Source organism: Pinus tabuliformis, chromosome 5_1 (genome assembly GCF_031772625.1).
Source record: "Pinus tabuliformis cultivar Carrire ecotype Pingquan chromosome 5_1, CPIR1, whole genome shotgun sequence".
Lineage (NCBI taxonomy): Eukaryota > Viridiplantae > Streptophyta > Pinopsida > Pinales > Pinaceae > Pinus > Pinus tabuliformis.
Genome location: NC_142305.1, coordinates 670,300,345 through 670,372,433, shown reverse-complemented (window position 1 = coordinate 670,372,433; position 72,089 = coordinate 670,300,345). Strand labels below are relative to the sequence as shown.

Sequence of the window (72,089 nt, the reverse complement as noted above, 5' to 3'; positions counted from 1 at the left end):
CAACTAGGTAAATGAACCCTCTATTTGAACTTTTTCTTCTTCTGAAGCTGCTTTAAGGATGGTCACATCTTGCACCACTTTTTCTTTTGTCTCTTCCTCTTCTAGTGCTTGCATAATTTTCTTGCCCTTACCAAGATGTAGTTGTGGAAACAATTTTCAACACTTCTCAACCCAATGGCCATTGATATTGTAGTGAGTGAAAAATTTCTTTTGAGCTCCTCTTGGCTTACATGCCTTTAACTTTGGATGTGCTTTTCTCATTTCAAACTCAATTCCATTAGACATAAACATCTTCTTGATGATTGCTTTCTTTTATCGTACTTATCTACACAATGGTTAGATGAAAGGCAAAAGGTGCATGGAAACACATTCCTCAACATGTTATTCAAATCAACATGTTGTTTTCCATTATGAAAAGCCTTTGAATTAACAGGACGATTATACCTCTTTTTGTTGTCCTTTGACTTACGATTCATGTGTGAGGAACTTGCATGGCAAGAAGAACTTAGATTTGTTTCTTCTTCAACTTCTTCATCTATCTTTGGATATGTTTTGCACTTCATGTCCTCCTTATGCTTGAGGAACCAAGTGGGTACCATTTCTGGATGAAAATACCAACATCTTTCCTTTTCATGTCCTCTCTTATAGAAATAGGACCACGATACCCAAGATATGTCACTAGAAGACCATTCTTCTTTTGAAACATAGATTATGCCTTCATATTTAGGCCTCTCCTTTGCCTCAATTGAATTTTTAATGCCTTGATGGTTCACTCTAAGGCCTCCTCCCTTGTAAACCATCTTGGTCAAGAGCTTGGATCCAATGCCTTTACTATGTTTTTCAAAGGTTGCAAATGAATTTACATCATCACTTTCATGTAAAGAAGAAGCATGTAAATTCTTACCATTTGCCTCATCTTTTGTTTGACATACAAAGATGTTTTCAAACTTCCTTCTTTTTCTTGGATGTGCCCTCTTGGACTCTTTGGCTCTCTTCTTTCAACTCCTTGAATTCGAGTGTTGATAGAACCTCATCTTCCACATCATGTGGACAAAAGGTACAAACTTGTCCATCTTCCTTCTTTGAGGGACTTTCTACACTAGCATCTTGCATAATAGCTGTAGAAAAACATGAATACTGTGGAGAAGATGGTGGTTTATCACCATTCTTGTTACCTTCTCCCCTTGGAAAACATTCTCCTCTTTGAGGTCTAGAGCTTTCACCTTGCAATTTGGTATTCCTCTCTTCATAGAGGATTTTCACCATTTCTGCCACATCTAAGAAAACCTCTCTAAAAGCCTTCACATAGTATGACATTCTTGCAGGCTCTCCTCCTTGGGACATGCTTTTCTTGAAGCTTCTATTGCCACTTGAGGTAGAACTAGTGGTAGATATTGTATCAATCTTGCTATTCTTTCCAAAACATTCTCCTCACTTGAGCTTCAAAACACATTCACTTGAACAATAGTCAACTCCTCCTTGCACAAAGAAAAACTACTATGATACCAACTTGATCTAAATTTGGAATATTAGATTTCTATGCTAAGATCCTCATTAGAATATAAAAATGTGCTTGAGGTTTGTACTCCAAAATAACAAGTAAAAAACATGAGTTTTTATGTGTGTTTACTTAAGTTAGTTTCATGAAAAACTTAAAACATGAAACCAAAACATTGAATGGAAGCATGCATCAATTAGTAATACACCTACCATTGTTAAAGGAGTTCAACCCTCTTGGTCTATATCTCCTTGGATCAACTCTAAAGGTATGACCCCTTCTCATTATGCTTAATATCTAGAAAAGAAGAGTACATAAATTGTTGAAATGGAATGGCTAGTTTCTCCTTCAAAGAAACAACTTCTGCAAAATTTATCACTCCATACACATGTTAACCTACATTCAAACATGTAAACCTTCAGCAAACATAGGCATCTTACACTAAGACCCCATACTCCAACTTCAAAGAGCATACACAATACTACAATCCACCTGAAGTACATAAACAAGTCTCTTCTCCAAAACACATATAAATAAAGCTACAACACTGATGTAATGGTTGTTGCAGAAAGCACATGAAGGCTGGAAGACCCCTAAAACGTCATCTCCATCTTCAAATTTCTCCATAAACTAAATCAACACTCTGGTTGACCATGGCACCCATAGGCTTCACTTTGCAAAAAGCCTATACAAATTGCTCCTTTGATCTTGAAACTTATTCCAATGAGTCCAGAATGTCCAAATTTGGCTATCTAGCCTCTTTTTGCACCCAATTTGGTCGAAAACTGAAGAAGTTATGACCTCTCCTAGTTTTCCCACTATTTGCTCCACAAATTGCACCAAATTCGGCATGATCCTATAATTTCACCCCAAAAAACGCTAACTGGGTGAAAATTTCACCGTGCAGTGGGCGAAATTGTAGGACGGCTAATTTTTCACATAAAATCCCTCATTGGTTATAAAAAATGTTATCCCTATCGGCACATGACGCGGTTAGGGTCTGATGGTTTAGGCAGACAATGACAGTCACAACAAATGTCGCGGTCGGAGCTGGTCACGTTCCAATGGTGTGGTTATCCGGTGGTTAGTGCTGGCAGTGAACGTGATGGAAACATATAATGTTGTGGTTTGTAGTGCGTTCACATGGGATGGCCAATGGCGCTTTCGCTAGCGGTCTCCCCCCAACCTTGGCGGTAATCAACCTTAAATATAACCTGCAACTGTTACATGTTAAGAATCAACATGCAGGCGAAGTGGTAAGACAATGCGTTGTTATGTGGGAGGCTACGGGGTCGAGCCTGGCCTCCCCCCTGTTCGTCAATTTTTTTTTTACTTGGCCATTAGGAGGACACGTGGCGGCCTTCGGCTTAGCCATGTGTAACCTCATGATTAGCTCGTACCCATACACATGGACCAAACAAAACCTAACACTTGTCACCTTCTGATTTGCCACCTGCAAGGAATATTCTGAGGACATTCCATGGAATATTATAAGGAATATCCTTTTTTCTGACTAGGTTGTACGGATGCCCAGTCAGCATCCTTGTCAGCTCCTGCACCAACTTTGCTTGTTTGGGAAAATGAATAGATCACGTTTCTCGGAGCATATGATGTCTGTTTTGCACGAAACAAGTTGCATTGGATTCCGGACAACAAGCACTATGTGGTCGTTCATGTTCCACATCATTATGCCAACTTTTATTTTTGGGCAAATTTTGAGCTCTTGATCATTGGTGCATACTAAGAAATTTCCATTCGGTTATGCAATTTTCAACACCGAAGCACTCGTCAACATATATTTCAACCTTTGAAAGGCCTCTTCACACTCAAGAGTCCATTCAAAATTGGTACCTTTCTTCTGTAATGAGGTGATATGGTAAGGAATCTTAGAAAATCCTTCAATAAATCTCCTGTAATAGCTTGCCAAGCCCATAAAAGACCTAACTTCCAAAATATTCTTCAGTGTCAACCATTCCTCAATGGCTTGAATATTGTATGGGTCCACAAATATACCATCATCAGAAATAATGTGATCCTAATAATGGATCTATTTCTAGAAAAAGGAGCATTTACTAATTTTAGCATACAATTGATGTTCCCTGAGCACCTATAATACTAATCTCATATGATGTTCATGCTCCCTTTTTGACTTACAATACACTATGATATCATTCAAGAAAATAATAACAAACGTATCCAAATATTCTTTAAAAACACCATTCATCAAACACATAAATACGCACGGTGCATTCGTTAATTTGAACAACACTACAAAAAATTCATAATGTCCATAACAGGTTCAGACTGTTGTCTTGTTGATATCTTCTTCCTTAATTCAAAGTTGATGGTAACTTGACCTTAAGTCAATCTTAGAAAATATCTTAGCTCCCTATAGCTGATCAAACAAATCATCTATCCTCAACAATAGATACTTATTCTTAATAGTCATTTTATTTAGCTGCTAAAAATCCACACACAATCACAATGTCCCTTCCTTTTTCTTAACGATCAATAATAGGGCACCACATGGTGTTACACTCAGTTGTATGTACCCCTACTTGAGTAATTCCTCCAATTGCATTTGTATTTCCATGGGCTTTAGAGTTCTCATTTGATATGGCACTTTGAAAACTAGAGAAGGTCCAGGTGCTAGATCAATGGAAAAATTGATATCCCTCTTTGGAGATAAACCTGGAATCTTAACAAATACATTAGCATACTCCTGGATTACCAAATACTCTTCTATATTATTTTTTTGATCCTTATTCAGTTCTTCTAGGTGAATTACTAAAATCTAGAAACCCATCCAAAAATTCTTCCTTAGCTACAGGGCTGATATCTCTCTAATATGTATCAGTCTAGGAACTCCCTGGACTTGTCTCCATTGGCCCTCATCATCAAGACAACTAATGGACTTGCTATATCAATCTAAATCTACACAATGATTCTCTAACCAGTCCATATTGATTAGACAATCATAATATCCCAATGATATTATATTCAAGTCTACTCTCGTATTCATCCCATTCATATTAATCGAGCATTCATTCACCAATTATGTACTTTACTTTTTACCCCAGTGGCTAATCAGACTAGCCACACTTTACAATGTTTAAGTTTCTTTAAATTAATTTTTGCCACTAATTTCAAATCAATATAACTATGACTAGCTCCCGAGTCGATTAAAATAGTGATATATTGATTATTTATCTTTCCTCTGACTTTGATGCACTTGATCTTCAACCTATTTGTTGTCTAGTGCAACATAAATCCTGAGCATGCTTTGACCCATTTCGTCCATTGTATTAGTTGCCTATATATTATGCATAATCCTCCATCTCCCATCCTTACGAGTGTAGTCCTTGCTCATATGGTTTCATCCACAATCACAATACTTCATAGTTTGGGATTGTGGCTTCTTGTTCTAGACATTATAGGATTTGGATTCAACAAAAGTGGTGTTATTTGTTCCTTTATCTGGGGCTCCTTTTGAAAAGGTGGGGGATTGAACCCCTTCTTCATTTGCTCTAGGAATCTTATCTTCTTACTATCCCAAGCCCTATGTACAACTACTTTGTTCTTACTTTTCTCATATAATTCTTCAACCTTTCTCATGGCTACCTTAAGAGTCTTAGGCTCATCGTACTTCAACCTATTTGCATAGAATGAAGGTAATCCGTTGATATACTGCTGAATTTTAACCTTTTCATATTTAATGAAATCCACATATCTTAACATCTCTGTGGATTTTTTGCCATATTCCTCCATTGTCATGTTTCCCAATTTCAACTCAAAAAATTCTTGCAAATTTTTTTCTCATAATAATGTCAAGACATGCATTTTCATTGGAAATACACTTTAAATTTCCACCATGTCAATCTTTTATCATCTGAATGCTTGAACTCCTTAATCTGTTACCACCATAAATTAACCATTTTTTTAAGGTGGTAGATGGAAATTCAGGCTTCCAAATGCGAATAATAATAAAATAACTGCAAATATTTTTGCATCTCCAACAACCAGGTCTCAGCTTCCTCACTCTTTTTGTTTTCTCCATTGGAAATGGGAAATTTAATATTTTTTCAACTCGCCTTGCAAGTTGTCCTTATAATGCTTTCTCTTCCTTGACTTCATTTTAGGTGATACACTAGTGTGGTTATCTGTCTTAGAGGGTGGTGTAACTCCTCTTGTCTGCTCTTCTTTTGACGTACACCCATTGTTGGTCATCATTTTTAGTTTGTATTGAACTTCCAATACCTCAATTGTAAAAAAAATTCTCTGTTTTTTGAGCTTGCTTAGACTCAGATTGTTGGTCTAGCTCCTACTGAATTTTGTTCAGACTCTATGGAATCTGACTATTGATTTATTGTTTTTCTTTCACCAATCTGGCATTTAACTTTAACACAGAGAACCTCCATTTTTATGATTCTCATAGTATCCTCTAGGTTAGGATTTTCCTATCTATTCATCCCTTTTCCATTCGACTCTATCCTGTCATCCCCTATGATAACATCCACTAGGCTAACTTCCTCCTCTCGATTGTTCATGTTTGGTGTATTCCCTACTTCTTCCATACTTCTCCAAGGAAATTATGCAAAAACCTTTTCCAAATTTAATATTCGATAATCAATGACACGTACTCATTGGTAGCCTTCTGTAGATTGATTATTTTGCAGTATTTCGATACTTAGGTAAGAAATTATGTTGTTCAGAAATATTTAATTGACTCAATTTACTTCTTTGCAAGACTCCTATAACTTTCACCTAAATTTTTGATATTTTTCTACCACCAATCCAATTCTTTCCTGGTTGGATATATTCTGCTCAAAAATATGTTTTGATCTAGGCACAGAATTACATTCTTCCAAAGTTATGCACAGTGATTGCTTCTTCTTAGTTATTATAGAATCCAATTCCTCATTTTGCTACCTCTTCCAAAGTTCTGCACACTCATTGCTTCTTCTTAGTTATTATAGAATCCAATTCTTCATTTTGCTACCTATCGACTATTTTTTTTTACTATGCCTCTTCTTATTGAGTGGTAACTAAGATTCTAGAAATCTGGCCAACATGCATTGTGAAGGTCCAAATTTCCTTAACCTCCATGTGGCTTACCCAACGATACACTCATGTCACCGAAACAATTTTGAAGTTATATAAAAAAGTAATATAATAATTACAAATTTCTTAATAATAACGTTTGCATATGATTATACATAAGCCATCGAATATATATGAATGCATAAAAACACCGCGTTGTAATCATTATAAAGTACTTCCAATAATGTATATATAAATATTATACATATCATATATATTCCATATGTATAAACCCCACAATTCTATGTATACATGCCCCTAAGATGGTGCACAATTACTAGCTATACACAAATTATATATAAAAGATTAAAACCAATAGTACATATTCACATTCTTGACATGAACGATAATTAAACTATACATATATAGACGCACAAATATTTGTAAATACACATCAAAACTATGATATGCATTAAATATTTGCATAAGGTAATATTTGCATAAGGTACACTCCTGAACAAATTCCAATTTATAGGTGGGAAATTTATCTATGTTTTCTATAATCATCATAATGTGCCATAACTGTTATACAGCAAAATGACCTCCTCATCAGCTCAGAGGAGAAAGACATGATGGCTGAAGCAATAGCCAAAATCACAGGCCTTGTTTCCACACTAACATTGTCTATACACTGACAACATGCTTTATAAAGCTTCTTTGTAAGCCTAAGGGAGCGTTAGTGACCCTACTAACTCTACTTGTTGGTTCGAGGACAACGTTAGTGGATCCTAATGAGAATCTAGAGGTCAAAGGAGTGAATTGACTCATAAATATCTCTATATTCCCTCCTAAATCTACTCAGAAAAGCAAGGAAACATCTAAAGTTCAACCTATTTGTGGGATTTCTAATCCTAATGAAGGAGGAAAATGGGAAAGAGCTCAAAAGCATGGCAACATCATTGCTTTTACCTTAAGAGACTCATGGAGGAACTTGGCAACCCTAACTCGATTGTTACATAAGCAAAGTTAGGGCTATTGTGATAGAGGCCAGATCATTTGAAAGGATAGCTTACTCAATTGTCGAGCATAGTATCAAATCTAAGCATAAAAAGTTGGTAAGAAGGGAGAGAGAGAGAGGAGCTGGAGGGGTAAGGAAAGGATGAAGCAACAGATGGTTGTAATCACTCTTCTGACATTAATATAGAACTACAGTTGTACTGTCTACTCCATGGTGTTGGTATTATCATTCATTTATTTGTTTGTCCAATACCTTTTAGCATGAGTAGCTTAGTTATGTGTAACTAGATGTCTTTTATATATTCATGTATTAATTATCAAGGTTGTATGATGTGATTATGATTGTCTCTTCTATGTGCAGGGTTTGATCTGGAGCCGACTCAGGGGACTTCCACCTAGCCGCATTGTGCTCTCCAGCAAACCTACACGGAGGCTTGAGGTAATGAATATGTCTTGATTTGATAGTTAGTTATTGTTTATGGACATGCATGTAGCTTTGTGATAGCTGCAGATAATCTTACAGTCTGCCAAGGGTCCTGGGAAGACCCTTGAGGGTATCTCCATTCTCCATACACCGTGCATTTTATCCTATAGCAGAATTGGTGACTCCACTAGGGACTATACATTAGTTCCTGGTTCACCCGGACAGTTCCTAGTTTCCTCCTCCTTCTAGACCTTCCTATACTTCTGCATTCCTTTTCTAGCCCATCAAGACCTTGTTGCATTCTTCCCTCATATATTCAGCCCTGGATCTGATCCCCAAAGCCTTGTTTTGAACTCTTTTCCCACACTAACATAGGTTAGCAGAGTAAATAGAGCTTTATAAAGCTTTATGTCTGCAAAAACAGTGCGTTAGTAGGACTAGTAACTCTTTGTGGCCTCTGGCACAGAGCGTTAGTCACCCAAATTTTGACATTCAGCTATGTCTGTAAACTCAAAGGGATGGGAAGCCTGCTCATGGACTAAAAAGGTATCTTCAACTGTATTTTGTTAGCAAGATATGTGTCCTAAGAGAATTTTTTTTTTAGGAAATAGTTTTTTTTAAAAAAAGCTTTTATAAAGGAAAAATCAACTTTTTTATTCATTCTTCTGCTTAGCTGGTTAAAATCTTCTTTATTTGGTTTCAAATAGTTGTTAGAAAGCATTGAAAAATTGTTTTCGGTTATGCTAGTGTTATAATGATTAAGATGCATGGAACAAATATGAATGTATGAAAGACTCTCACTTGTAGAATACAACTTATTTCATCGAATTGAATATTTTCAAGCATTGTCTTTTGCATGATTTTGAGTCAGAGTCCCACCAAATATCATAAGTCAATACCCCTACCGAAGACACTAAAAAAATACACATAAAATATACCTAAAATCAATCAGTAACTCTTTATAGAGCAAATAAACATTAGTTCAGGCTAGGATCTTGGGATAGGCAGTGTGAGTAAACTGCCCAAAATCATAAACCAAAACTAGTGTCATTAAAAGAGAGAAAATTCCTTCTGCACTCATACTACCGGGACCACTCCAGTAAAAGCAGAGCTAAATACGAGACAACATCGGACTGTAAGTGAAGGTAGCCCACCTTCGCTTACAACTCCTTTGGGTATTATGTGTATTAGGGATCCCTTCAGGGATTTCAGAGCTGAGTCGAGGACTCAGGTATCCTTCCCACACAGCATACTATCTGTGACTATGTCCCCCGGGTAGTGTCTATGATTTGAGGTATCCTTAGTGGCCATACTTTTAGGGACTTACACAAGGTGACTGGGGCAGGCCACCCTGGTACCTAATATAGATGGACCCACTCTATCTCCAATTTTTGGGAGGGTGCTCGTCTTCACGAGAGTACTTGGTCCCTCAATCTAAGGTTCATGTGAAGCTCTAGAGTAACTGTAACTGTACATTTGGCCAGCCCTCTCTGTTATTCATTGTGATACTAGGTTTCATATCCAGTGATTGGTGCTTATCAGACAAGGTCATTTCCCTCCGTTTGCTCATTGAATCACTTAGTGTATTTTTTATTTTTTTAGGTGCCCGAGTGTTATCATTGAGACTTTAATAAATATCACGATAAAATTTATTGATAAAAATTATTGGTCACTGTGGCTACATCCGACCCTTGTCGTCAATCTAGACGATAGTTAGGACTTCCTCCACTCATTGCGGAAGATCCACCGAGCTCCAGTGAACCGGATTCCCCATCTTCGGGAAATCAGTCTCTGAGATCTCACATAGAATCAGTTTGGACAACCGACGATTCAAGCTTACTGGAGGATTTCTTTACTGCAGGATTTCTTCCTCCCTATAACCCTCCGATCATGAATCCATTGGACCCACTCTTGGTTCGTGTTGCACCTATACCCCCTTTGTCTTTAGTTGGAACACTTCCATCCATCCCGTCGATGACTAATGGGTCGTGGAACTTTTTGGATACTTTTGGTCCCCCACCACTTCCCCAGTTGACAGTCACTACCACACCGTTGATGGCGAACCCTGCTATCCCATTTGTCCTAGGTACAAACCCTCACATGACACCCTCCACGAGTGGAACCTAGCCAATGTCGGGTTCCACCCCTTTAGTGTCAAACTCTATACCTTCGACAAGTGCTACATACAACGCTCCTTATAATGCTCAATATAGCACAGTTAGCGCGGATCCCCTCAACCAACAATATGGTTGGCATCCATTGTACTGTTCTAACCCCGAGATTCAAGTATCTCGGGGCACTCCCAATATGCATATATCGGTCAGGAACATAACAGTTCCCCCTCCATTTTCAGGGATGAATGGTCAGTCACTGATTGGCATGAACACTCCTTATGTTAGTGAAGGACATATGGTTAGTTCTATGGCGGGTGAGAATCCTCAAGGAGATCCCAACCAATCCATGGGGGCACCCTACTCACAACCTCAAATGAGTCAAGGGGGCACTGCTTATCCTAGGGGCAATTCTATACCCCAACATCACAATCGCCATGGAAATCCACATTACAATGCCACACCCCAAGGCAACTACTATACCACGCAACCTATGTATAATATTGGGACTCAAACGATGGGAGGACCGCAAGGATCCTCAAGTCATATGTCATCACCTTGGTCCGAGTCGAGGGCATCACAAACTCTACCTTTCTTGGCAATGTTGAATATCCCTGACTTATACAAACTTACAAATGACTCCATCCATCATAACTTACTATGGCCGCCAATCCCACATAAAATAACGACAGACATCCCCAGGTTCGAAGGGAAACAAGGTGAGGATCTGGGTACCCATATCACCACCTATCATCTTTGGTGTGTTTCTAGCTCCATGGTGGATGATAATATCCGGTTACGTATTTTTCCCTGCACCCTCACTGGAAACGTAGCCAAGTGGTACATCGAGTTACCACGTGCGTCAGTCAATACCTTTGACGCTCTAGCGATGGAATTCTTAAAGCACTTCTAGCTACCCATCTGCTATGAGACTGGGACGGAACTCCTCACTTCATTACATCAAGATACTGCCACCCACATCTCTGATCATATACATGAATGGAGATGTAGGCAGAGGTTAGTCAAAGCTCCCCTCCTAGACTATCTCTTAGCAGACTGGTTCTGCAAGTCCCTACTCCCCCAAATCACTAAGGATGTCACCTTAGGTGGTGCGGTCACAGAAGACCAATCCATACATCGTGCCCAACACTTAGATCTGATATATTCACAGTATGGCACTCTTTATGATGTAATCCCCAATGCCCATCACAACTCCAATGCTTCCGCTACTCAGCACCCCGAAGCACACGCCAATGGGTTTATCAGTGCGACCTTTGAGGCTACTGTAAAACAACTCAGTGATCACATTGCCCAGATGTCAATGGACCCCTCTACCAAATTGACTGCTCTTCCTACCACCGCGATAAACTCTGTGTAGTCTATGAAAAAACTTGGTGGTAAGAACAAGAAGAATAAGAAAAAGACTACTCCTTCTGAGGAGCAATCAACAAAGTAGCAAAACCCAAAGCAGAAGGCTGTTGCACCTCCTAACGATGGAAAGGATAAACCTACCAGATTCCCTTGCAAAATCTATGCTGAAGACCACATGACCTATTGCTACCTGCGTCTTCAGGAATGCATAGATTTCATTGCTAAAAAGGACACTGGTAAGACCCCCGTTGTTCTTAATAATCCTTTCCCCTCTCAGCAGCAGCAACACCTTATCGCAAACCAACCCCAAACCCCACAAGGTGGAAACAGTGGTTCACAACATCCTTTAGCTGGTGAAGGATTCTCTACCGTTTACACATTTGAAACGGTAGATCTACAAACAAGAGCCAAATCCTTTGGAGCTCTTGTCGCTCATGCAAAGGAACCTTCCTCAAGTCAAAACCCATCGCCGCCTAACGATTTTCATATCGAAATTCTGGTTGCTGACCCTGTGATTCACCCCCCTAAAGGGGAACTTCGACGCACAATGCACAATACATTTGCATGTGCGGCCCAAAACTACAGCATTGTAGAAGACTTGGCGCAAGCGCCGTCGGCTACATCAGCGCTCGAAGTATTGCAAACATGTCCAGCATAAAGGAAAGCTTTGCTTTCATATATTGGTGGTATCGACCCACAGGATTCCATGCTTGCAATTTTCAACATGGAAAAGTATAAACGTCCCCTTTCCCACTAGCTTGCATTTCAGGTGTAAATCTTTTTGAAAGGTAAAGGTATACATAGAACTGTCATCGATGAAGGTGCTTCTACCTGCGTCATGTCAGCTTCATGTTGGCTCACTTTGGGTTCTCCAACCCTATCCCTACCATCGAATTCCCTTAAAGATTTCGACGACCGCACTTCAATCCCAAAAGGTTACCTAGCTAGCTACCCCATCACCTTGTATGGGAAAACGATAACGATGGACATAGAAGTCATAGATAAAAATCTCGACTATAATCTCTTGCTGGGTCGCAGTTCAATGTATGCCATGATGACCATTGTATCTATTGTCTTTCGCATCATCCTATTTCCATTGGATGGAAAGGTAGTCACAGTGGACTAGTTGTCCTTTTGCACCCTTGATTATTCCCCATTACCAAGTGACTTTGTACCCCTAGTAGGTGGTGTACTTGACTCTTACGTCAGTATCAGTACTGGTCTACTGAAGGCTTCTTCCCTAATGGGTTGTTTCCCTCTTCAGCCGCCCAAGGTTTCACAGATGGTCAATATGCTTTAATCCATTCCTCATGAATAGACCGATCCATGGATCCTACTGGCTCCTTCAAACATTGACACTTACGGAGAACAAATGTCGCTGTCACCAGTTGAATTTGCCTACCAAGACATTCAATCTGCTTCTAAATCTCTGGCCACTTTGGTTACAGCCAACAGTACTACTGCCCCTCCCATATCTACTCCTTCATTGCATCCACTCAATCAAGTCCTACCTACGGACGAAGCTATTAGAGAAATCATGAGTTTAGAAGAGTGACCTTGGGAGGACTCGCACCATCGTGTTTCGATATCTGATTTAGACATGATGCCTCTTCAAATCCTGTCACTTGATGCACCCGAAATCGTTTCCTCACCTTATATGACTATCCAAACGTTGGAATCAAAGGGAAACATGGGAGATCTTTTAAATACGTTGCTCATCAATATTTCAGTCAAGACAGGTATCATGGAAAACATACAGATTGGAGCCAATTGCAATCCTGAGGAAATTGTGAGCTTCACCTACCCTTTTAAGGACTTCCGCGATGTTTTCCCTTGTTCTTATGAGTAAATGCATGGAATAGACCCTTCTATTGTCAAGCATATAAAAGTGTCGAATGTTCCTTTTATGGTATTTTTCTTTCTCGTTAATCTGAAAAAACCTCGAGTCTCTTTCTTCAAGCTCATTAAACTACCATGAAGAAGATCGAGCGTTCTTTTTATGGTATTTTTCTTGCTTGTTAATTTGAAAAATCCTCGAGTCTCCTTCTTTGGGATCGTTAAACTACCACGAAGAAGACCGAGCATTCTTTTTATGGTATTTTTCTTGCTCGTTAATCTGAAAAACCTCGAGTCTACTTCTTTGGGCTCGTTAAACTACTACAAATAAGATATGAGTGTTTTCTTTTATGGGATGTTTTCTCACTCTAAAACTGAAAAATCCCTAAGTTTTTCATCATTAGGCTCAAAACACATACGACGATAATCCGAGCAACTATTTTTTCCTTTTTTATGGCTCATTAAATTGAAAAAGATTGTTAGAGCATTATTTTTAGGCGCTTTTTTCTCGCTCATAAAATTGAAAAAACCCCGATTTTGTCTTTAGGGTCGTTAAAAATTTATAAAGATGACCTGAGCATTCTTTTAGGTACTTTTCTCGCTCGTTAAACTGAAAAATCCTGAGTTTTTGTCACCGGGATCGTTAAAAATCTACAGCAACAACTAGAACACTTGCTTTTTGGGATCATTTCTCGCTCTTAAAAATGAAAAATCCCCCAGTTTTTCACCTTCTTCGGGCTTGTTAAATCTACGAAGAAGGAATGAGTAGTTCTTTTACCTCTTTTCCTTGCTCAATAAACTGAAAAAGATACCTTGAGTTTTCTTCATTTTACCTGTTAAAGTTTGATGAAGGTATTGAGTTTGTCGTCGCATGACTCATTAAAAATTCACGACGAAAATCAAGTTTAGTCAGTCCCCTCATACTCGTAACAAAATGAGGTCAAAATCTATTGAGCATAGGTTTCTCTTTATCTGAACTCAATAGATTAACTCACGGAAAAGTAACCGATTCGGGTATACTATTAAACTTTTGTCGCACCCGGTTAAAAACTATGACAAAGGGACCACCCTGGAGTCGTTCTTTACGATCTTTTCAGACTCTCTAAATATGAAAATACCACCAAGTTATCTCATCTGGACTCATTAAATTACATAGATGAATGATAGAGTCGCTCTTTTTACGGTCCTTTTTAGACTCTTAAAATATGAAAAGATCGATGAGTTATCTCATCTGGACTCATTAAATTACACAGATGATAGAGTCGCTCTTTTTACGATCCTTTTCAGACTCTTAAAACATGAAAAGATCGACGAGTTTGCCTATCTGGACTCATTAAACTAATCAGATAGGGCATAGAGTCGCTCTTTTTGTGGTCCTTTTCAGACTCTTAAAATATGAAAATATCGATGAGTTTACCCGTCTGGACTCACTAAACTAATCAGACAAGGAAAGTAGACAATACCATTGTATTCAGTGTTAGAAAGCATAGTTTGGTAGCAGTCAATCCCTTGAACATGGTACTCCCTCAGATAAACCTTCCTTGTGACGGCCTCTCAATATGAATCCTACCATCCTATGAGTTTAGCCTAAATAACCCGATGTTCTTGCTTCTCTGTATCCTAACACTTTGTGGTGTTCATGAGTCTAGTACTGCATGGTTAAAGCCATTGTCTTGCCTTCTATTGTTCAAGGGTCAACCTTTTGTTTCCTCCATCAACCCATCAAGCATATCCTTTCATCATGCCCTCTATCGTTTAGACCCAATACTCAAAGATTCATAAAAAAAACAAATCATTCTTGTCTCATTTCATGTCGATTGATGTAGGACACATTATTGCCTACCTTTCGACAAGTATCTTCCTATCGACTTCAACACTCTATCTAGGAAGACAACCCAGAAACACATTCAGTGCCTTGGTACTTGTAGACATTGGTGGCAGGTCACCTTGTGTTTGATTAGGAGTTCTTATTATTGGCTCCTGGTTAAGTGATTCTATGGTGTTCGATGACAAAAACATTTTTCACACTCGGTAGATTGTACTGTGCATCTTGGATACTATCACCATTATTGGTGTTCTTCCTCGCGTTTTTTAAATGGTCTCCATTATTGACTAGTAATCAGACGATTTCATGCATGTTCAACATCAATGCATATATTCACATGGATCGATCTATGCTGTTCGGGGAAGCAGAAATCAAGACCTTAGGTAGAGGCTTGCATCACGCAGCCTTGTTTCCTCTCCCAAGTTGCACATATTGTTTCTTGGAGACCGCTCATCAGAATGATCCTATTATGACACCGAATCCGTATTGTGCTTATCGACAACCATCATCGTCATATCTCTTTTACAAGAAAATCACTCTAACATATCTATTGAGCATGGGAATGTTCAACTCAGGACATGATTTTAGTTGTTATATGTGTGTGTGTGTGTGTGTGTGTGTGTGTGTGTGTGTGTTGTATCAAGTTTCCTGTACCGCCCGAAGCTCCGATCCTCTCTCTCTTGTTGTCGAAGAAGGAAAATTACAGTTAAGTAAAGTATTTCGGCCATCGTCGCAACCTCTGATCTCACACTTTAGGGGGCATATGTTATACAAAAAAATGACCTCCTCATCAGCTCAGAGGAGAAAGACATGATGGCTGAAGCAATAGCCAAAATCACAGGCCTTGTTTCCACACTAACGTTGTCTATACACTGACAACATGATTTATAAAGCTTTTCTGTAAGCCTAAGGGAGCATTAGTGACCCTACTAACTCTATTTTTTGGTTCGAGGACAACGTTAGTGGATCCTAATGAGAATCTAGAGGTCAAAGGAGCGAGTTGACTCATAAATATTTCTATATTCCCTCCTAAATCTACTCAGAAAAGTAAGGAAACATCTAAAGTTCGACCTATTTGTGGGATTTCGAATCCTAATGAAGGAGGCAAATGGGAAAGAGCTCAAAAGCATGGCATCATCATTGATTTTACCTTAAGAGACTCGTGGAGGAACTTGGCAACCCTAACTCGATTGCTACATAAGCAAAGCTAGGGCTATTGTGATAGAGGTCAGATCATTTGAAAGGATAGCTTACTTGATTGTTGAGCATGGTCTCAAATCTAAGCATAAGAAGTTGGTAAGAAGGGAGAGAGAGAGAAGAGTTGGAGGGGTAAGGGAAGGCTGATGCAACAGATGGTTGTAATCACTCTTCCGACATTAATATAGAACTGCAATTGCATTTTCTACTCCATGGTGTTGGTACTAGCATTCATTTATTTATTTGTCCAATACCTTCTAGCATGAGTAGCTTAGCTATGTGTAACTAGATGTCTTTTATATATTCATGTATTAATTATCAAGGTTGTATGATGTGATTATGCTTGTCTCTTATATGTGCAGGTTTTGATTTGGAGCCAACTCAGGGGACTTCCACCTCGCTGCATTGTGCTCTCCAACAAACCTACATGGAGGCTTGAGGTAATGAATCTGTCTTGCTTTGATAGTTAGTTATTGTTTATAGACATGCATGTCGCTTTGTGACAGCTGCAGATAATCTTACAATTTACTAAGGGTCTCGAAAATGCCCTTGAGGATATCTCCATTCTCCATACACCGTGCATTTTATCTTATAGCAATACCCTATATCAATACACTGCCACCCAAGAGAGTAGTGTGGACTCTACGTCCTCAGGCCAATTTAGCATAATTTGGCATTAAACAACTTGGGATTTATATACATATAATTTAGCGTTTAGTGCATATTCCATGGGTAACTCAACCCATTGCGTGGTAGGCATATCGATGACCCTTGCACCTTCGTAGCCCATGGGTCATCCGTTGTCGACCAATATAGGGATATGTTGGTTGGTGGACCCTTGTCCACAAATCGATGGTGACCAACACCCCATACAACTAAGGTTTGGATCAAATAGTTGTGGGGAGGGAGTGTCCACGGGGATTTGCTATCGTGGTTCGACCTCTTGGTTTTGGCCCAGTGGCTCGTGACTTTATGACTCGCCACCGTATCCATACCTCCATATCTTTGTAGTTAAATTGCTGGCCCTCATGGCCTCCACCAGATTGTGACCAACCACAGCCCTTGGCCTTTAAAACTTGAAGTGAGCTTTATTGAAGGTTTGAATGAGGGGGTTTGAATTTAAATTTGGATTATACTATACTAGAACAAGGAGCCACTTCCCTGGCGGTAGTCCCTGCCGGGGTCTGCAGGGAATTGAAAAACTTGGAAAAGTTGGCCTGGTGGAAATTGTCCCAATCCTGGAGAGGATTGGAGGTAGAGGTCAAGGAATAAATGGACTGAACCACAGATAAGTAATTCATATAAGTCGCTCAAGGCAGGTAGGTACTCTCAGCCGTAAATCATTTCACAGTGGATGCAAATATTACATAGTAACAAAATAGCTATGCGGCCAGTTTCTTGACTGGCCTACATGCTGCAGAGCAGCGACCATTTGCATCCATCTGTCCAAGTATGACAAGAACGATTATGAACTTAAAGAAGCTTTATTTCAATGAAGATGCTAAACAGAAATGCACAAAATCATTTAGGAACAGGGTTTGGAGATACAAAGTGATCGAATTCAACCCTTTCAATAATGCTCAACCACAAATAAACATTCTGTTCAATCTTGACTGAAAAATTAATTGCCTAGACTGAAAAATATCTTTAAATCTTAAAACCAATAATTCATATAAATCGATCTTTAAACCTTAAAACCAGTAATTCATATAAGTCGCTCAAGGCAGGCAGGTACTCTCAGCCGTAAATCATTTCACAGTGGATGCAAATATTACATAGTAACAAAATAGCTATGGGGCCAGTTTGTTGACTGGACTATGTCAGAAGCACTTCTTGTTGCATCAGTTGCATCAGCAACAACAATTCCTATGTCTGCCTTCTTTAGCCTGCAATCGTTTAACAATATCGTACTTATGCTCTGCAATGACCAGTCAAAATCAGGAAGGATATGGAATCAAACACTAATTAAGGAAATGAAAAAATAAAAGTATCTGAAAAAACATAGAAGTAAAAGATAATTGTTGCTCACCAGGGAAAACACCAGCAAAACCATCAGCCTTCTCTATCAGTTCATCAACTGGCGAAGCTGCAATTGATTCATCTTTGTCCTGACCTAGTAAAGAGGATGATGGATACATGTTTTTACCCATGTCCAGTCGGCGACCTGTCTCCTTGACAATAGCCAATTGATCTCCTGATGAATATTTGCAAGTAAATAGTTAAATGTCGGCTCGCTGCATTACAAAAACAGTAGTGAAATTATGACACCATAACCTCACCATACCTATGATCATTTTGACATTTACACCAAGATTAAGAGCCCTTGTGATTTTTTCAGCACTGTCATGGCGCGGGGGATCAAAAAGAGGCATCAATCCAATAAAATGCCAGGGTCCTCCTGGACTCTCCTTCCTGCCCTTTGGAACTTCCTACAAACATTTTGAGATAGCTATAAAGATATACATAATCAACAAGAAGAACTTACTGGGAAGATTTAGCCCACGGATAAAGCAAAAGAAGCCATATTATTAACCTGATATGCAACTACAAGAGAGCGAAGTCCTCGTTCATCAAACTTGTCAATAACTGTATGAACTCGCCGGTCAATTTGTGGCTTATTATGTGTGACGTTAAGAATCTAGCAGAAAGTATTTGGTCATTTCAGTTTTAACAGAATGTGTACAAATATGTTTTGAAGCACTTTCTAAACAATATAGCCCATTACCAAGTCTAATGAAGAAGGTCAAACTTCCAAAGAACAATACCTACTCTGGAGCACGTTTACTAACTCGATGCATTTTCCCTTCATTGTCAATATAAGTGAGAGTTGTCCTCTTGTCAGTTGGATTAAAAGGAAGAAAATGGACCTCTTGAATGGCTACCCGCGCCTTTTAGATCCATGGATGTTAAAACCCACAACAAAAGATACAAATCAGTAAATAGACCTACTTATCAACTAAAATTTAATATGATGACATAAAAAAAATACTTGCCTCCTTAGGATCCGTAAGCATCCCAACAATTTTTGCATCAATGGCATCTTGATTCTCTGTTCTGGATGCTCTTTCAGCCATCAGGACAATAGCATCCTTGTCATATCCTTTCGTGAAAACCTATTCATGACAACAATTAGTAATTGATACTTGTTTGAAAGAAACTAATAGTACTGGATCATCCAATATTACCACGGACCCTAACTAGCCAATTTGGTACAACTGCAGTATCACCAAAAATTATGTATTTATGAAATAAGAGAAAGGAGAAAAAAAGAATCAGAAGTCCAGAATAAATACCAACCTTTTGGAAGTGGCCAACTTGGTTTGTACTGTCGACAATATGTGCTGGTTTACCAAAAAAGGTATGGACCCCAATAGCAATGACAACACATTCAAGTTCACCTTGTTTGCAAGTAGAGCCAGAATAAACCCCATCGCTAGGACCCTTTGTTACTGGTAATTACTGACCACTGAGGGCAGACTACACACATTCAAAAATATTGTCATAAAACGTGGCTTAGGAAAAGTACCAAAACAGTCGAAGTTAATCCCAGAAACCATATAAAAGCATACCGAAAATTCCAGCACTTGTAATCAGAAATAAGAAGTAAAGAAAAGGATTGGATTAAGACCTGATCAATCTTTAAAGGATCTCCTTCAAGAAGACGCGCATTCGTAGGAACAATATCTCTAAGTTTGATACTGATTATGTCACCAGGAACAAGCACTGTTGCATCTTCTTCACTCCATTGTCCATCTCTGAGAACTTGTTAAGTTCAAAGTCTTAAGTCATTGACTAAGGAATTTAAAACTGCAGCACCCATGATCTTAAGAGGATTCGGAACATCCAATTGCATGATTCCCCGCAAAACCAAGGATAGAAAACTGAAAATATCGGGGCTGCCACTCATACAAAAAATAGTGAACAGACCTTGCTCTTTGGAGCCAGCCGAGTCATCAGTGCTGCAGTAGCATTGCCAGCTTTGTTTTCCTCTATGAAACTTATGGTATAGTTTATAACAAGCAATGTTAGAATAGCACCAAAATCTTGCCAGTCAGGAGGTTTTCCCTGCAAAGATACAATTTACATGATTAAAGCCTCAACTAAAAAGAGCGGATAGGGTATGCCCTGACTGATACTGGCTACAAGAGAGAAATATTGTGACACGGTAGAACAAGAAGCCATCTTCTTTTCCGATAATATGCACAGGAACCATAAGGATGAAGTAATACTGTGAACTACTAAAAATACAATAGAGGGGAATGATATCCAATGGGAGAGACCAAATGCTACACTACTATTTACTATCAAACGAACACAGAAAACACAAAATTAGCAACAATACTAGCAAATATTATTAATGATGAAAAAACAAAAGAATAACCATGACCAATTTGCCAAAAAAATACAATTATCAGAAGGAATAGCCACACTTTAAAGATATGTTTTTAGTTCATGGATTGATCAATGGGGGTGTTACACAGTAATTTCTCACTGTCTCCCTATCAGTCACCCTACTGTGTCAGGAGTTCACAATAATCAAGTTCATGCCTCCTGAACTGGCCAAAAACCCACTTTTCCAAAGTTTTCATCATCAGCGCGTCTGTTATTAAAATATCCGCACTGACTAGTGCTCCATAATAGACCGCATGCGCTGCCAGCGCGGAAGCACACGACTTTTCCGTGCTGGTCGAATTTCATGACCAGCGCAGCCTCTGTTCATATTGAGTCGCGCTGACATGGCCCTGTCCGTTATTGCTTTGCGATGTCAGCGCGCCAGACCAGTTTTGCACCCGCGCTGATCCAGTTTGGGTGAATTTGTTCTAATAGCCAGCCTTTCAGATAACTACAGGCTTGGTTGTTGATCTTGTGAGTATCGCCTCCCTTCTATGGCATGCCTGTTCGACCCTTTGCAACTACTTCCTTTGAAGATAAGCTCATCCTTCCACCATTCAAGGAGACTCCTTCTCCTATTTAAACCTCTACCATTACCATGAGCAGCTAGTTTTGGATTGTGTGGAGATTATAGTGCTCAGATTGCTGCTACTATAGGTAGTTGGTGTGATAAGTGTGGAAGTGCTAGATAGCTTAGGGAAGGTTGTCTTGTGTTTCTTGTGTGAGAGAGAGTTTCTTGTATTGGGAGATTCATTTCCAAAGGTGAATGCTTAAGAGACTTGCTGACTGGACCCTCCTGAGAAGGATATCGACGTCAGAACATTTGGTTGTACTCTTCTATGTTATTGATTAATAATAGATGACTACTATTATGGTTCCATTCTCATTTTTCTCTGCAATGGTTAATGTGAATTACATCCTTTCTGACTGATGTATAGTTGCTTTTATTAGATTTCACGCTTGTGTTTGTCTTTCTCTTCATGTGTGCAGGTATCTATTCGCGGAGATCGCGGGGGATTGTGACCGGCCAGAGCGAAGGAGCGAGAGCGGCATCTCTTCATCAAACAATAGCATTGGAATCCAAGTAGGTGTTCTTTGCCTACCTTTTAATTGCAATTAGGAACTTGCATAGTAGCATTGAATGATTGTTGCTAGACCCATTCTGGGCTAGTAGGGATCACCTCTATCCGTAGAGGGGATTTACCTCTCCAACAATTTGGCGACTCCACTGGGGAACATGCCTTTTGTCTCTTGTGTCCATTTTTGTGTTTGAGTTTGATTGTTCTCTCTTTTCAAAATTGGAGATTAGTTCTCTGCTTTTAGACTTCCTGGTTCAGTCTGGGAGGTGTATAAATTGTTTAAAGAGTTCTGGCCTTGGTTTGGGAGTTTTTGGCTTGATTTTGCCTTTTTTTTTAACCTCAGCGCGGTTTATATCAAAACAGTTGCGCTGACAGCGCATAGCTGTTTCTTTAAACCTGTTGTCATCGTGCTTGTATGTAAAACAGTCGCGACGGTTCTGAAATCGAACCAGCGCGCTTAAGTCGTGTCCTTCCGCGCTGACAGCGCCAAGTTGCTACGCGTGTCTTCTTGTCAGCGCACAGTTGCTGAGCGCTACCCGCGCTGATCCTGTAAAATTGGATTTGTTTCAATTTTTACCTCCTGAGCCTGTTGATTTGGCTATCTCCAGCTCTTTCTACTTGGTTTATGACTTGATATTTATTGTTTGAACTGTTACACACTTGCTTGCAAAGTCTTGACAAACGAATTTCGTTTTTGTGTCCCGTGACCTAGTGCCATCATCCAGTTTCCACTGGACTGACCTTGTTTTGTTTGCTTGTTCACTTGTTCGCAAAAGTTCGTTGCTGCTTGCCTTTGCTACTGCGGAAACCTTCCTTTTTGCTTTCTTTGCTTGGTTGTTTAGGTGGTTGTCCTCGAACCAGTCCTTCGGTTGTTTCGGTTACTCCTCGCCACCCAAACATAGATTACAATTGCTTGGGTTCAACCAGCTCTTTTCACGCTTGTTGTGTTTTCATTGAGTGATTTTGTTTCCTTTACTCGGTGTTGTTGTCTCTCAAAATTCATTGTAAGTGCATTGTGCCATTGAAAAGGAAATCGAACTAGTATCTTTTGCATTCAATAGTTAATCAAAGGAAGAGCATTTTGTTGATTTGCATTCTCAAAAGGAAAGTCTCATTTCTTTGTCATTAGCTGCATTAGATTGTTTGATTGATTGAGTTCGTTTTGTTTGATTGAAAGCTCTTAAACCCTCTCATAGTTAGAATTCATCGAACAAAATGGTGTTCTTTGGCATATAGCTTGCATCTAGGTAATTGTGAGAGATCACACGATAAGGCCTGAAATCGAAACTTAAATTCAAGATCAACCATAAAATGAACTGAATAAACCTAAAAACGCATTGGAACTTAACGCAAACATCTAGAGGTCTAGGTTAGAGACATGTTCCAGCGTCTTTAAACATAGTCACTATTGTTTCACATTACGGTTGGGTGATTCCTCCTTCTGTGACTCGATAGTGGTCTAACACGGACTGTGCTCCCACGTACCGTCGTGTATATAGGGAGACCCCACTAGGCTTTTATCCTTGATCCATAGGAAGCCGAGTCTGCCGCCTTGTGAACCGTAACACACCGAACACAGCATTCGGGAAGATTGACTGCAGTACGGAAAGTCCTTGGTTCTCATACGATTGCCAAGGTGTATAAGCAGTTTTACGGATTGCTTGGTAAACCCTTTGCCTAGAATCTCTAGAGCAGTCACTTTTGATCCTTTTCAGACTCCCTAAATGAAAAGGTGCCAGTGAGCTTCTTGTCACTTCGTGCTCATTAAATATTCGAAGGAGACTAGAGTCATCTTTTCGTCCTTTTCTCGACTCTTGAAACATGAAAAGGTCAAGTTCAGTTCCTGTGTCTTAAAAATTTATTCGGCCACGATAACATCACCTGGTTAGATTTTGTATGCATTAGTTTGAGTAGGGTCTTTGTTGTTAGTTTCATTTAGGGTTTTGTGTGGGGTTTGTCATCCTGGCTGACCCGTCAACTCCCGGTCCAAGTGAGCAAGGTTCTCCATCTTCTATTGCTCCTGAGGTACCAGTTGTAAGCGATACTCTTCCGGTTATCCCGAGTATCCAGCCTATCAATGTACGTGCCCCGGACGACGCGGATTACGAAGGAGATTGGAACCCTATCTGGGAGCCTGACGAAGACGATATTCTTGTTACCCCTCTCGGTATGTCGTCTCCGATGTCCACTTCCCACATGGATGAGACATCTCCCAGCGTAGGAGAGACACCCGTGGTGTCAAGTGTTGAATCTCCCATCCCAGCCACTTCTCCACTCCCTCCATGATATCAGTCAATGAGGGATAGAATAGCTGCCAGAACTACTTCTACGACTATATGGGATCCTAGTCTTATTGCCACCACGGGGCCCTTTGTTTCACGACCTCTTAATACGCCTGTTACCTCAGTTCCTACCAATCCAACCATTTGTGTAGCGCACTCGACTCCGGTCGTTAGTGCCGTGTCAGCGTCTTCGTCTACGAACGATGGTGCTGGTCCTTCTCACAGTCAGGGCCAGCCAGAAGTTTCATCTGGAGTCGTTGATCCTGCACAGAGTGCTCAACCCTCTTCTGGTGCTGTTCCAGGAGGGGGGCCCTATGATAGTCAGGGGCAGCCCATAGTGGATCTGAATTACCAAGGTCCCCTCTTTTATTATGACTCTACTGGTCAGTACCTTCAGTTCGCTCAATCCGCGCCTCTTCAACCTGTCGTTGAAGTCTCGGTACCATTGTCCATCTCTTACGATGCCAGTACTCATACTTTTCGGGGACGCCAGGTAATCCCTGGGCAGCCTCAAGGACCGCCAAATCAAGGCCAGCCACCTTATGTGCAAACCCCTCAGGGGCAACCACTTTATGGCCCGCCTTACCCAGGACAATCTGGGGGCCCGCAAGGACAACCCTACCCGGGACAACCTTCGGCCGTTGGTGGTCCGTCGTTTTCCTATCAGAGTCAACCTTCTGGTTACCCAGGGCAACCTGGTACCCAGCAAGGTTACCCAACTGGACAACCAGGGCAGCCTTACATCCAACAAGGCCAACCTGGTTTCCAGCAGGGGTACCCATCTGGACAAGCTGGGCAAGCTTACACTCCTCAAGGTCAACCAGCAGTCCAGCAGGGGTATCCTCTTGGGCAGGGGGGGCAACCCTACTTACAGCAGGGCCAACCTACTGCCCAGTCTGGTCATCTTTCTGGGCAAGGGGGGCAACCCTACGTACAGCAGGGCCAACCCACTGTTCAATCCATGCATCCTCCTAGGCAAGGGGGACAGCCTGCTATACAGCAAGGCCAACCCACTGCTCAGCTTGTGCACCCCGGGGGGCAGACAGGCCAACCTTCTATGCAGCAAGGTCAACCTGTTGTCCGCCCTAATTATCCATCTGGTCAAGCTGGCCAACCTCAGGGTCAACCAGCCGTCCAGCCAGCTCAGCCATCTGTTCCGCAAGGACAACCCTTGGTGGTTCACGGACAACCTAGCACCCAGCAAGTTCGCCCTTCTGGGCAGGCAGGTCCATCCCAAACCCAACCAAGTCAACCTTCGGGCCAGATGATCCAAGCCCAACCGATTCAAGGACATTATTCTGGGCCCCAAACTCAAATGGGTTATCAAATGCAAGGTGGGCCACAGCCTCAACCTTCTTACCAGATGCAGCCTCCTTATCAGGCTCAGTATGGAGCCCAGCAAATGTATGGCTACCAGCAACCCCAGGGGCAAACTCAGTTTACTCCTTATCAAAATTATCAACAACCGCAGGTCGCTCCTTACCAAAATTATCAGTATGCTGCACCTGTAGGCCAAGTTGCTAATACATGGGGAGCTGGGGGGCAGACACAGGGACAACTGTCCGCATATGGCCAGAATCCGTATGGACAGAACTCCTATGGGCAAGGTCCCTATGCACCAGGTCCTTTTGGGCCGGGTCCATCTGGACAGAGCCCATGGGGGCAACCACCACCTGGTTGGAACCCTAATACTGCCTCGAATCCACAGCCGCAAATGTCCTTTAACCCTCAGTTGCCGTTCTTAGCGACGTTGGAACTTCCGGATGTGTCCAAGTTAACAAATGATCCTATTTTGCATAATCCATATTGGCCACCAGTTCCAACTAAAATACCAGGTGATTGTCCAAAATTTGATGGCAAAGCTGGTGAAGATCCTCAGGCCCATGTCATGACCTATCACCTTTGGTGTTCATCGAACTCATGGCTTGATGACTCTATCCGGCTCCACCTCTTTCAGAGAACTCTCACTGGTTCAGCCGCTAAGTGGTACATTGAGCTGAATCGCGGCATGTTTCAAGATTTCAACTCGTTGGCTATGGCCTTCTTGACTCATTTTCAGCTACCCATTTGGTACGAGACGGGGACACATCTTCTCACGTCTCTCAAACAGGATACGTCTACGCACATCTCTGATCATATACATGAATGGAGAAGGCGTCGTCGCTTGATCAAATTTTGGATTCCTGATCAACTCCTGACCGATTGGTTCACGACTTCCTTTGTCCCTAAGATTGCAAAAGATATCGCAATGGGAGCATGTGTAACTGAAGAGCAAGCAATCGCGCGAGCTCAGTACCTCGACTTAGTGTACTCTCAGTCGGGTACTTTATATGAGTATTTGCTAGATGCCCCGAGGCTTGGACAATCCAAGGCTCCGCTGAAACCATCTGTTGATGGAGTCATTGGCTCTGTGAATTCGTCATCAAAGAAATCGGCCGCGAACCCTGGGAAGCAGAAACAGAACGCTTCTAACGAAAATGCTTCTCAGGGCCAATCAATTTCTGGGAGTACCTCCAAGGTAAACGCCGTTCAGTCCACCGTGGCGGATAAATCCTCAAAAGGGAAAAAGAAAGGGAAAGCTAAAGACAAGTCTGGACAGCCCAAGCAGGATCCCCCTAAGCCTCCCTCTGAGGAAGGAGCTAAACGAAAACCTAAGTATCCTTGTCTCATCTGTGATGAGGATCACTACACTAAGGACTGCCCGAGGCGGTCCGAAGTTAGTCGACTTTTGAAAGGTGCTCCTGGGCCTCCTGCTGTGCTTAAAGAGCCTTTCCCTTCCCAACAGACTCAGATGGTGGCAGATCCGTCTCAATCCTCTTCCTCGTTCGGTTCTCAAGTGTTCATGGCTGGAACGATTCCCATCCATGTTTCAACTCGAGCGAAAGATTATCCATCTCAAGCCGGGAAAGAGCCGGAGGTTCCCTCCAGCGCTCCTCCGTCCAGTTCTGGTCCCCTTCACATTGAACGGCCCAGCACTGAGACGATCCCCCGACCCCCTCCAAAAGGTGTACTCAGGAAGTCATCTTATAACCCCAATGCTCGTGCTGCCCAGCATTATAGTATTGTCAAGGACTTAGCTCAGGCTCCGTCTGCTATGTCCACGTTAGAAGTCCTCCAGAGCTGCCCCTCCCAGAGGAAGTCCTTGCTATCAGCCATTGGTGGCATCGACCCGGCAGATTCAGATTTAATTTCCTTTGATCTCGAGGGTTTCACACAGAGACTGCCTCACCAAGTGGCTTTTCTTATACAGGTCATCATCAATGGCAAAACGATCCATCGTACAGTTATTGATGAGGGTGCCTCAACCTGCATCATGTCTGTTGCTTGCTGGAAGGCCATTGGTTCTCCTACTTTGAGCCATTCTCCTACAACCCTAGAAGCCTTCGATGGAAGAGAATCTCGTCCATATGGTATCCTCCAACGATTACCTATCTCTTTAGAAGGGAAAACTGTAGAGGTGGAGGTCGAAGTTGTTGACGCTAATCTCACTTACAACCTCCTCCTTGGGCGGAGCTGGACATACGCCATGCAAGCCGTGGCTTCCTCCTTATTCCGTGTCGTTCGCTTCCCTCATCAGGGAAAGATTGTCACGGTGGACCAGCTCTCCTTTTTTGCTTCTTCTTCTGAAGGTAATGTGCCATTCGTGGAGCATACCTCCAAGTCATTAGTGAGTGTGGGTGCCGGACTATTCAAAGATCCCGCTTTAATGGGAGTCTTTCCCCTCCCGCCTCCGAATCTCGCCCCTGTCAACATGATCTCAGTACGCTCTGATCCATGGGTTCTTCCTCCCTTGAATCAGGAAGACTCTTGGGGTGATACGATGCCGTAGAGTCCTGCCGAGCTCAACTACGTCAAAATTGTCGCTGCATCGGCTCCCCCTCCTGAACCTTCTTTTCTAAGCAGTGTTCCCGATTCATATGATCATTTCCCTTGGTTGGGTGATGAAGCCACTTCGGATCCACTAAAGGAAACATTTCCCTCCGATGAGGCCATCATAGAGACCATGTCTCTCGAAGAGCTCCCTTGGTCAGATCGCCACCATCGCTCTTCATTTCTCCCTCCACATTCAGAAATGGTCGCATGTCTCGAGCGGTTTGCTTCATGTGTCCCATCCCCGCCCCTCCAAACACCTGTTCTGCTATATCAAGTGTCTTCTGAGGGAAATATGGGCAACATCACGCAAACCTAGCCTATCGACATCTCTGTCAAACCAGGGATTGTCGAGAACATTTTCATTGGAGTCACGTGCACTCCTGAGGAAGTTCAACTCTATACTACTTTATTTCGCGAATTCCGTGATGTCTTCGCATGGTCCTACGAGGAAATGCCCGGCATCGACCCTAGTATCGTGGTGCACGAAATACCTACATATCCAGATGCTAAGCCTGTTCGTCAGCGCTTACGCCCAGTGCACCCTCGAAAGGCTGCAGCCATCAAGGCCGAAGTCGAAAAGCTTCTTAGAGCTGGTTTCATCTACGCCATTCCCCTTACGGATTGGGTGTCCAATATAGTCCCTGTGAATAAAAAGTAGGGCACTATCTGGGTCTGTGTTGACTACCGCGATATCAATCGTGCCTGTCCGAAAGATAACTTCCCTACACCCTTCATCGATCAGCTGATTGATGACTGTGCAGGAAGTGAGATTTATTCGTTTATGGACGGCTTCTCTGGCTATAACCAGATCAACATAGCTCCTGCAGACCAGCATAAGACAACTTTCATTTGTCCTTGGGGCACCTTCGCCTATAAAAAGCTCCCTTTCGGTCTCAAAAACGCCGGTGCCACTTTCCAGCGTGCGATGTCGTATGCTTTTCATGATATTCGACACATCGTACAGCCTTACCTGGATGACCTTCCAGCTCATTTAGCTAAGTGTCAGGACCATCCATCTCATCTACGCGAAATTTTTCTCCGCTGTCGACACTACCGTATTCGACTCAATCCGCATAAGTGTGTCTTCTGCGTAGAATCTGGCCGACTGCTCAGGTTCATCGTCTCCCGAGAGGGCATCCATCTAGATCCCCTCAAGGTCGAGGCCATCTTGAATCTTCCTCCCCCTGCCTCTTTGCAGCAATTGCAGAGCTTGCAGGGCAAAGCTAATTTTCTTAGACGATTCATTCCGAATTATGCCGAGGTGGCTAAGGGTTTTACACGGTTGTTAAAGCGAGACACACCCTTTCGTTGGGATGCTATTGCCCAGGAATCTTTCGAGCGAGTTAAAGACCTTCTTGTCTCAGCTCTGCTCTTAAGACCTCCGAACTACCACCGTGATTACACTCTCTATCTAGCTGCTGCTGACACCACCATCGGCATGGTCCTAGTGCAAGATGATGATGACGGCACCGAGCACGTTATCTATTACCTCAGTCGCAACCTTCTGGATACGGAAACTCGCTATGCATATGTCAAGAAGTTGGCATTGGCAGCTGTCTGCGCCGTTCAACGATTCCGGCATTATATCCTGTTGCGCACAACGACCGTGATTTCTGACTGCAACCCAATAACCTACATTTTGTCGCGTCAACTGCTAGGGGGCAAATACTCGAAGTGGATTGTAATCCTCCAAGAGTTCAACTTGGAATTTACTGCGGCCAAGTCTAAGAAATCTCTGGTCTTTGCTGAACTACTCTGTTCCTTGCCATCTCATTCTGCACCATCTCGTTCGGAGGAGCACATCCCGGACGAAACATTGTTTCTCATCAGCACCCTCGACCCGTGGTATGGGGACATTATAGTATATTTGCAGACATCTTGCTTCCGTCCCAATGTGTCAAAAGATGCTCGACGGCGAATTCGTCACCAATCTCAACCCTATCGCATTTTGGGCGATATCCTGTACTGCCTCGGCGTTGATTCTGTTCTCCGCCGATGTTTGACTCTCGAGGAGGCTGAGCGGGTGTTGAATGACTGCCACTCCGGCGCTTGTGGCGGCCACATGTCCGGATATGCTACCGCCCAGAAAATTCTCCGTGTTGGTTACTTCTGGCCTTCTATTTTCAAAGATTGTATTTTTGCCGTCCATGCATGCCACGAATGCTAGGTGTATCACCGGAAAATGCGTGCACCTCCTGCACCACTGCACCCTGTTGTTACCTAGGTCCATTTGCCAAATGGGGCATCGATTATACGTCCTGTAACCCTCGTTCGGCCAGGGGGCATGGGTATATCATCGTTGCCGTGGATTATTTCACCAAATGGGCCGAAGCGATGCCTACACTGAACGAAGACGGTTACACAGCGGCGCAGTTTTTGTTTAATCATGTCATTACTCGTTTCAGAGTCCCTCAGGCTATCGTCACGGATCACGGAAAACATTTCCGTAATCACATGATGACGGAGCTAACGACCCAACTAGGCTTGCATCAGGATAGTTCGACACCGTACTATCCCTAATCCAACGGTCAAGTTGAGGCTGTGAACAAAGTTTTGATCACTATGCTTCAACGCACCGTCAATACGCACAAGTCTAATTGGCATCTGATGTTGTTCCCTGCCTTGTGGGCCTACCGGACCTCTGTGAAGGACGCCACCGGTTTCACTCCTTTTCAGCTTGTTTATGGACTGGAGGCCACCCTTCCTGTTGAGTGTGAGATTCCTTCGTTGAAATTAGCTGTCGAGTTGCTTCCCAACACCACTTCGGTGGAGGAACGGCTTCTTTACCTAGAGCGGTTAGACAAGACTCGTCGTTTGGCTTCTCTGGTTATCGAAGCGCAAAAGAAGAGAGTCAAGGCTCACTTTGACCATAATATTCAACCTCGTTCCTTCGTTGAGGGAGATTTAGTACTGCTCTATGATCAAGCTAAGGACAAGCTGGGGGTAGGTAAACTCGAATCCATGTGGCTAGGCCCCTATATCGTAAAGAGAGTTCTGCAAAAGGGGGCATATGAGCTGATCGACTACGAAGGAAATCCTCTTGACAAGCCCCGCAACGGGCTCTATTTGAAAAAATATTATGCATGATCTCGTGCACCTAGTTTGTACATACGTGTGTTTTAGTGTGTTTTGTGTGTGCATGATTTCACGTTTTGCTTTGGTGTGAAGGCGTGTCTGCCTCTTATTGTGCCTTTTGCTTCTTGTGCAGATGTCTAGTACACCTTATGTTGGTTTCGTTGATGGCGCCTGCCGTAGTACTTGCAATTTGTATTCTGCGGCATGGGCAATCTATGATCCTCACGGAGAGTTGCTAGACTTTCAAGGAGTCTGCCTCGGTCATACCACTAATAATGTTGCCGAATACAGTGCCGTAATTGAGTTACTAGCCGAAGCAGTTGATCTCGGCATTTGTGCAATGATAGTAAACCTGGACTCTCAGCTTGTCGTCCATCAACTCAACGGGCGATATTCCGTCAGAGACCAACGCATTCTAAGGTTGTATCTACGTGTCAGATTGTTAGAAAGGAATTTTGATTATATCACATATCAACACATCCCAAGACGATTAAACATGTTGACTGATGCATTGGCAAATCGTGTGTTGGACAGGCATTTACGAAATAGATAAACATCATACAAGAAGACGTAGAAAGCATAAAAAGACCATAGAGTAAAGCATATGTAAATAATTTCTTTTCCAAGCATAGTTTGCATGTGTGCCTGCATGTGTGCTTTCAATCTTGCATAAAAAATGAAAATACATGGGTCGTGTGTTGCGCAAACTGATACATTAGATCACATTTGTATTAGACATTTGCATAGCATATAAAAACATCATCACATGTGAAATGATCCATCCAAAAACAATATATATATATATATATATATATATATATATATATATATATATATATATATATATATATATATATATATATATCGTGTGGCGCACTAAGGCGCTCAAAAATAAGTGTATATGTCTGAAGTAAAGCCGGTGTTCTCGGTACATCCGAGACAGGTGTCTCTCAAAAACATCAGTGGAAAAAACCTAGATAACTACTGATCTGGGTTATGCTCTCTATAGCATACTGCTGCCCGTGCCACTCGCATCAAAAGGCGGTGCATCCTGGGTGCCACCCTCACTGTGTGAATTTGATGAGCTATAGGGACCTCCTCGACCCCCTGGTAATCTAGCACCCCCTCCAGCAAACCCTCGAGGTTACGAGCTACAGTCTCTGACGTGTCAACTCCTGGAGGAACTAGGGCCAGGGCTCCGGCACCTTGCCCCTCTCTTCGTGCCGTCGGGGCTAGGCCAATGGGTCTCACGGGTCCCACATCTGCACACCGTGACATTTATCAAGACATGTACATGAAAAATCAAAAACATTAAAAAAAACATTAAAAAGAGATCAAGTGTCATACCTCCATCGTCCCAATGCTCTCCCGTGGGCAGTGGCCTGTCGGGATCGTTGCAGAAATCCATACCGGCATATGGCCAGTCCTCTACGATGACAACCTGCCGATCCAGCCACTCTCGGAAATACACTCCCCAAGCCACTAGGCAGCCTCCACCTCCACGTGGCATGACGCGGGCCCATCGGCTGGCCCTCGTCTCCCGGGGACCTCTAGGTGGATCCACAGCCATGGCCTGTAGCTGTAGGGTCGGCACCCGCTCCAGCATGAGCGGGAGTAAGAGCGACCCATATGCAAACTGCTTCGACTCTCCGCGTCGGCAGTTGTTCAGTTGCCTCTTCATGCTAGTCGTCACAGCTGCTGCCCAATTGAAAATGGTGGGCTATAAGCACTCCAGAGCTAGTAGTAGTTGGGTCTTTGAGGCCTCATGATTGGCCAAAGAGCCCGCTGCCCGTGTCACCAAAAAGAGTATAGTGCGAAGAGGCATGTCTCTCACCGTCGGGATACCAACTTTCCCGCTCCGTGTTTTAACCGCTCCTGGGCACACTCGAGCCATCAGCTGGTCAAGAGTCTCACCGCTGGGTCGTTGCCCCTCCAGGATGGGCATCTGGCCCCAGCGTGATAATCCAGTCAAAAAGTAAATATCCGTGGAATCAAACTCAATGTCCTGACCACGGATCGTGAATTTTCCATCCACTGGGTTCCAAGCTCTGATTAAGAGCTCAAGCAAGTCAGGTTGCGCCCTCAGACGCAGAGTAAGGAAGAATTTCAAGAACCCGCATGCCCGCATTGCATTTCGGCATTCGGCAAGTGCATAAGCGGCTATATCCTCATCATCGTGAGCTCTCTCTTGCCAAACAAAAGACATTTTTCCCTGCAAGACCATGAAAAAACATTAGGATGCTAACCGTTGAGTTTTGTACGTTCATTTTCTTAAAAACAAATCTTTACGGCGCCAGCGCGACTGTTTTTAAAACAGTCGCGCTGATAATGGCGCACCGTCGTTTTTTCCTTGGGTCAGCGCGGAAGCACACGTGTTTTCCGCGCTGACCCATGAGGTGGTATGTGTAAATTTAAATCGATCAGCGTGGACCCGAGCGGGAAATCCACGCTGACCGAGAGCGCATCAACGCTCAAAAAATTTGCCCAAAGGGCCATCTCCCACCATGGAATTGCTCCCAAAAAGGCTCAAAATGAAATGCAGGGAGAGGAGAACCTACCTGGAACAAGTTGCCGGATGAATGGTGTCCGCACGGGCTGGAAATCGCTCTGTCAACCTTGCAGCTCCTCAACGTTCTTCACAACTCAAAATGGTAACAATGGTAAAAACTGACTTTTACCCCCCTATTTATGGTAAAAAATTCATAATTAGCTATAATTTTTTATCAATGTGGGTCTTTGTCATCTTTTCACCATGGATTTCGCACTACTATCACTATATTATGCCTTTATGCATGTTTTACTATGTTTTTATCATATCGAACAGATTTATGCGGGTGGTGTTCTTGTGCAGATTCTGGTAACCGGCGTGGTCATAACGGTTCTTCGTGCACTTGGTCCCAAAAAATGTCGTCTTTAAGCTCTTTTCCGACATGAATCAAGAAAATATGGCCGAGCTTCCTTTCGGCTCGTTAAAAGGAACGAGAGGCGGTCGTTTTAAGCTCTTTTTCCGACTGCTTGACTTAAAAAGATTGTCGGGTGCTTGTCGTTCCGCACTCGTTATTGGCTCTAAAATGACGTGCTTCCGATCGATTTTTTACTTTTTCGGGTCGAAGTCACTACTTACAAAAAGTACTCCTCGGTCGTAATGGTCAGGCGGTTCTTTCGAGTATTGTTTTATACTTTTTCGGGCTCGAGAGACACAACTTTACGAAAAAGGACCCCCCTGGAGTTTTCTTTTCCGCTGTCTTTTCAGACTCTCTAAACAAGAAAAGACGCCGAGTTTTTCCTTTGTCAGGCTCGTTAAAACTTGATGACATCGGGCATTGTCGAAATGACACTCTCCAAGCATATGCTATCCCCGTCAAGCTTGTCATCCAAAAATAACCGGGGTACCTGCCAGAAATGGTGGGGAAAATGGAGCTGTAGTAATTGTCGTGTCGGTAGTATGTCGCTCTTGAACATGGCACTGGTCTGCATTCATGTCGGGTGGGGATCTCTCATCTTGTTTCACAACTGGCCTCCATGGGTACGGGTTATCCTATTTGACCTCTCATTTGCTCGTTGCCTCGTCGTCATACCCTCTGCTCATTTGATGTCAAATACTACCAAATCCACTGTCGTGTCGCCGATATGTTCAAGAGAAGTTGACCTCTGCAACAGTACAACCTCTTCTGATGCCTCACACAAAATATTTTACCTCTGTCTCGTGTCGATGATGTGGGAAACATCATGGCCCACCTTCGATCAAGGTCACTTCCTGTCGACTTCAGCTCATTATCCAGGAAGGTGACTTAAAGACTCCCTTCAGGTGCCTTGGAGCCTGCATGCCTCAATGGCAGGTTCTTCATGTTCGACGCGAGGTTTTCATCATTGGCCTCTGATTGAATGATTCTGCGGGTGTTCGATGCCAGCTCATTGATTCACACGCCGCGGTTTGTACCTATAGTACCTTGAGGACCATTGTCATTATTGGTGGTACCTCTCGCGTCTGTTAACAGTTTTCATCATTGACTGGTAATCAGACGATGTTCATGCATGTTCGACTTCAGCTCATGTATTCACATGCTTGGACTTGTACTTTGTTCGGGTCGGGACGGAGCGCAAGACCCTGGATCCCTGTCTGTTATGGTCCAGGCTGCGATTTTGTGGATGATCATTACATGACTCATTGATGGATGGCTGCGCCCATACCTAAGTCTTCATGGATGGCTACGACCATACCTTATCATTACTATGGTCTCTTTAGCTGGGTGGTTGCGTCCATTCCACAGACCTTCTTCGCATGTCTTTTGGATGGCTGCGCCCATGCCTAGACTGCATGTACTTGATTATCAGAGATATTCGGTCCTTCCTGGTGGTGTTCCAGTTCGGCGAGTTTTGTAAAGCATTTCACCCCTCCCACTCTCTCGGTCTTCATGCTTTAGGGGGCATCTGTTACACAGTAATTTCTCACTGTCTCCCTGTCAGTCACCCTACTGTGTCAGGAGTTCACAATAATCAAGTTCATGCCTCCTGAACTGGCCAAAAACCCACTTTTCCAAAGTTTTCATCATCAGCGCGTCTGTTATTAAAATATTCGCGCTGACTGGCGCTCCATAACAGACCGCATGCGCTGCCAGCGCGGAAGCACACGACTTTTCCGCGCTGGTCGAATTTCATGACCAGCGCAGCCTCTGTTCATATTGAGTCGCGCTGAAATGGCCCTGTCCATTATTGCTTTGCGATGTCAACGCGCCAGACCAGTTTTGCACCCGCGCTAATCCAGTTTGGGCGAATTTGTTCTAACAGCCAGCCTTTCAGATAACTACAGGCTTGGTTGTTGATCTTGTGAGTATCGCCTCCCTTCTATGGCATGCCTGTTCGACCCTTTGCAACTACTTCCTTTGAAGATAAGCTCATCCTTCCACCATTCAAGGAGACTCCTTCTCCTATTTAAACCTCTACCATTACCATGAGCAGCTAGTTTTGGATTGTGTGGAGATTATAGTGCTCAGATTGCTGCTACTATAGGTAGTTGGTGTGATAAGTGTGGAAGTGCTAGATAGCTTAGGGAAGGTTGTCTTGTGTTTCTTGTGTGAGAGAGAGTTTCTTGTATTGGGAGATTCATTTCCAAAGGTGAATGCTTAAGAGACTTGCTGACTGGACCCTCCTGAGAAGGATATCGACGTCAGAACATTTGGTTGTACTCTTCTCTGTTATTGACTAATAATAGATGACTACTATTATGGTTCCATTCTCATTTTTCTCTGCAATGGTTAATGTGAATTACATCCTTTCTGACTGATGTATAGTTGCTTTTATTAGATTTCACGCTTGTGTTTTTCTTTCTCTTCGTGTGTGCAGGTATCTATTCGCGGAGATCGCGGGGGATTGTGACCAGCCAGAGCGAAGGAGCAAGAGCGGCATCTCTTCATCAAACAATAGCGTTGGAATCCAAGTAGGTGTTCTTTGCCTACCTTTTAATTGCAATTAGGAACTTGCATAGTAGCATTAACTGATTGTTGCTAGACCCATTCTGGGCTAGTAGGGATCGCCTCTATCCGTAGAGGGGATTTACCTCTCCAACAGGGGGTATATTATCCAAGCATGTTGAAGAGTCAAGATACGAAGATAGACATGTTTGATAAACTGAATGTACACATTGTAGGCCCGACTAGTAAAAGCCCTTGCAGAGAAGAAAACACCATAGAAAAAAAAAATAGAACATATAAAAGTAACAACATGATATTTGTGGTGTAAATAGCCAAGAGTTTTCAAAAATAGAGAAAATATGGCATTAGCAGTATATCAACAGTTGTTTTACCAACAAGAAAGATAAATCACTAGTAATGACTGAGACTACAAAGAGACGAAGAACCCAAGATAGAAAAATGATGAGTGCATCGACTGTGCCGACAAAATATATAGAACTAATTACATGATATTAGCAATGAAGCTTGATAGCTACTTTATAATAGAATCAACGAGGGGAATTAGAAGTGTATGATGCTTACGTCATGGAGTTAAATTTAATCAATTCTTGACAATGTTCAAGTACTCTGCATAAACCCCAAGTGCATGAACCTCTTGGCATAAGCTATGACAAAGGATCCCTCATTGGAAGCCTAGGCAATATACTTTCCTGTAGCCTAAAGATTTGATGTTGCAGTATAAGCCTAACCAAGCTAAGAAAATGTATTTATTTTAAAGAACGATATAAGCCATGGAAATTACACTGTGCCTGTTCATATCTCTAACCGTGAAAGAAATCGCTTCACAGTAGAACCAAATAATTTGCTTTACTCTGCATACCTCAAGGCTCAAACAGCCTTAGAAATTTAATTTCCCGTAGATCTCAAATCCCAGCTCAACTCCGGAACTAAGTTCAAAATTAGAAATATGTCGAAGCTACCCTTACCTTTTTCTCTTTGAGCTTGTTGTATCCGAATATACTCAAAAACCTCCTCGATGGGAATATTTTCTTGCATTAACAAACTTCTCAAAATCAATCTCAAAGCTCCACAGAAACACTTGGTAAAAGACTCAAAAGGCATTCAAGTCCTCCTTACCAAATCCATAGCTTCTTTGTTAATGGCTTCCAGAGTCGCAGCCTTGTCACCCATTTCCGCAAATCGGGTTTACTCACCGCCCCGGCGCCCACAAGATACACACATGCAATCCAGCGATCAATGCATCACTGAGCTCTATTTGCTTCGATATGCCAATCACCAAACACTTGAGCTGAGGACTGCTAAGTCTGCATGCTTGGCCTATCCAGCGGTCAATGCATGACCGAGCTCTATTTGCAATCTAGTGATCAATGCATCACATAACATGAAGTATGCTAAGTCTGCTTGCTTGGCCTATCCAGCAAAGAAATCTGGAGTATCACTTGAAGCTGTACTGCTTCTGTGTTGATTTTATGAAGGCCTTTCCTATTTCTAGTAATACATTTACTCAATTTGGTGCAGACTTCGGGAGGAAGTCGAACCATAAAACTCAGTATAGCAAATCCAAGAAACTGAATTGAGGTCGAACAAAAATATTACAGACTTTAATAAAATAAAACCATAGTCGTAGTGAGGTCGGCAATACTTCAACAGAGACTCTGGTCTACATGAGAAGGGCCAAAAACCCAAGGGTAAAAGCTATAAACCACTACAATAGGAGGAAAGTTAAACCCTCCATCAGATGATAGGAAGACCGACTAGTAGCTCCAGCAAGTATTTGCATGCAGAACAGAGTCTGAGAAAAATAGATTTATCCCTGGAACGAAAGAACAAAGCCATGTTTTAATTAAGACACAAGAACCCTTTTTCTTACAGTGACATAACCTGAGAGGCTAAATACTTACCTGGAAAAACGATAAAGGTTGGACCAAAGAGCTCGCCGCCCAACTGACAAGCAAAGTGTTCATGCAACACCCTCGCCAGACCAAACTGCAAGAAGTGCTAAGTTTGTGAATTAAGGAAGATCTGGTAGGACAATACAGGAAAACGAAGAAAAGAAAATAGACTTGGAACAACTTGTAACTTCACCTGATAAATAGTAGGCCGCACCTCAACCTTGTACTGGAGCACTCCAATTGTTGCTACAGCTAGTCGAAAGCATCATGCGTTCGAATCCCAGAAGAGTTTCCCCTCAGGCAGAGCAAAGATGTTGGGCAGAACGCCAAAGTAGAGGGTAGAAAATGACCTGCAAACTTTGTTTGAGTACATGATAAGCCACCCGCAACAGCCATAGCCATGCGATCTGCAAACTGAAGCCTACACCATCGATAACAAGAAGGATCTGGAGAAAGACTGTTCCAGCTGTACCAACTATTAAATTGGTGACAGAGGAATTGAATGACGAGGGTTTGGATAAGTTCAACACACTAGTTGTGAAGTCCCATGGTGGTGATGGCGTAAGAACAGGTACCAAAAACTTACGACAAACCAAGTTGTGCTTAAAATGTTGGCATATCAACCGTACTTTGCATCGAACAACGTGAAGGCGGTAATAAGACCCCAATTATTTTCCGGACCAAAACTTTGCTTAAACTTAGGTTAAAATGCCAATACACTGAAAATATAACAGTCAAACTATGAACTAATGCTCGGTCAGCGATCGATCGATCGCTAATAGTCCCAGGCAGGGACTAATAATTGGATTAAATATTTTTCAATTCCAAAAAAAAATTCGTGAATATATATTAAAATATTTAATTAAATGTTTTATAATCTATAAGCAGCAATTTATTAATGTTTTTTTACAATTAGGTGAGGCTAAAACTCGTGTTAAAAAATAACTTTTATTTCTAATTCTCAGTTTTGAAGAGTAAAATTTAGATATTAGAAAACAAATCAAATTGTTATAATAATTACAGCAAACCAAACAAATTCACATATATTTGAATTTCTTTGGCCAAAATGGACGAATTTGATAATTATGGTTTCCTCCCATTCCATGATATTCATAACATCATATACGCAGATCATGATGATCTTGATGATTCATGCAATATATTGTATAGAAAGTTATGGAATAAAACCTTTTATATATATATATATATATATATATATATATATATATATATATATATATATATATAACCTTACTTATTCCATCCACGTACATATATGGTGTTCTCCATTTTGACCCCACATATATATATCTAATACTCTGTTATATATCTATACACTAAACTATATATATATATATGATATTTACAAATATGTATATTTGACTATTTTTACTTTTAACTCTCTTTAGCCATAATTGAATATCTATATATATTACAGAGATATAAAAGAAACCAAATAATTTTCTTTTCTATTTTTTTTCTAATTACAATAATTTTATTGTCTAATTCATATCCACACACCAATGTTTTTTGCTCATTGATTTTTAATCATTTTCATCATCAATAAAGTTATCAATTTAATGAGAATTGTAACTTCAAAATGAGAATTCTAGTCAAAAACCATTATTTTAAAACATGAAAAAGAATTTCTAAAACTAACAACGATTTTTTTTTCCAGGTTAGAATTCCAAAAAAAAATTAGCAACGACACTAAAGACCAAACTTTTGTGCAATAAACATGAAAAAGCATTAGGTTTGTTTGTTTTTTTTGTTTTTTTTTTTTTTTTGCATTGAAAACTAAATTTTTTGTGCAATAAACAAGAAAAAAGCATCTCTAAATTGAAAAGTGTTGATGTTGCATCAACTACTTTTTTTATTTGTTAAAATTTCACAATGACATTAAAAAAAATCAAGACTCTCAAAAACCTTTAAATTCCAATATTTTTGGATGATAATGTTAAATATAAAATATCACATCACCAAAAAAACCTAAAAATTCAAACATTTTTCAACCACAACTCTCTAAAAAACCTTAAAACTTTGAACTTTTTAACCATGACCTTAAAGATAAAATATCATGACTACGAAGAGTCTTAAAATTTCAACATTTTTCAGCAATGCAATTAAAACCAAATATCATAACTAAAAAAAATTTAAAAGTAAATACCTAAATCAAAGAGTTAACATAGCAAGAGTAATTATTTTTAAATGCTAAACGTGTAGATTTTTAAAAAACTTTTTTTTAATGCTAAACGTGTAGATTTTTAAAAACCTTATCCTAAGACAACAAAAACCAACCATCAAATTGACAAGCAGTGAGTTGAGATGAAAACTTAAAAATCAACCATGAAATTAACACACTGTGGGGTATACTTGATCACTTGTAATGAAAACTTTGAAATCAATTATTAAATTGATAGATAGTGAGGTTGGGTTGATAATTGAGCATCAACACAACTTCTGCAACAAAAAAAAGGGTTAAAAAATAAATAAATAGATATATAAATAAAAATGAAAAACCAAAAAATAAAAAATAAATAAATAATAAAACAGAAAACAAATAAAAAAGTCTTAGAAAAACATTAAAAAAGAAAAAGAAAAATAGGCATAAAATTTTTTCTAAGTATCATAAATAAATAAATACTTAAATAAAAATAAAAAAACAAATGTAAAACACAAGAAAATCTCAAAAAACACAATTAAAAAGCAAAGATTAAAAATAATTTTAAAAAGTAATTAAATAATTAAATATTCAAAACAATTAAAAAATTAAAATTAAAACAAAATGTTTTAAAATATTAAATATTAAATTTCCAAAAAAATATAAAAAAATATTTTAAAAAATAACAAAATATATTACAAAAATTTAAAAAATAAATATTATTTAAAATAATAATAATAATAAACTTATTTTGAGATGTTTTTTTTGTTTTGTTTTTTTGTTATGTTTTTTGTTTTTTTTTAAGTTTTTTTCTTTTTCCTTTTTTTCAATTTTCATTTTTAATGGGCAAGTCTCACTAGCGCAATTGGTTGAAGATGAGCCTCGTTATCAAGGTAACCTAGGATCAAACCTCATGGGGGGTGGTTGTGCCCTGTGTTAGGGGGAGAAGACATGCTAAAAAAATCCAATCAGCTTAGGGTTGGTGTAGCCATTAGATGCCCTTGGTTAGTGGCTCCTCAAGTCACATGTCAAGCCTGGAGAATCACAAACAACTTGACAAACAAAAAAAATGTTTCATTTTTAATGATTTTTTTAAATATTTATTTTTTTGATTAAAAAAAGATAAAGTATTATTATTATTAAATTAAAATACTTTATATTACTTTTTGAAATCAAAGATACAACATATACCAACTAACATCCAGAGGGAGGTTGCAAAACTCGACCTTTGACGCTGTGTGACCCTTGTATAAACTGATGACACTAGAGACATAGAGCATAATACATATTTCGACTCGGAATCCATCAAAACTCAAAACCAAGAGTTGAGAAGAGATGTCAAAGAACAAGCTATATGCCTAGTGTCGCCAACACATAAATACAAAAGGAGTAGCAAGCCATAAATAAAAAGAATTAACCATCAGTCGGTAGGCAGAATTCAACATTATCCAACACAAGAAGCAACTGCTTGTATGCCCCATACACACATCTTTCATCCAAAAAACATTATACCAACCCCAACATGCCATAAGAACAAAAAGCGACCACAAGATATGAGACCTAGGAGCACAAGAAAAAATTAGAAGCACAAGACCATGAACCACATATATCGATGTTATCCATTGGAAGGAAGAGCCAACATGTGGCGTTGAACAGATCAAGACAAAAATCGAGCAAGGCCAAGAAGAAGCCCACCACCACCACCACCAAATGATGTTCATTTTCAAAAGAGGAGATATTAGCTAGGGCTCTAGTAGTAGATTCAGGCATGGGAGCGTCAATCAATGAACCTATGACATATCACATGTGTTCATGGCATACTAAAAAATACCCTTAATTTGACTGATTGGAAAATACCTCTAAAAATCACATTATTTAACCCCATACCAATACAAACCCAATACACCTTCTCAATTTAGAAAACTCAGGCCCTACTTTCACTAGATATTGTAGGTATCCATATTTTCATTAATATTTTTTATACCTTCCAATATAAAAACCCTTTACCCCCTATTATATGTTCAATATATAATGTCATTTTCCCTCAATATGTATTCCCTAATATGAAGGCACGTGGTAGGGTATTGCTTCCCCAATGAAGCCCCCGTAGAGCCAAGAGGGTATAGTTTCTCTCCCCCAGTATAATCACAAGCTATGTGGCTCTCGACATGCATCATTCGAGCCTTAATCTTGTCCACAAAAAACCTTAGGTTCCTCAACATTATCTTCACGTCCTTAATATGTGTGAAGACATTATATTTTTCCACCTACTTGCCCCTCAACACCAACCCCAAAAACGTTTTCATTTTCCAGTGGAGCACGACTAAATTTAAATACTACTTTCACCTTTCCCTGGTGTTGTTAGGATCTAGAACCCACACTAACATGTCTTCAAATAATTCTAAGTTTGAGAAATATTATTTATCTTCGCTCAGTTTTATCTCCAATTCACGAATGTCTTAACGAGTCTTCGGAGGAACAACATTAAAAATGACCGCCATGGTGCCATGGGAAAAGAGCTTTTCCCCCATTAACTTGGTTAAGATCTTCCACCTCCTCCCCTCCTGCTTATTGTCCTCTACCTTGGAGGCATTGTAGAGTCATAGGAGGGTTATTCTTTGTAAGGGTTGCTTCTACCTGCAAAAGGACACAGACGATGACTTGACCCTTCCTCAACAAAGCCCGAAAACCAATAAAAGACTTCATCACAATAACATCAGACAAAATACCTAAATTTAGTTAAGAACCCACTAGATGGGGGTGAAGACATAGATTCTTCAAAATGAGACCCAACCTCCTTTACCATTGAAGAAATCAAATGACACACTAGGACCTAGAAAACTCTATAACCACAAGCCTGTAGACCATTAACATGACCTAGCCCACACCATGTGATCAATCTCACAGGAAAAATCACACATACCACCTCAAGTGGTAAGACCTAATTACCGACTCTTCCATAGGGAGATTGACCCGAAGGCTGAAATTAAGACGGGACTATAGAAACAACTAAGGCCCCAATACCTAGAATGCAAGTCATAAATAACAATTGATATGCATAAATGAGGAAACCTAGAACTACAGAAACATCAAGAAGGGAACTAAAAATTACCCAAAGCAATTCCAACATAGGCGTGCAGGGCTTACCACCTCGAAATTCCAGCTAGAAGTTCCAAAAGCAAGTTTTCAACCCCTGACAAAGCCACACAAACAATAACATTCCCCCCCCCCCCCAACACTTGAGTGAATTAACTTTGAGTGACTCCTTGCTTCTAGGTCGCACGAGGTCCTTCCTTCTAACCCAAGTTTCGCCACCAATGAATTCTTCTAAACGACAACACCAGGGTGATGAGAGATTCATCCCCCCTTCACTCCACCTTTCGCAACCACCTGAAACCTCCCATTCCTTCCAATACATAGCCCCTCCACCAACTAGAGACATGCACATGAGACGCAAGGTGTGCACTTCTTTCATTAAATTACAATTACTCAAATGAAGGTGGTGTCCACGAACCCCTACACCCCTCCCCTCTTGATAATAAATCGCATTGGGAACTTTTAAATATTTCTTAAATTTGCTTTGTAGATTGTTTTTTTTCCTGTTTTTGTTTTTATCTTTTTTATTTTTATTTTAATTATGTTTGTTTTTTTATTTTTATTTTAGTTTTGTTTTGCATTTTTTTTCCTAATTTGTTTTTTTTTTCCTATTAAATTTTTAATAAAGATTTAATTTATTTTTAAAATTTTTTGTTTGATCTTTGAAATGTTTTTTATTTTTTTATTTTTTTAATCTTTTCTTAAATTTTCTAATTCTATTTATTTTTTATTTTTATTTTTAACTAGTTTATTATGTTTAATTTTTAATTTTTAATTTTTCCTTTCTTTGTTTTTTTTTTTGTGTTTTTCCTAATTTTTGTTTTGAACATGTTTTTTTTTTTTTTTTTTTTCAAATTATTTTTGTTTGCTTTCATTTTTTTATTTATTTATTTTTATTATTATTATTATTAAAATTGTTTTCAATTTATAATAAACATTTTTTTTAATATATTGTTACTTGAAATTATATGCAATCATTATTTTTGGAAAAACAAACTTCAAATGTTATGATATTTGGACATAAAATTCAAAAAAAAATTCATAAAATTTTCTATTTTTTCAACTTTCTTTATTCAAAAAATTCCGTGAAAATCTTTTATTTAACATGTCATTTTTAGCGAAAAGACTCCGAGATTTGGTGAAAATCTTTCCAGCAAGCACATCTGGAGTGCATTTGGACATCGAGAAGGCCTCCCAAAGTGGGTCCAAACAGGCACGATGCATAGAGAATCAGGCATGGCGCATAGAGGAAAAATTGCTAGTTTGACCAAATTTTGCTCTGTTTTTTGCCCAACTTTGCCTAGTTTGACTTTTTTACTTTCCTAATGACACATTTGTGATGTAATTTGATGTATATTGATGGATCATGATGTAAATATGTTATATTTTCACTTGTAGAGGTAGGTTCATCAGTTTAAAGGTTGTTTGAAACTGAATGAATCAGTTCCCTTGTTTCTAGAGGCATGCTGTAAAATGTGTATTTTTTATCAAGTATTTAAAATTATTGTTTTTTAGTGACAATTATTTTATGTGCATTGAAGTATTAATTAATGGTACATAAATATATAAAAAATCCTAACTTCAAAATATTAATTTGAAAAAAAAAAAACATTGCAAAAAAAAAAAAACACAAATTTGAAAAAACCCTTAAAAATCAAATATCTTAGAAAGAAGAAGAATAATAAGAAGACAATTTGAAAATTGGTTAAATAACCAACATTTAAAAAATTATGCATACTTGAGATATAAGAAAGTTTGAAGGGTTAAAAATATGACCCTGTTGTAGTGGCTACGACCATCCTACAAAATTTTTCCTATGTTTTGTTTTGGAGCCTCCCTTCTAAATCACAACAACTCATCTCACACTAACCCAGGTACTTGTGCTTTGATTGAGCCTCATTCTTTGCATCATGGCTTGTGTTTTTTTACTTGATTGATTGTCTAACGCACAAGCCAATCTCTTGAATTGGTTTCCACTCAGTTCTGAGCTTTCCTTAGAGAACTGTGCAATCCTTGAGGGTAACCAACCTTTCTCTCGAGAATTACGCACTCCAATCTGACAGTGAGCCTTCATCTCCAAAATTGCGTAGAGCTAGCTCACAACCGCCCTTAACCTAAGAAATTGAACAAAGCATGAGAGGCAACCTAGAGTGGCTTAGCCCAGAAATTGCGCAGAAGCCTCTTGCTCAGAAGTTTCTCGGTGCATGAGGCAGTGAGTTGCCTAGCCCTTCCCAGAACTGTGCAATCTCTCCATGCAATGCATGGTAGATTTTCCCTAAAAATCAAAAAGGAAAAAAGTGAAAAAGCATCCCTAGAAAGTAAAGGTCTATTTTTAGTAGTCCAAAGGAGGCACTTGAGTTATTTTGGAAACTGCCGCCAAGTGTCACTTTTTCCTTGATTTTTGGCCTTCGCGTCATAAACCCTAAATTGACCAAATATATTTAATCAATGCTGCTAGAGCTCATTTTCACATTCAATCTTGGAGCTCTGGCATTCCCAAAGAGATCAAGGAACCTTTGGTGCATTTGTCATTGCTTTTCTAGGTAAGTTTTTCTTTTCTAGTCTTTTGTCGCTTTTTCTGTCGCGTTTGCTCATTTAGCTTGTGAGAGTGTTGTTTCACTTGTTTTATTGAATGACTACTGGTGTTTTAACTTGTAGAAGTGTTGCTTTAATATTTGCATTGCCTTTCCCAAGTGTCGCATGCATTACCCCATTTTTGCACTAACGGTTGATGTTGCGGAAACTCTCTCCACATGCTTCATTTTCCTTATTTTTGATTGATTCCTACACTTGTTTCACTTGCATGCATCATCAATCAGTCAATTTTCACTCAGCATCCAACCATCCTTTAGATCTTCTCGATTTCACACTCCCCTTTGGGCATATCTGGGCTCCCCTTGCACAAATCTTACTTTCCCTTGCATGTGCTATGCATTTTGGGAGCTCAAGTCCTCTGCCTTGGCTTTTGGAACTTTGCAGAGGCAGCCCTAGCAAGGCTCCAACTGTGCACTACACAGTTCCAGGATCCAGCCTCCCAGTCTTGGCCACTGAGACTAGGAAATGCACAATCTCTCCTAGCCTTATCCCATACTGAACTGTGCATTACGTAGTTCCAGTCAGCAAACCTCCCCCACTCACTGTTGTGACTACACAGTACGTAGTTCCGGCAGGCAACCAGTCACCTCTGTGAACCAAGAGTATGAAATCTATCCCAACATAAGACCATTTTTTTGCTTGATCTTGTCTTGAAGTTGCTTTTGGTTTTGAGCTAACATTTTCATGCCATGAGTGTCCTCTCTATCTCCAGGTACAACAGTTGTTGAGCATCTCTCTAGCAGTTACAGTTAACATGGCCTCCAAGAGAGTTGCATCAAAGGAAACTGTCGAGAGTAGTACTGGGGAAATAGTTGAGCAAACATCAGTTAATCTACCAATTTATGCAGACACTTAGTTGTTCATTTAGAAGGGCACAAAGTTTACATGGGAGAAAATCAAGGATACTTTTGCAGAGAACTTCAAGGAAGACTTAAAGAACAAGAACAACAATAAGCAGCAATCCAATGCAGGACAAGGGTAAGAGGAAGATTTCCGAGAACCCATAGGAAGATAAAATCTACAAGATGAGAGCAGATTCTATCGCTGAGAAAGAAGCTTTGGAAATGGAGGCAATGAGGGAGCAACGAATAAAGAGGGAAGAGCGAAGGAAGAGATAAAAGAAAAGGTTGTGGGAAGAAGAACTAAAGTTGCAGGAAACGAAGAAGAATTTGAAGGAAGAGTGAGAGATGAGAAGGAGAGAAAGGGAAGAGAAGCAGAAACAGGAGGAAGAAGAAAGGCAAGGCATGATGATAGAGCAAACAGTTCCCATACAGGTTGAGGAGTTAGAGTAGATGGAAGTTGAAGAAGAGGGTGAATAGATGCAGGATCAAAATCTTGCTCAACAGACTGAGCAATTGGTTGAAGTGACAGACATGGAGTTGGGGCAGGAGCCAAAAAATGAAGACATTGACCTTATGCTAAGAGAACCTGAGGTCACCTCTGAGTCTCCACCACCTCCAGTGTTGGAACCAGTCCCAAACGAGAAAGGAGAGGTTGTTCTCCTTGATGATGATCCGATTATGGATGTGTACAATCTTTCATTTGATGAGCTGCAAAAGAAGATTGTAAATGGCATGGAGGAAGAATGTTTCGAATGATCACACGTCACCTCCATTCATGAAGGAAAGGATGACAGTGCCAGATGTCAAAAAGCATCCATCTGCCGTTGTCAATGCCACCTTGGCCTATGTAGGAGCCACAAGATCAAATTTTAAGTTCTCGTTAGATGAGAATGAACAAATGGAAATGAAATTACAGGTGGCCAGGGAAGAGGTAGAATAACTCAAAGAGAAAAGCATATTTTCCGTAATGGCAGAAATGAGGAAAGTGATACTTGCTGAAGTATCAAAACTTGAGACTAACATGCAAAAGCTCTATGATGGATTTGTCAACGTGCATAAATCAGTTGTCCGTGTGCATGGCCTACAACGACAAAGCAAAGAGTTTGTTCAAAATCTCAAGAACATGCATGTTACCATTGCCCATGTGCAAGAGTGGGAAATGTGATACAAAGGGGCTCCGATTTAGTTTCCAAAGATGATGAAGCCTCAGGTAGAGCTAGAGAAATAAAAGGTCCAGATGTTGATCCAAAACTATGAGTATCTTGCACCATTCGTCAGAAACATACAAGCATCATATGCACGGTTGTACACGATTTTGGATGTCATGGTGAGAATTCATAAGATCCCATAAATCGGTTCCCTCACTGAAGATAAACACAAGAACCAAGTCCGGCTAGAGATCGACAAGTACATGGAGCATCTAAGGTGAGAGGCCATCAGGGATGACTTGGAGCTGAGAGCAAAAAACATGCATAAGTACATTGGTGGTCCCATCATGGTCAACACCATGCTGCACATGCTTCAAGACGAGTTGGATACAAGTTCCAAGACAATATACCTAGATGCTATGGAGGCAAGAGTCCACTATCAGAAAGACACCATCAAGCGGTTTGGGGACATCATCACATAGTACCAAGCTTGGCATGAGTATGTGACTAAGAAGCACCAAGTGGAGGTTGTCGATTTGGTCTTTCCCAAAACTTTAGTCATAGTGTTTTGTCTTGTTAGGATGTCTCGAGCCTATTTTTTCTCACGTGGGTACAGGTGAAAAATGTAATATTACTTGTAAATATGTTGTAAGTGAAATTCCAGGTGTCATTAGTGGAATGTGAAAGGTCATCATGTTGTGTAATGAGTTATTTGTGAATAAGTTGAAGAGTCATGAGGGTATTTGAAAAGTCACAAAGGGGAATGTCAAGGGTCACCCCACCCTTTGTTATAAATAGAACCCCATAACTCATAGAACATGATTTTGGGAGCCAAGATTTTGGCTAGGTTTAGGCTTAGAAAAGGCTTGGAAGTATTGTGATGAGCCTTGACTTCTCCATAGTGTAGAGCATCTATACGTCTTTGGAGGAGCAGGTGTTCTTGACTGTAATGTTCCACTATTGGGGCTAGTGGTCATCAATGGTGTATGTATGGATGGACCTTTCACTTATAATAATAATAACAAAGCCAACACTCTTTCATGAAAATGTTGTTATCTGGTTGCTTTAGTAATGTATGTTGTTTTACTTACACATTTGCTTATGAACTAATTTGTATGCAATTATATGAATCTTGTTGAATACTTGTTGTTGGATTAACCGTCACTTTAATTTGTGGAATATTCCACATTTTATCTCATGATGTCATTCTGCTCGTGTGTTCCTTTCAAGCTACATACTATTATAGGCTTCTAAGGGGCACATTTCATTTTACCCTCCATGTGTTAGAACCCCCTTGCATATCACTTGAATCGCCGCAAGGTCACGCAATTGCTCTCACCCAAAGTGATCATAATTACCTCTATGCACTACTGCGGTCAAGGCATTACACTATCAACCACTGCTGGGACTCCTACTCCAAACGGTCTGAGGTCTAGTTATACTACTTATCAGGGAGATCCCCTGAATGTTGGTGGTTCCAACACCGTCAACATTTCTGGCACTAGAAGGAGGGCTAGATGACAAGCTGAGCCTTTGAGGTCTATTTTGATTTTCTGTACATATTTCACGACTTATGTCCTAATCAAAACCCCGACATGTTTCTCTCACACTGTTAATTTCGATGCGTTGACAAATGTTATAGATGACTTGTCTAAATATAAGTTCAATGGCGATAATGGAACACCCTTGTCCAATGACATAATTTTCTTTGTTGTCTTTTGTGATAGGCATGATGTCCCCTTAGATGAAATTTCCTATGGGTTGTTCACTTTTGCATTTGAAGGGCGAGCAATTCAATGGTGTCACACATTGACCGCAACCTCTATACACTCTTTCGATCACATGTTCAGAGAATTATGCCATGATTTCATTCTTTATGACTGTAAAGCACTCCATCAAAAAAATTCAAAATTGTAAAAATCACCTGATGGATCTCTTGAGAAATTTCATGATCGTTTTCTTCATTACTGCTATGAATTTCCTGAAGATGAAGTTGACTGCAAATTTTTGGAGGGAAGATTTCAATATCTTGTTCACATCTCTGGGAATTGACATGAGTTAGAGCCTTCTAACTCTCTCCCAACATAACTCGGTGTTAGAGCTTTAAAATATGAGACAAACAAGGTTTCTATCCCAAGTGACCCCCCATCCCCTTCTCATTAAACAACTCTAGCTCAGTAGGATGAGGTGGGAAAAGTTGTGAATCCACCTGCTGAATTGCCACTATCTCCTCCTTCCCCACCTGCTTAGGATTTCTGTGCATATTTGGACTGCAAGCCTAATGGTTTTCATGTGGTATCATCTTCTCAGCTTCTGTCCTTTGGTTCCTTTGGTCCTTTGGATTTTGGTGTGTTGTGTTCATCTATTCCAAATTCCACATGTGATGTTCATGAGGATCAAGTTTTGGATGGAGTTGGTGTTGAACAACCAACCTGCACTATCATTTTTGATGAGTATGTGTGGGAGTCTGAACAAGAATCTATGGTGAAGGATGACCTCCTTTTGTCCACGCCTCGTCCACTTCTTCCTGACATATTCCATGATTTTGTCATTTCTGTTCCATCTTGTGAAAACTCATCTCCAGATTTTTCCACTTTTGATTATTCACAGAACACGTGGGATGTCAACCTTTCATTTGATTGCAGAGAGGGAAAATATTTCTTCCTAGATCCACCCAATCTCTCATCTTACATTTCCAGAAACTTAGAGGGTGAAAATTCTTATTTTTCATCAACCCCTCTTTATTATTTGTCAGATCATGAGGATGTCGTTGTCCATCTTGAATTTTCTGATTGTGGCTATCACGCTCTTTTCACTCATTCATCCGATCACGATTCATATTCACCTATTGTTGATATTTCTAAGCCACTGGTCTTTAATGATCCATCTTTTGATGAAGTTGAAACCCCTCAATATTTCGAGGAACTTCAGCCCAAACTAATGGTTATGTCAGGTTCTTGTATCCTTGAGGTTAGTTCCACTTTCGATCAAAAATCTATTGAATCTCCCCAAGCTCCTCATCACTCTCTTGTTCACACTAAAAATCTATCTATTTCACAGTTTCAACATCCTCCATCAGAATCAAATGATCCTATTTCTCATGCATTGGAGGTGTCATACGTAGCAAGAATTGTTGCAAAATGGGAATTTTATTCTTTCTTCATGGTTTCTCATTTGTCAAGTTCGAAGGTGTGTACATGCTTGTCTTCCATGCACAATTTGATAGGACACCATGATACATCCACAAAGTTCCTTTCATGTGCTTTCAATTTTTCTTTTCTGTGGATGCATTTAAGCTTCAAACGTATTGGTTTGCATTGTTTTATCTTTCTGATCTGTTGGTTTGCTTGAATATTTTTCTTGTCAATCATGTTGTTTCCTACATGGGCCAACCAATGTGCTGGTTGCTACATTAGAAATATCACTTCACGTGAGTTGGCCCATGCTCTTCTTAGATTAGTAGTAGGAGTAGTGTTTTCTTTCTTGTTTTGTTTTTTATTTTCTTACTTTGTTTTGATTTGTCTTACTTCTTTCCTTTGCTTGTTTTCTTGTGCACTCGTAGGTTAGTTTCTGCATGAAACTGTGTTTGGCCCTTAGACAAGCACGGTGAAATCCAAGAGGAACTTATACAACTATTAACACTTGGTTATCTATCTATTCCCTCTCTTTATGAGAATCTGGATTTTATTCCATTCGATGATACCTTGATGGAAAATACGTTCCTTTCAGAGAGAATCGTGGTGAAATCATGATGCTTTCACTCTTAACAAGTACCGCCTACTATAATCGGTCTTTTATATTTGGTTAACCCTTGTCAGTTAGTCAAGTAGAGTAAGGAGAGGGGGAAAACCTTAACAAATATGTCATAGATAGATATAAAAATCCTTCTCTGAAGAGACAACCTCTTATACTCTCAATAAGTCAGGATCCCTCTTCCGCCTCATGAAATAAATAAGCTCCTATGCACAGTTCTTTGAAAAATGAAAAAAAAAAATAAAGGCGAAAGAAGAGAACAACTTTATGTGCAAAGAGGTGAAGCAAGTAGAGAGGTCAAGCAAGTAACTTCGCCAGGGTACTATCCAGGCTCACTGACAATGGAGCAATGCTTGTGTTCTTGAAGTGACTTTGCCGGGGTATTGTCCAGGCCTATTGGCAGCAGAGCAACACTAGAGATGAAACTAAAACTTTAGCATTCTATATTACTTGTGCATTTATATACCCCTCATCCCCAATTGAAATAACTTATTCTGACTTGGCTTGGTATGTGTGTTTCCAATAAAGAGAATGGTAGGGACTACATATTTAACTCAAGCTAGTGAAGAAGCTATGACAATGGAAGAATTGAACAATACTTCTAAAAGAGTTAGACTCACTTTACATGAGAAAAGGTCCATACATAGATCTGGAGTTCTACTAGTGTGTCGCCAATTTTGTAACAGCTACAACACCCTCCAAATTTTTTCATATGCTTTGTTTTTATCCTCCCTTCCAAATCACATTAGACCATATTGCACTGACCTAAGTACTTTTTCTTTGATTGAGCTTCATCCTTTGCATCATGGCTTGTGTTTACTTACTTGATTGACTGTCTAACCCACAAGTTGATCTCTTGACTTGGTTTCCACCCATTTATTGGCTTGCCTTAGAGAACTACGCAATCTTGGAGGGGAACCAACCTTTCTCTCAGGAATTGTGCAATCCAAGATGACAATGAGCCTTCAACTCCAAAATTGTGCAAAGCTAGCTAATAGCCAACCTTTAGATGGGAAATTACGCAGAGCATGAGAGGCATCCCATAGCCACTTAGCTCAGAAATTGCGCAAAATCCTCTTGCTTAGAAGCTTCTCAGTGCATGAACCACTGAGTTGCTTAGTCCTTTCTAGAAGTATGCAATATCTCCAGGAAATGCATGGCAACTTTTCTTGAAAAAGAAAAAATAAAAAAGTGAAAAATCATCCCTAGAAAATAGGGATCTATTTTTAGTAGTTTGAAGGTGGCACTTGAGTTCTTTTAGAAACTGTCACCAAGTGTTGATTTTTCCTTGATTTTTGGCCTTTGCATCATAAACCCTAAATTGACCAAATCTATTTAATTGACATTGCTAGAGCTCATTTTCACATTCGATCTTGGAGCTCTAGGATTCCTGAGGAGATCAAGGAACCTTCAATGTGATTCTCGTCGCTTTTCAAGGTATGTTTTTCTTTTCTAGTCTTTTGTCGCTTTTTCTATCACTTTTACTTGTTTATCTTGTGAGAGTGCTATTTCACTTGTTTCGTTGAACGAATGTTGGCTTTTTAACTTGTTTGAGCTTGTAGAAGTGTTGTTTTAAGTTTTTCATTGCCTTTCCCAAGTTTCGCATGCATTACCCCATTTTTGCACTAACAGTCGTCGTTACAACGACTCTCTCCACATGCTTCCTTTAATTTGATTGATTTCTACACTTGTTTCACTTGAATGCATCATCACTCAGTCAAAACTGCAATTAGCATCACACCATCCTTCATATTTACTTGATACACTCCCCTCGGGTATATTTGGGTTCCCCTTGCCCGGATCTCACTTTCCCGTGCATGCACTATGTATTTTGGGAGCTCAAGGCTTCTAGAACTGTGCAAAGGATGCTTTGGCCTAGATCCAACTACGCATTGCACACTTCCAAGATCAAGCCCCCCAGCCTTAGCCACGGAGACCGTGCAATGCGCAGTCTATCTTGGCCTATGCCTAGACCAAAATATGCATTGTGTAGTTCCAATCAGCAAGCCTCCCCGAAAAACTGTTGGGACTATGCAGTGCACAGTTCCGATAGGCATCCAATCACCTATGTGAATTAGGATTGTGCAATGTGTGCTAACATAAGACTGGTTTGTTTCTTGATCTTATCTTGAAGTTACTTTTGGTTCTGAGCTAACATTTTCATGCCATGAGTGTCTTCTCTATATACAGGTACAACAGTTGTTGAGCATCTCTCTAGCAGTTACAATTAACATGGCCTTCGAGAGAGCTCATCAAAGGAAACTGTCAAGAGTAGTACTAGGGAAGCAATCGAGTAGATTTCAGTTAATCTACTAATTTATTCAGACACTCAATTTTTCAGTAAGAAGGGCACAATGTTGACATGGTGGAAAATCAAGGATACTTTTGTAGAGGAATTCAAGGAAGACTTAGAGAATAACAACAGCAATAAGAAACAATCTAGCATACAACAAGGGTAAGGGGAAGATTGCTGAGAACCTAGAGGAAGAGAAAAGCTACAAGATGGGAGAATATCCTATCACTGAGAAAGAAACTTTGGCAGTAGAGGAAAAGAGGTAGTAGCGGATAAATAGGGTAGATCGAAGGAAGAGAGAAAAGAAAAGTCTGCAAGAAGTAGAACTAAAGTTGCAGGAAATGAAGAATAACTTGAAGGAAGAGAAAGAGCTTAGAAGGAGAGAAAGGGAAGAGAATCATAAACATGAGGAAGAAGAAAGGTAAGGTGCGATGATAGAGAAAACAACAGCCATACAGGTTGAGGAGTTAGACCAGCTGCTAGCTGAAGAAGTGGGTGAACAGATGTAGGATCGTGAGTTTACTTAGGAGATTGAGCAACTAATTGAAGTGATAGACATGGATTTTGGGTAGAATCCATAGAATGAAGACATTGACCTTATGCCGAGACCACTTGAGATCACCTCTGAGTATCCACCACCTCCAGTGTTGGAACCAGTCCTGAGCAAGCAAGGAGAGGTTGTTATCCTTTATGATGATTCAGTTATGGATGTGTACAATCTTTCATTTGACAAGTTGTAGAAGAAGGTTGTATAGGCACGGAGGAAGCACTTTCCAGATGATCACGCATCACCTGCATTCATGAAGGAAAGGGTGATAGTACCTGATGTCAGAAAGCATCTAGCTTCCCTTGCCAATGTCACCTTGGCCTATGCAGGAGCCACAAGCTCAAATGTTAAGTTCATGTTAACTAAGAATGAAAAAATAAAAACGAAATTATAGGCAGTGAGGTAAGAGGCAGAACAACTTAGAGAGTAGAGAGAAGTTTTTGCAATGATATAAATGAGGAAATTGATACTTGCTGAAGTCTCAACACTTGAGAATACCATGCGGAAGCTCTATGACATATTCATCATTGTGCATAAAGCAGTTTTTCGTGTGCATGGCCTACAACAATGGAGCAAAGAGTTTGTTCAAACTCTCAGGAGCATACATGCTACCATCGTCCATGTGCAAGAGCAGGAAATGCAATACAAATGGGCTCCGCTTCAATTGCAAAAGATGATGAAGCCTCAGGCGGAGATAGAGAAATAAAAGGTCCAAATGTTGATCCAGAACTATGAGTAGCTTGCCCCATTCGTCAGAAACATACAAGCCTCATATGCACAGTTATACATGAGTTTGGATGTCATGGTGAGAATGCACAACATCCTGTAAATCAGTTCCCTCACCAAAGCTAAACACAAGAACCAAGTCTGGCTACAGATCGACAGGTACATGGAGCAGCTAAGGTGAGAGGCCATCAGGGATGACTTGGAGCCGAGAGCACAAAACAAGCATAAGTACATTGGTGATTCCGTCATGGTCAACACCATACTGCACATGCTTCAAGATGAGTTGGATACAAGTTCCAAGACAATATACCCATATGCTATGGAGGCAAGAGTCCACTATCAGAAAGACACCATCAAGAAGTTTGGGGACATCATCACATAGTGCAAAGCTTGGCATGAGTACGTGACTGAGAAGCACTAATTGGAGGTTGCCAAGTTGGTCTTTCCCCAAACTTCAAAGTCATAGTGTTTTGTCTTGTTAGGTTGTCTCTAGCCTATTTTGTCTCACATGGGTACATGTGGAAAATGTAATATTACTTGTAAATATGTTGTAAGTGAAATTCCAAGTGTCATTAGTGGAATGTGAAAGGTCATCATGTTGTGTAATGAGTTATTTGTAAAGGAGTTGAAGAGTCATTAGGGTAGTCAAAGAGTCACAAAGGGGAATTTCAAGGGTCACCACACCCTATGTTATAAATAGAACCTCATAGTGTTTTATCTTGTTAGGTTGTCTCTAGCCTATTTTGTCTCACATGGGTACATGTGGAAAATGTAATATTACTTGTAAATATGTTGTAAGTGAAATTCCAAGTGTCATTAGTGGAATGTGAAAGGTCATCATGTTGTGTAATGAGTTATTTGTAAAGAAGTTGAAGAGTCATTAGGGTAGTCAAAGAGTCACAAAGGGGAATGTCAAAGGTCACCCCACCATTTTTTATAAATAGAACCTCATAACTCATAGAACAAGATTTTGGGAGCCAAGCTTTTGGCTAGGCTTAGGCTTAGAAAAGGCTTGGGTGTATTATGACGAACCTTGGCTTCTCCACAACGTAGAGAGATTATACTTCTTTGGAAAAATAAGTGTTCTTGATTGTAATGTTCTACTATTGGCGCTAGTGGTCGTCAATGGTGTATGTATGGAAGAAAAATTCATTTATAATAATAATAACAGAGCCAACACAATTTCATGTATATGTTTTTATTGTAGTTGGACTATTATGGTTGCTTCAGTAATGTAAGTTGTTTAACTTGCACATTTTATTATGAAAACATTTGTATGCAATTGTATGAATCTTGTTGAATGCGTGTTGTTGGATTAACCCATCACTTTAATTTGTGGACTATTCTGCATTTTAGCTCATGACGTCATTCCGATCGTGTGTTCCTTTTAAGTTGTGTAGTATTACAAGCTTCTAAGGAGCACAGTTTCTTTTCCCCTCCGTGTGTTAGAATCCCCATGCATCCCTCTTGACTCATGGCAAGGTCACACACTTTCTCTCACACAAAGTGATCATACTTGCCTCTGCGCGCTACCATGGTCAAGGCATTACACTACCACCCACGGCTGGAACTCTTACTCCAAACGGTTTGAGGTTTAGTTGGGACTTCTTAGCAGGGAGATCCCCTAAATGTTGGTGGGTCCAACACCGTCAACATGCCCGAAAAGAAAAAAAAGGATGAGGCGCTTTTCAAAATCAACATGAAAAGCACAAACATTTAAAAAAAATTATCCATGTTCAATGCATAAGAAAATTTAAAATGGGAAAAATATTCTCCCCAAAAAAATGGGTTGATGTTGCATCAACACTTTCCAAAATTGACATGATAATCACTAACATTTTAAAAATAGTGTCCATACTTAATACATAAGAAAATTTAAAGTGTTAAAAAAATGTTAATGTTTCATAAACACTTTTCAAAATCGGCATGAAAATCATGATTTTTTGCAACCTCCAAAAAATGAGAAATCGGTATATTTCTCATTAAGTTGGTAACTTTGTTCATTTTGGATTTCATCAAATAACTAGTAGATAATCACTACTATGACTTTTGTCAAACAATTAGTGAACTTCCCTTAATTTCCTTATTTCATCTCCAATGGTGGCCCAATCAAGATCAGCATTGTAGACTAGCTCTGATACCACTTTGTAATGTCCCCAACCCTTTGCTAGGAAACATTACAAAAATCATGGCGCTTACTCTATACAATATCTCCCCCAGAATGAAACTCTCAATGAGATAGGGGATCAATATACATGAATGAAAATGAAAAATGTCTGAGTATGACATTCACTTATATAGATAAGAAATTAATTTCACATAGCACAATGGATTTTATAAACTAATTTAAACACATTCATTTACACTCGGAAGCTTAGAGCATATAAACAACAAATTATTAACTCATTACACATTAATCACAATTAAATACATGCCAATATTATGGACAACAAAATATGGATATAAACATTATATCACCAAATATACATAGGTTAGGGTTTGATAACAATGATTCAATATATGAAGAGTTTCATGAACATTTATCTGAATCAAATGTCCAATTAGCTATGGGATGTCCAAATCCCACCCAACCATAGACCTCATGGTTCATCATTCTCAACCACAGGTCACCCTCAAGCTAGGGCTGCAACTCCACAGGCAATGATTAACCAATAATAACATATCCTACATGACCAAGGTGCCAACCTAATAGACATGTTGCTATAGGGCTCTAGGCACCCTTCAAGCTAACTACCAAGGTGCCAACCCAATAACCATGTTACTCCAGAGATTTGGGCACCTTTTAAGAAAAAATATCGGCTAAGGTGCCAATTGAACAAACATGCTACTCCAGGGTTCCAGGTACCCTCTAAGCCACTACCAAGGTAGCAACCCAACAACCATGCTTCTCCTGATCTCGAGGCACACTCCAAGCCACAATAACTAGTTCAAATCAGCGGTCAGTCTAGAACCCAAGTGGCATACCCTTCTTTAGGATGACTAGTCCCTTTATGATACCCCACCTCCAAGGCTCACCAACTAAGTCATTAACAGATCCACTATCGTCTACTGCATGGAATTAAATGAATGATGAATGATGGTTGTGATGTAATGAAGTCAAGGATGAAGATGTTGGATATTGATGATAATAGATGAATATCGATACTGATGGTCATAATGATCTGGTGATTAATGGATCCCTCAATGTTCCTTATAATGCATTTCTCCTTTTTTCCATGTGGCCTACATGGCCCTCCTCTACCATGTGGCACCTCCTTGAAGTCATGTGGGCCCCTAGGTTCCCTTTTCACAAAACACCAAACATAACACCTTCCACTTGTTGCCACGGAGTTGCTCTACCCCCGATACTCTTTTTCATGAAGTGAGCCCCACAACTAGTATTTATTTTACTAGTATAGAAATATGTACAAAAATTACAGTATTTACAATATTGACCTTCCAACCACTTTGCCAAAATAACATTTCCCTTGGCGATATAGCCCCAAGATCTATATACACATGTACATAGTCATGCAAGCCTGTAAAAGTGACTCCAAATCACCAGTCTAATATTAAAATACATATAATTACATCATATTTACATCATAAGTTAGTAGGGGTATTACATCGAGATTTTGACAGCCCATGGTTTTGCACATGGTATTTTTCCATGGTATGTTTTATGATGAAGCTATTTAAAGGTTTGAGGAAACCCAATATGGAATGCAAGATTATAAGCTTAGATCCATCTTAACTTCGAACTTAATCCCTCTCAAAACTTGGTAGATCTAGATTTAAGATGAATCTAGGCTAGTATTATTGAGAACCAACATATATCTATGGTAACTTTGAATCTATCAAGTTCCTAGAGGAATCGAATCTCTCAAGGTGAAAACCTTTCTACAGTTTTTTCACTCAAAAGGAGGTTTATATATTGAGAGATTTGGTCCCTCTTGATGCTTAGTAGATTGAAATTGTGATTTATGTTGGTTTTAATTAAATTGAAAAGAAAAATGGCCATAACTACCTTTGAAGTAAATCTCAACTCTCTATCCATGAATACTACTAAAATTATTCCATGGACGTTAAACCCATACCATCCGATTAGTATTTATCAATTATTAAATTAAAATTATGGAATCACTATTCTAAAATAAACATGTCTATCAATGTAATTACTATCTATTGTTTTATTTCTATTGAGCAACTATATTTGTAAAACTCTATCATTGTATTGTGCACAAACATTTGCTATTTGAAGGTAAGCTTCCAACTCTATTTGAAGAATATTAACATTGGAGCACTCTTGACCACACATCAATAGTTAAATGTGATTTTATAATAGTTTTCTTGGAGATTTTGTGTGCAATCTATATTCAACCAACAAAAACTTTCATTACTAATACTAGCTAATTTTAGGAAGCCTTTCTATCTAGATTTCACATCTAAGAATTTTTATGGATCCCAATACTGCAAGTCATGTGAAAGTCTTTGAAAGATGATTGAATGTATGCCATTATCTATCAGAAATATTCATAAGAAGCTATGCTATATTTTGTTGAGACTATATTCTTTATAGAGGAGGTCAACTATCATCTATGCACTTGGAGAGAATTATGACTTATTTAGAAACTTGTTTTGTACATCATGTTTTCCTATTAACATTTTGGATGACTTCTCTTTCAATGGATTAGGGGTAGACTATGTACACCTCTATAAACTTTAATAATGGAATCAATATGTGAAGGTAGGTTCCTTATCTCACAAACAAAGGGTCTCATAAACCAATTTTATATTTAACTTGAATGAAAGATTAAATTATCATCATCATCATCATCATCATTTCATCCTAATATATATATATAAATGTACAATGTTGAGTTATCCTCCCTATTATAATCACCTAAAAATTCAATTGTACAAATTTGCATGTGATTATTAGAAAATGTCATTAAATCACTGAGGTAAATATTACCCAAGGAAATTAATCAACAACCTAGAAGTAGTTGATAAAACCTTAAAAAATGGGTTTTTTCCATCCTTAAGAAGTCATAGTGTACATTTTGCACGATCCATGTGACTTTCCCTTCAATAGCTATGCAGATCCATAGAAAGTGATAATCCTTAATGAACAACATGGGAAATCATATAGATCATGTTAGCAGGAAAGTGCCAAGTTTGAATAATTCAGTTCAAGGATTTTTAACTTTTATGAATAAGTACTTGGGCAACTCAAGGCTTTTATCATGTTCCCCTCAAGCACGGAAAGCCCACAATGGAATCAAGCTTCATTCACACCATGGACCCATTTCAAATGTTCTCAATGAAAGCCTATAAGTAAGATCCATGGGAAACCATTTGAAGGAGAGAAGAAAAGTAGTCAATATTCTATCCAAATATCGCTATAAATTCCTCAAACTATAATTTTCTTACATGCACACTACCCATTAACAAGCTTCCCACCATTAAAAGAGCTTGCTCATTTTTTGATTGGGAGAAAGAAAACTAGAAAAAGAGGCCGACAAGTATCTTCCCTAAGGGGATCGAACAAGGCTCCCCTAACCCAACATCATCCTATTTTGTGTTTCATTTGCAGGCCACCATTTCCTTTCTCCATTGCTAATAAGGAGATTTTCTTCCCATTTACTTTGTTTTTCTTATGTGTTTGTTCACTTGTATGATAATTCATTCACATTTGATTTTTGCAAGTTATGTTTGTATTTATTTTTAATCACTAACCATATCTATTATGTTGTGTAGGATGCAAGTACCTTTACAATACTTAGAATTTGGCTAAACCATTTGTAAAATACCAAAATACGCCTAGTATAAAAGTCATTTTGCATTCTTGATATTAGATACCCTACTTATTTCAATGAAATTTTATGGCATATGTTACTCTTTTTTTTATACCACTAAACTTATTTTATTTTTCCTTAATGGTGGTAGGAAATATCCCCTAGGGGTGTCAATTATTTGGTGGTAGAGTTTATTTTTAAGGCACATTTTGCAACATCATTAGTTCAAATAAAAATATTATGACAATTTTTTTTATTCAACTTTAGTTATTGTTTAAATACATTTATTTACAAAATTGATTTTAAATGTAACTCATTATTATTATCATTATTAACTTAAAATTTACTTTTTAAAAATATTTATTACATTGAGAGTTGCCCTACAACCCAATATGCGAGAGATGTTGTAGTGTGCTCTACAGTCATGTATGGCGAAGATGTTGTAGTGTTCGTGAATTAGTGTAAACATTTAAATGTTGATTCAATATGGGAGAGATGTTTTAGTGGTTGTAAATGAGTGTGAACATTTAAAGGTTGACTTAATATGGGAGAGTTGTTGTAATGCCCATAAAATGAAGCATTGGATATAATGACAACAAAACAACAAAAACAACAACAACAACCACAACAATAATAATAATAAAGCATAATGTAAGCCCACATAAAAAAATTAGTAAAATAATAAATCTATTCTATTCAATTTGTTATATTGTAATTTGTTTTTATTAACAAAAATACATTTTTTTCCCCAAAGAAATCGTATACCTATCACATTAAAATAGATACTAAAATAAATTTAAATAGTAATGATTTATATTTCAAAACATATAATAAATAAACATATAAAAACTTAATGAAGTTAAATTACATACATACCTACATACATACATATAAATTAGTTATAAATTTAAATCTATTTGACTATATAAATTACAATAATGATGTATATTCATAACCATTATATTTGAGTTTAAATTTAAATTTAATTAATAAGCATATAATTCAATATTTACAGCTAGTATAGATCCATTTTAGTCATGGATATAGCAAGTGTCGAGAGGGAGAAAATGTTTGTTTTAGAGTGCAAAAAATGAGAAAAGGTTTTCACCTCAAGAGATTTGATTCCTCTTAAAGCTTGATAGACTTGTGGTTACTATATATATATCTATATATATATATATATATATATATATATATATATATATATATATATATATATATATATATATATATATATATCTATATATATATATATATATATATTGTTTAAATTGCATTTTTAAATGCATAAATGGATTCAACACCTTAAAATCTCCTTGGCCACTTAGATTGTGTAGAGTACACAACTTAAACTTGTAATTCCAACAATCAATGTTTTATTTTAGATAAAATTGACAAAAAATATACTTGAAAAAAGGCCAAGATGTAACATAGTGAGACCATTTGAAATGTTTTAACAATATTTTTTTTAATTGCTTTATATAATATATACATAAAAAATTTCAAAACCATAAATTATTGTGTGGAATGGCACTCTCTAAACTAGTGTGGAAGAGATGTTGTGATGTGTTGTCCTTTCCTTTCCTATCCTATTATGTAAACATTTTGATTTGGTCAAATTACATAACAATTAAATTAAATTAAATTAAAAACATAAAATTAACTAAAAATAAAATTAATAATTAAACATTATCGGACTCTCGATTTTGACAACCAATGTTTTTTCCCATAGTATTCTTCAGCCCTCAACACGGGATGTGCTTATCCTTATCCTTATGGAAATACACTTCCCAGGAGGACAAAGAAGAAACACTAGGTGAAATACAAGAAACATTTTAAATATGTTCATGTTTCTCCAAGTACTATAACTCCGAGACCATTTTTCTTTTTACTTGCGCGTGTAGAGAGGCATCAACATTTCATTCAAGGTGAAAACCCATGAAATTACATTCCTTTTTCATCGAAAAATGATGCATATCCATTTCAGAATCATGGTGACAAACCCTCAGAAGAAGAATTCATGAAGAATAAAAGTAATGAGTGCTTGGTATCAGGCCAATTAGATGAAACCCAAGATTTGTTGTTTAAGGAATTTTGTAATCTTTCAGAAACATAAATAGAGTGTGTTCAACATAAGGATGGATTAGGAACCATGGATGATTCCAAGAGTGGTACGACACATTTTGGGGTGGGGGGAAGGACTTTGGAGGGTTTAGGTGCTTCGCTGATGTGGCAGGCAAGGGTGGGGAATGGTTTGAGTGTAGGACTGGAGACAAAAGTAAGGTTTTGCAAGGATTTAAGAGGGAAAACAACAAAATTAGGGCCTTTAAAGGGTTTACAAGTATGGTGGAAACTAGAAGTAGGAATTTTGATGTCTTTATGGATGTCACTAGAGACAAGGGTAGAGTTATTTAAGGGTTTCAAAATCAAATTGGAATAGAAAGATAAGTTGTACAAGAGCATGTTTTCCAAAAATATGCTGATTTTGTATGTGATTCAATGTTTGTGGTATAATTTATATTGGTTTCAGGCATAAGGTATGGTTTTTGAAGGTTTCAAGAACATGAATGGTCTACAAGGTGGAATTTCAATAAGGGGAAATGGAGAGAGGAGTGTAATTATTACTAGTGAGTTCCAAATAAAATTTTTTGATGAAAAATAGGACTGGGTATGGTGTTTTAGGGGAGTTAAGTCTTGGGAAAAAATTAGAACTGAGGATTTATAATGCGAGAAAAAATGGTAGGAGAAGTTATGCAGATGCCATCAGCATGCATATGGTGCATATTTTGTTCAAGAAATGGAGGAAAATTTAAGGGTAGAAGAAAAATATATGCCAAGTTCTATGGAAGTTTGCACAATAAGAAAAATATGTAAGGAAGATTTTGCAAATAAAATGCCTTAATTGCGGTACAATAGAATTGCATCAAAGTGTAAGATTTCTTTTTAGAAAAGAGACAAATACTGAAGGCCATCGTTATCAACCAAAATAGCCTCAGAAGATTATACTAGTAAATTCAAGTTCAGTTTGCAAAAACGTAACAAAGAAAATGGAAACTAAAAGAAAAATCTCACACAAATTGTATTGTGGGTGAATCCTAACCATTTTACAAGATTTGGATTCCACAAAGAATATTGACAAAAGCGCTTGCACCTTGGGAAGAAAACCTCAATGCAAAAGAGTGAAGCATTATCCTAAAGGAGCTAGGACTAGGAAAGAAAAGTTTGTATTTTTAAGTGATTTTAGAAAAAAGAGTGTTATGAAGTTAATGTAATTCACTATAACATCCTACTTATAATTCTAGGAAGAGCACATAAATAGGATCAACTAAAAAAAATATGGGAAGAAATGGTGAAAGCCAAGGTCTTTCCTACCACCACTTAAATGGGTGGTCTCTAATAATTATACATTTTGGTTTTTTATGTTTTTTGATATATAAATATATATTTTAAATAAAATTTCATGATTTTATTTTAAATATAAAATGGAGAGCAATTTATTCACACATCATAATAGGTTTAATAAAAACTAATAATTAAGCCAAATTAGATCCATCTTAACTCCAAAGGAATCAAATCTCTTTTGTTGAAATGCACTCTCTAGCCTAGTATGGAAGAGATGTTGTAATTTCACATCTTCTCTTATCCTATCCTATTATGTAAACATTTTGACTCGGTCAAATTACATAAAAATAAAATAAAATAAAACTAAGAAAATAAAATAAAATTAATTAATAATTAAAAATGATTAGAATACAAATTTTGACAACCTATGGTTTTTCCGATGGTATTCTTTTGATCTCAGCACGAGATATGCTTATCCTTATCCTTATGGCAATACACTTCCTAGGAGGAATAAGAAGAAAACTCTAGGCGAAATACAAGTAAAATTTTCAATTTGTTCATGTTCCTCTAGATACTATAACTTTGAGACCTTTTTTTTAGCTTGCACGTGTAGAGATGAACCAAGATTTCATTGAAGGTGAAAAAACATGATATTGTATTCCTCTTCAATTGAAAAAAATGCATATCCATTTGAGAATCATGGTGACAAACCCTTAGAAGAAGAAGAAGTCATGAAGAATAAAATTAATGAGTACTTGGTGTCAGGCTAGTTAGACGAAACCCAAGATTTTTTATTTAAAGAATTTTGTAATCTTTTAGAAACCCAAATAGAGGGTGTTTGACCTAAGGATATATTAGGAGCCATGGATGATTCAGAGAGATACGAAACAATTTGGGTTGGAGGGGAGGGATTTGTTGATGTTTAAGTGCTTTGTCGATGTGGTGGGTGTTGTGCATTGGGTTCAACACTTGTGTGTTTCACGACATAGAATAACCTCCTCCCATTGATAATAACTTTAGAGATTGTAGCAAAGACTAATATCTGCAAATTTTGGTCTAATGGAAATCATGATCTCAACAAGTGGTATTGTAGAAATTTTGAATAATATGACACTTATTCACAGAGATTATCCTGATTATACACTATTGTGGAATGCATGCATAATACATAACCTCCTCTACTATTGATCATCAATTTTCAGTATTCAAAAACAATCGCATGCGCACATTGAAGCATCAATCACATATATCAACACAATATATCATGGGGAAAGCATACAGCTGAAAACCCCCAACTATCTGTATATTATATTGATTGAGAACATGTAACAATACATAGTACAATACTCCTCGCAAGTACTCAGTACTATCTCCACCTGTTACACACAAACTAGCTAAGATCTGAATCAATCACAGGTTCAAATCTCCTCCGCTGCTTGCCTACCTCTACTGCGCAATCCTGCATGAGAATAGATGAGAATGGCTGATCCAAACTCGTATTTCCCTTGGCTGAACCACGCAATCCTCATTGGCAATACTCAATCCATTGATTATGCAAATATCATGCACAACTATAGTCACAACTGATAGCAATCTCCACCTCTAACACCTGTCTCCACTGAACTGTCCCTGCACTGAGTTAACTGATGTATTCTTTAGTTGCTTTATGAGTTAATAATTAGTAAATTAATTAACAATTAATTCACATCACTCATCACTAGTGTATTTGTAGTTAAACTAAATACAACTAGTTCAACCAAGTCAAACTGAACACAACTCCATCAACTCCTCAATCAACTCCACCAAACTCAACTGCATGAGTTCTAACTGAAGTCCATCATGCATTAGCTCAACTGACCCATAAGAAAAGCATATTTCCTTCTGACAGTTGCATGTGCCACATCTATAGGTCAAACTGAAGTGCTCCAAGAGGATAAGATAATGTTTATAGTCCAAATATTACTAAGAGCTAATAATATTCGACTGTTCTATTTTTAGCCTGGAAGTCTAAAAATAGACTCCGTCCATATGTCTAAAAATAGAAGTCCATCTATTTTTACCAACATGACCAACCATCCACAAATAGCATCCTGCAACTCATAGACCATGATCCATATGTCTAAAAAAAGAGTTTGTGCCAAAAAAAGCCTGCGGGCCCACTTAGTGAAGGCGACTTCTTTTCACTAAGCTCCATCATCTTGTTGCATTTTCAACACTCCCTCTCAACAAGATATGGATTATCTGCAACCCATATCCTGCAACTCTGAAATGTTTTGCATGCAACACATTTGCTCCAACAACACTTGGAACAAAAACACTCCTAACTGACCACTCCGTTGGGCTAGGAACATACTCTGATGCTGAAGCTCTACCTACTACTGACAAGTGCTCCCTCTCTGACATCTATGCTACTGCAACATCTCCATGCATCTCGCACCATTGCACACTTCTTTGTGCCACCTAGCACTGTGCAAAACACTTGTGCATCTTGCATTGTTGTAGCCTGCTAGCTATGCACTGTCCTAGGATTCCCTACACTATGGCTCTCTCTATTGCTTCATCCACATCTGTCTCTACCCAATCAATCAGTTCCTACTACTCCACATCGGGGCTCCCGTAGCAAGGTCTCATCCAAGAGGTTGGGTACCTCAAGGATCCTGCCCCTCCTCCTTGGGACGATCACTCTATATCGCCCCACATCCTACCTGGAGGTATGGCTGCATGTGATCCCTCAGCCCACCTGGCTCAAAGTTCCCCACTACTGGAGGTCTCTGCATGAGTATATGTCTCTACTCGATCTCCTCTCAGCTTCCCTTGTTGTGGCTGCTCCACAACCTCCTGAAGCTGTTGCACCAATCGTGGCTCCTCCACAATTGTCTGAGACTTCTTCTAACTCTGCATGTTGTGAGGTAATATACGCTCACTCTTAACCACCAAGTCTCCATCAATTGCCTCGCTGCTCAAGGCTTTGCATGCATCTTGAACCTCAAGAGCATACAGGTTCTTGACCCGTGAACCAATCTGCTTCACCTGTCTAGTGATGATGTGTCTAAGGAAAAACTTTCCCTTACTGAAGACTACATCATAGCCTCTGTCTTCCAGCATCGCGATCGACACTAAGTTTCTCTTTAGTCCTGGTACATACTTGACATTGGTCAAGGTAAGGCGAGCTCCATGCTCCCTCTGAAAAATAACCATGCCTACACCTGAGACACTATAATTCTCATCATTACGCATCCCTATGAGTATCTGGAGATCTTTCTGCTCCAAAATACTGAACAAACTCTTGTCATCGGTCATGTGGAAAGAAGCTCCACTGTCAAGAAACCAACCACTTCCCACCATGGATGAAACCATGCATGCGAAGAGTGTGAAATCCAACTCAAACTGTGAAGCAAGTGCCTCACCTTCAGATCCTTCCCCGGATCCCTTCTTGGACTTCTTCTTTGGGAAATTAGTAGCATAATGGCCCAACTCATGACAACAAAAGCATCTCACCTTCAACTTGTCAACCTTCTTCACATCATTGGAAGAATTGGATTCAGAAAGAGAACCCTTCACCTTCCCCTTCTTTGCTTTGGCAGCCAAAACACAATCTTCTTCATCAGATGCCTTTGATGAAGATCCATCCCTGGTATTCTACCTGATCTCCTCTTGCACAAGATCCGACCAAAGTCTCTCCCATCCTGGAAATTTCTCTCGACCATTGATAGAGTCCTGACAGGAATTCCAACTCTTCGGAAGACCAAGGAGAGCCAAGCTCACCAAGTCCTCATCATCAACAGTCACCCCCACACTTCCCAGCTCATCCCGACACTGGGTGAACTTCGTGAGATACTTGGACATACTGTCTCCATTCTCACACTTAATGTTTCTGAGTTTATCCTTGAGCGCCAACTTCCTCTAGTCGCTCTTGCTTTGGAATAGATCTGTCAACACTTTCCACATCAAGTATGGAGAAGCCTTTCCATGCAGGCTAGACATAATGTGATCCTTCACGCCCTCTAACAGAATCCTTCAACACTTTGCTGTCTTCTTTTGCCTAACCTCAACGTGAGAAACATCAGTAGGCTTTGGGACCTCAGCCTCTATGAATTCCTTCAGCCCATTGTCATCTAACACCGTGTAGAAATTTTGAATAATATGACACATATTCATAGAGATTATCCTGATTATACACTATTGCGGAATACATGCATAATACATAACCTCCTCTACGTTGATCATCAATTTGCAGAAGAAGAAACAATAACATGTGCACATAGAAGCATCAATCACACATATCAACACAGTATTTTCCCGGGGAAAGCATCTCACTAAAAACCCCAACTATCTGTATATTATATTGATTGAGAACATGTAACAAACATAGTACAATACTCCTCACAAGTACTCAGTACTATCTCCACCTGTTACACACAATATAGCTCAGATCTGATCTCCAAATCTCCTCCACTGCTTGCCTGCCTCCACTGCACAACCCTGCAAGAATGAATGAGAATGGCTGATCCAAACTCCTATTTACCTTGTGAAAATCACCCACACTGTAAATCACATGAGCACAAGCTATATTTCACTTGGTATTGGCCCACACTACGCAGAGATCATTGGCGTAACTCAATCCCATACATGTGCACAATCTCATGCACAACTGATAGCAATCTCAACCTCTAACACCTGTCTCCACTGAACTATACATGCACTGAGTTAACTGATGTATTCTTCATTTGCATTATGAGTTAATAATTAGTGAATTAATTAATAACTAATTCACACAACTCATCACTTAGTCTATTGATCAGTTAGACTAAATACAACTAGTTCAACTAAGTCAAACTGAACACAACTCCATTAACTGCTCATACAACTCCACAGAACTCAATCGCATGAGTTCTAACTGATGTCCTGCATGCAATAGCTCAACTAACACATAAGAATACATATTTCCTTCTGTCAACTGCATGTGCCACATCTGTAGCTCAAACTGAAGTGCTTCAAGAGGATAAGATAAAGTTTATAGTCTAAATATTATTATGAGACAATAATATTTGACTTTTCTATTTTTGACTAGTAGTCTAAAAATAGACTCTGATCACTCCTACTGTGATCACTCCTACTATGATCCAAAAATAGACTTTGTGCCATAATTTTCCTGCGGGCCCACTTAGTGAAGGTGACTCCTTTCCACTAAGCTCCATCATCTTGTTGCATTCTCAACAAGCATTTCTTGTTGCACACTTTTCAACACTCCCTCTCAACAAGAAAGGCTTCCTCTCAAACTCGACCCTGTAACTCTGGAATGTTCTGCATGCAACACATCTTCCCGATCCACTTTGCTCCAACAACACTTGAAACAAAAACACTCCCAACTGACCACTTTGTTGGGCTAGGAACATACTATGATGTTGAAGCTCTACCTGCTACTAACAAGTGCTCCCTCTCTGACATCTGTGCTACTGCAACATCTCCATGCATCTTGCACCATTGCACACCTCTCTGTGCCACCTAGCACTATGCAAAACACTTGTGCCTCTCGCATTGCTGTAGCCTGCATGCTATGCACTGTCCTGGGATTCCCTGCACTGTCGCTCTCTCTGTCGCTCCATCCGCATCTATCTCTACCCAATCAGTCAGTTCTTGCTACTACACATTAGGGCTCCCGTAGCAAGGTCTCATCCAAGAGGTTGGGTACCTCAAGGATCCTGCCCCTCCTCCTTGGGATGATCAATCCACATCACCCCACCTCCTACCTGGAGGTATGGCTGCATGCCATCCCTTTGCCCACCTGGCTCGAAGTTTCCCCCTACTAGAGGTCTCTGCATGAGTAGATGTCTCTACTCGATCTCCTCTCAGCTTCCCTTGTTGTGGCTGTTCCACAACCTCTTGAAGCTGCTGCACCAATTGTGTCTCCTCCACAATCGTCTGAGACTTCTTCTGGCTCTGCATGTTGAGAGGTAATATACGCTCCCTCTTAACCACCAAGTCTCCATCAGTTGCCTTGCTGCTCAAGGCTTTGCATGCATCTTGAACCTCAAGAGCATACAGGTTCTTGACCCGTGAACCAATCTGCTTCACCTGTCTAATGATGATGTGTTTAAGGAAAACCTTTTCCTTACTGAAGACTACATCATAGCCTCTGTCTTCTAGCATCGCGATTGACACCAAGTTTCTCTTCAGTCCTGGTACATACTTGACATCGGTCAAGGTAAGGCGAGCTCCATGCTCCCTCTGAAAAATAACCGTGCCTACACCTGAGACACTATACTTCTCATCATTACCCATCGCTATGAGTATTTGGAGATCTTTCTCCTCCAAAGTACTGAACAAACTTTTGTCACCGGTCATGTGGAAAGAAGCTCCACTGTCAAGAAACCAACCACTTCCCACCATGGATGAAACCATGCATGCAAAGAGTGTGAAGTCCAACTCAAACTGTGAAGCAAGCGAGGCTGCCTCACCTTCAGATCCTTCCCCGAATCCCTTCTTAGACTTCTTCTTTGGGCAATTAGTAGCATAATGGCCCAACTCATGACAATGAAAGCATCGCACCTTCGACTTGTCAACCTTCTTCCCATCATTGGAAGAACTGGATTCGGAAAGAGAAACCTTCCCCTTCCCCTTCTTCACCTTACTCGCTAAGGCACAGTTCTCCTCATCATGCATAGATGAAGAACTGTCTTTGGTGCGCCGTCTAATCTCCTCTTGCACAAGATCCGACCAAAGTCTCTCCCATCCTAGCAATTTCTCCCTTCCATTCACCGAGTCCTGGTAGCTATGCCAACTCTTAGGAAGGCCAAGGAGTGCTAGACTCACCATATCCTCATCCTCAACAGTTACCCCCACACTTCCCAACTCATCCCGGCATTGGGTGAACTTCGTGAGTTACTAGGGCATATTGTCTCCATTCTCACACTTAATGTTTCTGAGTTTATCCTTGAGCGCCATTCCACCAGCTCAAAACTCAACCGCTTCTGATCTAAAATTCGTGAGAACAAAGTATTTCTTGTATAGAGATCCACTGTATGGGAATTCATCGGATATCTCACCTTCCTAAAGAAGGATGAATCCAGAGGCTACCTGGCCCGATTACAAACTCTGCCTGAAGAAATAAAATGTAAACACTTTCTGAATAATAGATTTGATGATCAATACAACACTGGTATCATGTATAACTTCTTCTACAAATCAGCTAGCTCTGATACCATGTAGAAATTTTGAATAATATGACACATATTCACAGAGATTATCCTGATTATACACTATTGCGGAATACATGCATAATACATAACCTCCTCTATGTTGATCATCAATTTGCAGAAGCAGAAACAATAACATGCGCACATAGAACCATCAATCACACATATCAACATAGTATTTTCTTGGGGAAAGAATATCGCTAAAAACCCCAACTATCTGTATATTATATTGATTGAGAACATGTAAC

General features: G+C 39.6%; 1 pseudogene; it reads right to left on the bottom strand.

Moving 5' to 3' along the window:
- Positions 1–18,090: 18,090 nt before the first annotated feature.
- LOC149166748 (plasma membrane ATPase 1-like) lies at positions 18,091–37,622 on the bottom strand (annotated as a pseudogene).
- Between the last annotated feature and the right edge of the window lie 34,467 nt (positions 37,623–72,089).